General features: G+C 43.7%; 1 long non-coding RNA gene across 1 annotated transcript; it reads right to left on the bottom strand.

The window, feature by feature from the left end:
* Window positions 1-30,421: 30,421 nt before the first annotated feature.
* Window positions 30,422-62,607, bottom strand: LOC134928308 (uncharacterized). Its single transcript, XR_010177885.1, has 3 exons — window positions 61,654-62,607; window positions 52,100-52,155; window positions 30,422-32,706 (listed from the first exon to the last, which is right to left on the bottom strand). It is a non-coding gene; the product is annotated as an uncharacterized LOC134928308 (long non-coding RNA).
* Window positions 62,608-72,089: the final 9,482 nt, after the last annotated feature.

Here is a 72,089-nt window from a genome sequence, read left to right as displayed (position 1 = left end):
GCTGGAGTTGTTTGGAGGGACAGCTCTCCCTGTCAGCGTCTCTGTACAGGATCTGCAGGCAGGAAAATTGCACTGAATGCTGCTGGGTCCGCTCTGAGGAAAAGCTCCGCCCCCCTTAACATAGCGCTGCTTCCCGCTTTTCACATCTTTATACTGGCCTGCGGAATGGTGCTGGCAGCGTTACCGAGGTCCCTGACAGCCTTGGTGACCAGTGTAGGGTATAGGCGCTGGCTCAGGGTGCCCCTCACAGCGCCGCTCTATGTACCGCTGAGCCTCCGGAGCGCAGTTAATACTGAGCTCCCTCCCTGTTGCTGCCATCTTCTCACTGGCTCCCCGCTTGCTATGGGGGGCTGGTGACTCACCCACCACCGGAATCTTCTGGCTCTGTTAGGGGGTGGCGGCAGTGCTGTGGGAGTGAGCGGTCGCCTGGGGCGGCTAACGATCATCACCCTTAGGAGCTCAGTGTCCTGTCAGCGTAGATAGTGGATCGAACTTTGCAGGGTGGACACTACTCCCCTCTAAGTCCCATGAAGCAGGGAGGCTGTTGCCAGCAGCCTCCCTGTGCCTAACGCTAAGAAAAATAATAAAACTAAAGAAACTCCTAAGGAGCACCGCTAGCTGTGACCGGCTCCTCCAGGCACATTTTCTAAACTGAGTCTGGTAGGAGGGGCATAGAGGGAGGAGCCAGCCCACACTCTCAAACTCTTAAAGTGCCAATGGCTCCTAGTGGACTCGTCTATACCACATGGTACTAATGTGAACCCCAGCATCCTCTATGACGTAAGAAAAACTATATATATGTATATATATATATATATATATATATATATATATATATATATATAACATCCAATATTAGGGCTCTTGTTTTTTAATTTAAAACATCAGCAAAATAAACTTTCCAGTAAATTGTGTAACAGTAATATACATTGCATTTTCTAGAAGAAGCTATCAGCTACAGTATAGCTACAGTAGTTACCTAGGTGTGTTCTGCCAGGTTCATCTACGTTATGACATACTGGTGCAGGTTACAACCAGGTGCCCTTTTTACTAAACATCTCCTATATAATTGCCCAGATCCATCACTCTGTTACTGTGTGGCTAACGCTGGGTGGAGTCACAGCGATGGGTGGAGTCACAGTCATAGAGTCACAGATCCTCTCTTGATACCGTACTCTATAAGCCATCTTCAGTGACTCTGTGCTCTGGCCGCTGCCAATGTACCTGGTAGGAGTCACTTGGTGGAGTCGCGGGAGGCCGGCAGTGATATCTGATATGCGCCACTGCAGCAGCTTTCTAGTGGCTGCTTGCCCCACGTGTGCTGCTTAGTTTACTGGTCCCCCGCCGGAGCTTGGAGAAGCCGTCGCTGCTGGTTCAGGCCGCTTGCTGGGAGCCGCGCTGTGAGATACGCGCCAGGAATATACCTGACTGGCGCTGCTGCTCGCCCCATGTGAGGTGCCAGCTCAGAGGGGCTGCACGTTCACGCTAGTAGTTGCTTCATCAGATGCCTGATAGTGCCCTCGCATATCTGGATTTGGAGGGACCCTGACAGTGAGCTCAGACTGGTGCAAGCCGCGTGAAGAATGTGGAGATAAGTGGTACTTTAGGCTTCAGGGACGCCGCTGCAGTCTTTTCCCTGTACCTGCGAGCTACATTCTGTAAGTGCTATATAGCCTCTGAAGGCACAGCGGCTGGCTAAGTGGATTTTCACTCCCTGCTGTGACTCTGGGACCCCATGCGCCCACTCTCCCGGAAAGAAACCCCTGGAGGTGAGCAGCTGCAGCCAAACTAGAGAGATTCTATTGTGGCACCCCCGCCCCTCCTCCACCTGTGGCACCCCTGCAACTGCCCCTACCCCTCCCGTAGCACCCCCACAACTGCCCCTCCCCCACCCACAGTGCCCCCGGAACCCCTTCCCCCATCTGTGGCACCCCCGCACCCACCAGTCCCCCTCCCACGGCACCTCCGGACCCACTACCCCTCCCGCTGCTCCACTGCACCTTCCCCTCCCCCACCTGCGGCACCAACGGACCCCCTACACCACCCGCGGCACCCCGGCACCTGCCCCTTCCCCACCCGCAGCGCCTCTGGAACCATGCCCATATCCGCAACAGCTCCACACCTGCCCCTCCCCCACCTGCAACACCTCCGCCTCCCCCTCACCCGAAGCCCACCCTGACCACCTCCCTCCATCCGCGGCTCCCACTACCCTGCCCCCTTCACCATTGGACGCCCTTTCTTCGTGCAATATTTAACCACTAACAAAACTAGGATTGCAGGTAATACTCCATATAATAACAATATTGAACGCCAGAAAAGCATACAGGGGTTATGGGGGCATGTGTGAAGAGCGCCCGTAGGGCACGATGAGTCACTTAGTAACATTATATTCCATCGATTTGCTTTTCTCTTACAGAAAATCCTCCAGAGTCAATTTGTAGCTACTTGCATCAAGTCCAATACAGAATGGACTATGAATTACAGGATCATTCCGCGGAGAATCGATGACCCAACAGCAAAAAGAACAATGAATTTCAGCCAAAAATTTCCAGCCTCAGAAATCATAAATCATAAAAATGTCCTAGGTTTTTGAAATACAGGTTGGGTATCCCATATCCAAATATTCCGAAATACGGAACTTTTTTAGTGAGACTGAGATAGTGAAATCTTTGTTTTCTGATGGCTCAATGTACACAAACTTTGTTTAATACACAAAGTTATTAAATATATTGTATTAAATGACCTGTAGGCTGTGTGTATAAGGTTTATATGAAACATAAATGAATTGCGTGTATGTACACAAACTTTGTTTAATGCACAAAGTTATTAAAAATATTTGCTAAAATTACCTTCAGGCTGTGTGTATAAGGTGTATATGAAACATAAATGCATTCCAGGCTTAGACTTGGCTCCCATCACCATGATATCTCATTTGGATATGCAATTATTCCATAATCCGGAAAAATACGATATCCAAAATACTTCTGGTCCCAAACATTTTGGATAAGGGATACTCAGCCTGTATATTAAGTTAGGATAATTCAGAACTTTGCAGATTGAGTCCAGTGGCCCATGTCTGAGGATCTCCCTGTAGGAGTGATTTAATAATAACCAGTGTTTTTCCACCTAAAATGCAATATCCAACTCTCTCTGAGTATTGTAGAGACTTTTTCAGTCACGGGGCATTTTAATAAGGGTTCAGAACAGGGGCTCAAGTTAGTGACAATTCAGTTCAATTAAGAAGAATTAAGGTAGAGAAATATTAGACAATGTGAGAAGCTAAACTGGACTGGTGTACATGATATCACTGCCGTATTTTTTAATGGTCTCAATGGTCAGTTTCCCAAGGACCCCAGGGGTATAAGGGCCCTAGGCTGATAGCTGAGGTTCCCCTTTTTCCAAGGGTACCAGATTTTTTAAAATTGGCCATGGGGAACCAGAGATATCCAACTTCAAAGCAGTGGTCCCCATTCAGCCTGTTAATTGCTCTTCCCAGCCAGATATCTCGGGTTCTGTCTTGGTGGACACTGTCATCTTGTTTCTACTAAGCTCAGAACCAGAGATATCAGCCTTCCAGCAGCTGGTCCCTGCTCCAGCTCCACACGCTTGGTATACAGACAGTTTTATATTTTCGTTGGTGGTTTGCTCTGGTTCCAGAACTCTGATCCCCAAGTCCTTAAAGGACGAGAGCTGAGAAATCTATTTTCAGGAACTAGAGATATCTGCAGTCAAGCAAGCTGCCCTTCCACAGGAAAATGATGAATATTAAGCTAACTCCACTATCCACCCCTCCCCTGTGTATTAAACACCCCCTACCACCCTGGAAGTCATGTACCGAGACTACTTTATTCAACCCAGTGCCACCTTCTGCAGTTTAGTGTTATCCTCCCCGCCCCATTTCCCACCATCTGTGTAGTAAAATAGCAATTATCAGAAATTACTGCTCCAGGTCCTACATGCTGAGAGAAAGATAGAACACGCCATACCACCCGTGGGATATCAAATCTGCCACTGATAGCATACCACACCACTACCACTAGAGGATGGGTAGGGACCCTAGTGCATTGCTTTGCCCGGGGGCTGTTAAAACAGCCCTACAGGATAAGCATTTTTTATACAGAAAGTTATAGTGTAATATCCCTTAGAGCAATGGTTCCCAAATGCAGCCCTTAAGGCACCCCATCAGCCCAGGTTTTATGGCTATCACTGCTTGTACAGATAGTATAATCAAACTGACTAAGGCACTGTACTAATCAAGTCACCTAAGCCTAAGCATGGATATCCTTAAAATCTAGACTGTTGGGGTCCCTTGAGGACCATGTTTGGGAACTACTGCCCTAGTGGCTGAAGGTTAGCAACTATAATTAGGTTGGATATGGTCTTCACTTTTAGGGGGGTGTTTATTTCTCTCCACTGTATTTATCTCTCTCAATGCTTTGATCAATACCCCACTTAGCAACTTATTCACTTAGATCTAGTTGCTTTAACAGGTAGAGTTGCTCACCAGTTCAGGTCTTGTACATATAATTATATTCAGCTAATAGCTACACAAAGTAAAAGTGGTCAAACAAGATGGGTCAAATCCTGTTGATGAAAATGGAGCAAAGTCAACACATTCAATACACAACCAAAAGTGTTTAGACAGATTGGAAGGTTTTGTGAACACGAGACAACGTTATGTTTGGAAAGCAGTATTTCCACGCAGTCAATAACATTTACTGTAGGTTAGAATGCAAATACCAGGCCTGGAATTATATACATAGGTATAGACATTTCACATCATTTGAGGTTTATGTCGCATATGATGCCACAGTGCTATTCCAACTCCTCAGCGATGACTGCCCATGACTGTAAGTTGATTAAGCTTTGCCATCTCAGAAATGAATGGCCCTATAGCTCGTTTACAAAGTGCCTTTTTTTTAATATACTTTTTAATTATTTTTTGTAACAGGGAAATATTGCAAAATTTAAATAACAGATAATGCTATTAAAACATCCCTTTATTGGTATTATAACTCCAACAATATTTTATAGTAGGTAGAATCAAAAAGAAGATGTACTGGTGTAAGGAAGGTGTTTAACAATAAAAAGGGTAAAAGAGTAGGTAGAGGGTTCAAAGACTCTTGCAGATTAGAATGAGCAAAATGTTACTTATATTGTACTATGGGCCCGTTTCATACCTGATCGCTGTTGTGCGAATTCGCAAGGCAGACGATTATCGATTGACTGTGCATACGTACAGATTGTAGTGCGCACTTACGAGGCCAAACTGCAAAAAAATCCAGCGCCTTTTTTGATCGCTAGGCGTACGCAAGTTGATTGACAGAAAGCCGACATTTGGGGGTGGTAACTGGCCATTTTCTGGAAGTGTCGGGAAAAACGCAGGCGTGCCCAAGCGTTTTCAGGGAGGATGCGTGACGTCGGCTCTGGCCCTGATCAGCCTGTTTCTATCGTACCGTAGGAGTAGGTCCTGGGCTACGCACAGACTGTACAGACTGGAAAATAATTTGATGGTGAGTGAGTTGCGAACGTATTTGCAGCTGACCGGCGTTTGCATAGATTTTTGCAAGGTGTTCGCAGACTTGCACAGGGCGGGTGTTCACTCTGGGCAGCGACTATCGGAACACAAACCTTTGCAAATTCACAGAGGAGCGATCAGGTCTGAATTACCCGCTATGTTAGGTTATACCAGCAAGACGTATTGTGTGAGAAATGTAGTTTCATTGGACTGTATGAGATCTAAAGGAAGGGCTATCTTTAAATTTCAATCATGGTGACCAGACATATAAAAAAACATTTTTTATCTATAAGCAACATGGTCAAGTATGTTAGGTGGCCTGAAATCCCTTAGGACGCTGCAGTGCCTAGTATATGAAGTGGCTAGTTATAAAGTGGCAGCTAAAATCAATAGCAGTGTTATACGTGTGTTAAACCAAAGAAAAACAGAAGGCAAACAAACCAACAATAAAACAGGAGGACTGCATTACAACCACAAAACTCAGGATCATTATGTGGCCTTTATTCACCTCTACCATGAGATCTCCAGGATCAGGTTTACCACCTCTCCGGCTGAGAACATCAAGTCTGCCCCTGGGACTAACTCTTAAGATGAGCAGGGAACTGTGGGGGGAGAGTACTAGGACCAGGCTCAGCAGGGACATCTCCATTGGTCCTGAGTATGCTCCCCACATTCTCATACCCACCCGCAATATATTCTTAGCAAAATAATGTTATCCCAATTTTCCTTCTGCCACTGGTTACCTGCAATTGTTTTTTTTCCTCCCTGTTTTTTTCTCTCTTTCTCTTCCAACTCTACTGATTGCACATCCTGCCATTGTGTCCTCCATACAGGGTACATCATACTACTACACAAGTGTCAGTTTTCTAATATATGCACTGGGCCCTTGTATGGCTCACTTGCCACAGTGTAACTTTCGAAGCGTGACCAACATGGCTGTCTTATCTGGTACGCTTGTGGATAGGATGAAAAATACATAGACCTGGTGGTTTTGTGGGAACCCTGGTCTGAACTTTAGGACTCTGAAATCACCCCCATTTTGTGTCATCTTTTCTAGGGGGAGACTATTCCACCCTGGGTAATCCTATGCTGTGCGCCCAAGATGGCTGCTGCACCTGGTACCTTGTGAGGGTGGAATAAACAACCCTTGGAAGTTATTACCCTAAATGCCTACACCATTCATGCATTATGCTTCTGTGTGCTTAAGGTTTTCTTTTATATCTGTGTGACTTATCTATTGCTGTATTACTTAAATCTTCTGTATTATGTGCATTGTTTTTGATGTCAGTAAAGCGCCTTGAGTCCTGTTGGAGAAAGAGCGCTACATAAATAAAATGATTACTATTATTATTATTAAGTCAATAAAATGTGTTTAAGTAGGAGTGGGCAGCATGTGCTAGCTGTAAAAGAGAATGACTCCTGGAAATATTGGAAAGAGCAAATTCCTTCCTTGTGTACCAGTTGGCCCATATATAAGATACCTGGGGTACCTTGATTGGCACTATCTGATATAGATATATATATATATATATATAAAATCATGAATAGTATATTACTTTAAAAAATATTTATATTACCTAACCAGTAAACTTTCTGAGATATACAATGTTTAAGGTCAATTTGCAATCTGTTCAGGAGCAGTTGGGTATGGGATACCTACAGTTAGGATGCCGATGGTCAGAATACCGACAGCAGCATCCTGCAATTTGGTAATTACTTTAACCCATCCCCTAACCCTAACTCACCCTTCCCACAGCATATCTCTAACCCTCCCCTCCCGCAGCCTAACCCTAACCCTCCCCTTCCGCAGCCTATCCCTAACCCTCCTCCTAGTGCCTAACCCTAATTCCTAACCCTATACCTAATACTGCCTTTTGGGATAGTGCCCTTTGGGATTCCGCAGGCAGTATTGTGATCACTGTAGGGATTCTGATGCCAGTATTTTGACTGGTGGTCTTCTTACTGTTGGGATGTTAACTACATCATATTCAGGAGAGGCATAATGTTAAGACTAATTAACTGAGTAATATCTTTAACAAGGCTCTACGAAGAGTTCTAACTGAAGACTCAAAGCCATAGAGTTTGTAATATTTAGATTCAAAGCATCAGATTAGAGTAATTGATCTTAAAAATTTAATGGTTGGCCAAGCTTGCAAAATGTCTTCATAAACGACAAGACAAATGCTATCTGGCAAGGCATAATTTAATATACAGTATGGGTGGGACATCAATAGCAGGAGGAAACATTTTGAATGTCATTGTCTCTCACACACTCTAATGTCACTTAAAGGCAAGACTTCACTAGGGAGGAAAAGTGCTTTGAGAGCTATAATCAAAACTCACATATTCACAGTAGTCTACTAGGGGGGACATTTACTAAGCAGTGATAAGAGCGGATAAGTGAGCCAGTGGAGAAATTGCCCCATCAACCAATCAGCAGCTCTGTACCATTTTATAGTATGCAAATTATAGATGTTACTTCAGTGCTTATTGGTTGCCATGGGCTTCTTCTCCACTGGCTGACTTCTCCGCTCTTATCGCTGCTTAGTAAATGTCCTTCTAGGTCTCTAATAGATCTGTACTTTCCAGGGACGTGCAGTCAGGGGAGGCAGGGGAGGCAGTGCCTCCCCTGTCATAATGATTAAAATAATAAAAAGAAGATATTTATGACACAGCGCCTGGTATAAATATCTTCTATTATTTTAACCATTGTCCCCTGTGCTGCAGCCTTGGGTTGAGGCAGCGGGAGAGGTGCCTCCCGCTGCTACCATTACAGTCCGGGCAGCGGGGGGCGGGCAGGGGTCGAGGCGCAGCAATGGGCTGTGAAAGCCCATTGAAAATGCATGTGGAAGCGGCACCTTTACTGGTGCCGCAATGACAGGGGCGTGCATTCAGCCCCGATGAATGCACGCCCCCTGTCAGTCCCCCAGATGTGATTGGACCAGCGGATCCAGTGCTGGATCCGCTGTCCAATCACTAGCGATCCCCCTTCCTGGCTGCAGCAGGCGCCGTGGGCTATGTGGGCGCCCGCTGCAGCCAGCGCCGCTGACTGACACTAGAGGTCATAATTGACCCCTGGTGTCTGAGCAGCGCTACAGTGGGAGAGGAGCCGGCGGACGGAGACGGAGGCAGCGCTGCAGGAGCGGTAAGTATGTGTGTGTGTGTTTGTTTTTTTAATGTGTTTTGGCTTTGGGGCACAGCCACAGGGGGCACCGCCACAAGGGGCACAGTGACTTGGGGCACAACTACAGGGGGCACAGCGACTGGGGGATAACTACAAGGGGCACAGTGACTGGGGGCATAGCTATTGGGGGCAGAGCTACAAGGGGCACAGTGACTGGGGGCACAACTACAGGGGGCACAGCGACTGGGGGATAACTACAAGGGGCACAGTGACTGGGGGACATAGCTATTGGGGGCAGAGCTACAAGGGGCACAGTGACTGGGGGCACAACTACAGGGGGCACAGCGACTGGGGGCACAACTACAAACGGCACAGCGACTGGAGGCACAACTACAAGGGGCACAGTGACTGGGGGTACAACTGCAGGGGGCACTGCTACAGGGGGCACAGCGACTGGGGGCACAGCGACTGGGGGCACTGCTACTCGGGGCACTGCTACTCGGGGCACAACTACAGGGGCACTGCTACAAGGGGCACAGCTACAGGAGGCACAGCGACGGGGCACTGCTACTCGGGGCACAGCGACTGGGGGCACAATTACAGGTGTCACAACTACTGGGGGCACAGCCACAAGAGGCACAGCTACAGGGGGCAAAGCTACAGGGTTCACAACTACTTGGGGCACAGCGACTGGGGGCACTGCTACTCGGGGCACAGCGACTGGGGGCACAATTACAGGGGTCACAACTACTGGGGGCACAGCCGCAAGGGGCACAACTACAGGGGGCACAGCGACTTGCGGTACAGCGACTGGGGGCACAGCGACTGGGGGCACAACTACAGGGGCACTGCTACAAGGGGCACAGCTACAGGGGGAACAGCGACGGGGCACAGCGACTGGGAGCACTGCTACTCGGGGCACAGCGACTGGGGGCACAATTACAGGGGTCACAACTACTGGGGGCACAGCTACTGGGGGCAAAGCTACAGGGGTCACAACTACTTGGGACACAGCGACAGCGGGCACAACTACTCAGGCACTGCTACTAGAGGGGTCACAACAACAGGGGGCCCTTGCCAGCAGCAGCACTCTCCCCTGTCTGTGCTAACACCTTCCCGCGTCAGCGAGTGCATAAAGGGGGCCATTCCGAGTTGTTCGCTCGCAAGCTGCTTTTAGCAGCTTTGCACACGCTAAGCCGCCGCCTACTGGGAGTGAATCTTAGCTTATCAAAATTGCGAACGAAAGATTAGCAGAATTGCGAATAGACACTTCTTAGCAGTTTCTGAGTAGCTCCAGACTTACTCGGCATCTGCGATCAGTTCAGTCAGTTTCGTTCCTGGTTTGACGTCACAAACACACCCAGCGTTCGCCCAGACACTCCCCCGTTTCTTCAGACACTCCCGCGTTTTTCCCAGAAACGGTAGCGTTTTTTCGCACACACCCATAAAACGGCCAGTTTCCGCCCAGAAACACCCACTTCCTGTCAATCACATTACGATCACCAGAACGAAGAAAAAACCTCGTAATGCCGTGAGTAAAAAAAATACCTAACTGCATAGCAAATTTACTTGGCGCAGTCGCACTGCGGACATTAGCGACTAATCGCTCCGTTGCGAGAAAAAAATAACGAGCGAACAACTCGGAATGACCCCCAATATTCATTCATTTCTCTCTCTCTCTCTCTCTCTCTCTCTCTCTCTCTCTCTCTCTCTCTCTCTCCCCCCCCTCCTGTGGATTACTTCGTTTGTAAGTTTAATGTTCATTTTTACAGGTACCGGCCCTATTGGATTCTACTGGACAAGTGGACGTGAATGTCAGCGTTGATATGTAGGTAAGTAATCTCTCTCATTTTTACAGATACCCCTATTGGATTCTACTGGACAAGTGGACGTGTATCTCAGCGTTGGATGTAGGTAAGTATGTGTGAGTGTGTAAGTGTGTTTTAATAAATTTTAACTTTCACGGTGTGTGTGTTGTATTTTTATTTGGGTATTTTTGTTGTTGTAGAACTACAGGTACCAGCGGGCCCGTTATTTCCCCACATGCTGGTACTTGAGGTTCTCCAAGTACCAGCAAGCAGGGGAGGCTTGCTGGGCCTTGTAGTTCCACAACAAAAAACAATATTCTTTTTTTACACACTTATGGCTATCAGCCCGGCACCCACCGCCCAGGGGTGCTGGGGACAGCCTCGGGCTTCACCCCTGGCCCTTGGGTGCCTGGAGGGGGGGGACTACTTGATTTAAGGGAACCCCGGCCATGGGTGACTAGTTGGGGGGGTAATGCCACGGCCGCAGGGACCTACATAAATGTGTCCCCCGGCTGTGGCATTATGTCCCTGGCTAGTGGAGCCCGGTGCTGGTTTTAAAAATATGGGGGGACCACTACATCTTTTGTCCCCCCTATTTTTGGAACCAGGACTGGACTAAGAGCCCGGTGCTGGTTGTCTAAATACGGGGAACCCCTGTCCAATTTTTTCCCAGTATTTAAACAACCAGGACCGGCTCAAAGAGTCCGAGGCTGGTTATACTTAGGAGGGGGGACCTCATGCATTTTTTTTTTACATTTTTTAACCCATTCAGACCCTTCTCCATTAAGTTCATGGAAGCCCTGGACAACAAAATTGCACTCATGTCCTCCTCCCACTCCCTTCCCAGTCCCAAACACAAATTTTTATTTTTATTTTCAATAAAAATGTACAATATATCACAAGTATGATGAGCAGGCAGGCAGCGGGCATTGGCGGCATCGGACTGACATGCAAATTAGTAGCGGAGGGCTGGGTCAGTTGATGGTGGGCAAGTTTGTAAGCCATTGGCGGTGGCAGCTGGTATCAGCTCAGCGGCAGTAGCGGGCATTGGCTCGGCAGTGGTAGGGGTCATCGGCAGGATCCGTCGGACATTATGGCTGTAGTGCCTCACACGCCACTGGTACTTTCCCTTATACATCCTTAATCCCCTTGTCTCTCCCACTACCACACTCCTTCACCTTCCCTTTTAGAATGCAGTCTTTCAAGAACAGGATCAGCCCCTCCTCCTGTTTCATTCCTCCCATTAGATATAAGCAGTAACTCGCTACACATGTAATTATGTATACAGTACAGTACAGAAGCAGAACTCTGGGAGGCAACAGAGTCAGCTGCCGCCGGGCTCCTGCTTTGAAGGGGAGCAACTCTCCTCCTGTTCCATGTGTTCAGCTACATTAATCAATTAAGTTAAATGACAGCAGCTGGTACCTCTTCCGTAGCCAACTTCCCCACTAGTCACTACACCTTACAAATCACACCCTCTTTATTATAGATACACAGGAAGCAGGCACCTTACTGATGAAGCTATTTGCTCCTATAAAGGAAGCATGAGAATTCTAACTATATGAAGTTATTTCTCTGACAATTACAAGTAACTTTATATAGTTAGAATTCTCATACTTCCTATGCAGTAGCAGATATCTCCATCAGTAAGGTGCATGCTTCCAGTGTAGTAGGTTGTGTGTTCTAATCCTGGGTATGACACTTGCAAATTAATTGTCAGAGAAATTATCAGCATTGTGAGTGACTGAGCAGATCTATGTAGTGTGTGGCTGGACCCCTACATAGATCTGCCTAGTTGCAATGGTTTTGTAGTAGCTTCATGTAGTTAGAAGGCTTGCTATGTAGGAGCAAATAAATATATATATATATATATTTATAGGGGGGGGGGGGGCAATATTTCTCTTGCCTCCGGGCAACTGGGACAAACTTACGCCACTGGTACAGTATATGTTATGTTGTTACTTTGCTTGCCCTTTTTTGTATCTTTGCTCTGCATACATTTGTGGATCTTTATAAATAAATGCTCATAATAGTAATCAATCAATATTAATGGAGTTTTATTTCAGCATATGATAGGAAAAGTGTAAAAAAATTACCAACTATATAATTATATAAGTAGAAAATGATTAGAGGGCAGTTAACATTATACTTAAAATAACTGTGCAGTTACTGCAGTATCTGCCAGAAGGGCAGAGTGACAGCAGGGGGAATGGGGTTGTTAGTAACATAAGAGAGAGCGCTGCTTGTCTCTGGCACAGTGTTTATATGGCACAATTCAACTAAATTTTGCCTGTCTAGAAATCCTCTAAAGTGAAGATGTAACCTGCTGTAGCATAAAAAGCAGGATTGGGCATTCCTGAAGTGATGGCCTCAATAATAAGTACCTTTAAGATATTTGAAAATACGGCCGCTGGTGTCTACACTGGATTACAGTATGAACGTTTAAATATAGCCGAGCACATGCAATATTGTCTATTGACTTTGTGTGTGTGCGAAGCTCGCTGTTTGTATCCCATTATAGACATATATATCCACTCTCAGTCTCAATTGTCAGTGTATCAAGCTGTTTTTAGCAGCCATTCGAATGCATAGTCGCTGCCCACAGGGGAGTATATTTTAGCTTTGCAAGTGTGCGAACGCCTGTGCAACCGACCAGTACACAACAATTTGTGCAGTTTCTGAGTAGGTCTGAACTTACTCAGCCGCTGCAATCACTTCACAGTCTGTCCGGGGGCCGGAATTGACGTCAGACACCCGCCTTGCAAATGCTCGGACACGCCTGCATTTTTCCAACCACTCCCAGAAAACGGTCAGTTGACACCCATATAAACGCATTCTTCCTGTCAATCTTCTTGCGATCGGCTATGCGAATGGATTCTTTGTTAAATCCATCGCCCAGCAACGATCCGCTTTGTACCTGTACGATGCACCTGCGCATTGCGGTGCATACGCATGCGCAGTAGTGACCTGATCGCTGCACTGTGAAAAACTGCAGCATGCGATCAGGTCGAAATGACCCCCATTATCAGCCACATCCAATGCGCTCTGTTAATCCTTTGTAGCAGCTTATGAGGGGAAGCTGCCCACTCAGATACTGCATATGGGCCCCTCCCCCTCATAAGATGATTCTAAGGGGGACATTTACTAAGCAGTGATAAGAGCGGAGAAGTGAGCCAGTGGAGAAGTTGCCTATGGCAACCAATCAGAACTGAAGTAACATCTATAATTTGCATATTATAAAATTATACAGAACTGCTGATTGGTTCTCCACTGGCTCACTTCTCCGCTCTTATCACTGCTTAGTAAATGTCCCCCATAGTCTCATGTGTATACGCATGCTGACGCGTGCATATGGTAGACTCTGGTAATATGCTAAGGTATACACATAGCTTGTATACCTTCCTGGCACCATTTTCACAATGATCTCTCTATTGCACATGTGCATACCCTCAGGAAAATGGCACAGCATGATGTCCCTGGAGGTTTCTCCTGTGCTGGCCCAGCCACCACACAGGCAGGGCTGGATTAAGCCTTAGGGGGGCCAGGGGCACTTAAGACAAGGAGGCCCGAGGTAGAGGGGGGGTTAGATTGTGCATACCCCCCAACATGACCCATTCCTGGAGGTACAAAATGCTCTGCTACAGGTCTTCCCTCTTAATATTATGATTGGCATCACCTGTGTTGAACTACAGTATTTAACTGGTAATAAAGGTGTTTCAACACAGGTGATTGCAATCATAAATTAGAGGGAAGTCCAGGTACAGATAATTTTGTCCCTCCTGGAATGGGTATGTTGGGAGGAATGGGTTGTGTATATTCAATTTTTTTTAAACCAATGGTGTATATTAGATTTAAACTAATAGTTTAATAATGCCTGGGTACTGTTTATAGTTCCACCTAATTGAGAGACAACTATTTTATAAGGTTTTCTTGTGGTGGAACAAAGACAACTTAAACAAACTTAGAAAAATAAAATCTATAATTTATCTTGTCACATGCAAGAATAGAATCAGCCTCTGTACTACTTATACACTGGGACAGGACTCAGGAGCACTACTTGGTTCTGCTGCCACAAATGAGACAGATTTAATGATGTTGGTGTGCTCCAGCTGGGGGGGCCCCCTGACAGAGGGGGGCCCGGGGTACAGTATCCCCTGCGGCCCCCCCTTAATCTGGCTATGCACACAGGGTAAGTATATTGAATGGCTGCACAGTGTGTGATATACCCCGTCCCTGCCCCATGGACCCAGCACATTATAGATCCTCTACTGCTGAAAGCTCTATCTTATGACAACTGTTATTGTGTAGCTAAAATCTGGTAGCAGTAGAGATCAAGGGATTCAGAGATCTTACCAAGTGGTTCCTGGTGTAATGCAGAAAAAGGTGGAAATCCCAACTAAGAAATAATATTCAGCATTGACCAGCTTTGACACTTATGTGGACTGTTACAGGTTTTGTATACGGTTTCAGTAAGAAATACTGGTGGTTGGGATGCCAGCAGTCACAAAACCAACCTCGGCATCTTGACACTGAAGATCCCGCATTGAAGGCAGAATCTTTACCCTTCCCTACTCTAACCCTCGGAGTGTGGCAGCTAGAGCTAACCCTCGGCAGGCTAGATCTGACCACCCCATCAATGACTAACTATAACCCCCTAGTGCCTAACCCCACACCCTCGGGCCCTAAATCTAATCTGAACCCGATACTTATCTACGGGGTCCCCCACCCGGGCCCTTAGTCTAACCTGAATTTACCTGCGGGATGTCGGCGGTCGTGTTGTCGGCGACCACTAGAATGCCGAACGCATCCTTTGTATACGTTTTAGTCCTGCCTTGTTTTTGCGTTTTTTCCAGCATATAGAAATAGCCGGACTGGTATGGTGAGGTAATGGGATATGGGAACTACTAATAGCATGAAAACATGAAATTGAAGTATTGATCCAAGAATTCACTGAAGAAAGGAATCTAAACAGACACTGGTTTGTTTAAATATAAAAATAATGTTACAATGCTTGTTTATATAGGAGCCATGGCAAGATGATATAGCCTTTACATGCACTTTTCAAACATACATGCAGGGAAGTGTTATTTGTATTGTTAAACTTACATTAAGCTCACCTCAATTGCATCATCTGCAAAATAGACTTAGGGATAATGGCATTTAAGGAGGAAATTGCAATCATCTTCAGAAGGCTGTACCATAATGGAGAAATATAATTAATTTAGCTTGGTAGTCTCCCATAATGGACACACTTTATCATACCCACAGATGGAGCTTGAAAGAATTAGCCATGTTTTTTATCCCAGCAGACATCTCTGAGCGTAGCTATGGCCAGAGATTTCCACTATAGATGCACTGTGTGATGTCAGATACTCTGGCGGGTGTCGTGCTGACTTTACATACACATGGCTTGCATTTAGTGGTTTACAGTATGTAATTTATGTGCCTGCAAACAGTGCACTGTGTTATAATATGTATCTTTATCAAACTAAAAAATGTACATAACATTATATGATGTTTATATGGCAGTACACTGAGTTGTAATAACAACATTATAAGTACAACGCAATTTACCAAACAAAGTCAAAATAGATTTGTCTGTAGGTGGATGGTCTGTAGTGGATATCAGCCTGTGTCAGGCTCTATAATCCCACTACATGTGACATTCATTTAAAGAACTGTCATTTTAATGACTTTACTCATACGTCTGTTTTGCATATAGAGCCATGGACTTGTAGCGCAGAAATCTTACATAATACATATTTTAGTGCTGCCAAAAGTTTCTTATTCAGAAAATCAGAAGAAAAAAATATTACATTCAGTAAACTGTGCTTATATGTTATCCCTAGGTTCAGTTATGTGTTGAGGGGGGTTCAGTATGATTTACTGATGGTCAGAATGCCAGCTGTCAGTATACCGTCAATGGCATCCCGACTGTCAGTATGCCGGCAGCGGGGCAAGCGCAAAGAGTCCCCTTGCAGGCTCACTGCACTCGCCACAGGTTCTATTCCCACTCTATGGGTGTCGTGGACACCCACGAGTGGGAATAGCCCCTTGGAGCCGGGATTCCAGCTTTCAGTATTGTCAGCAGTCGGGATTCCGGCGTCGGAATCCTTACTGGCGGGATCCCGACTGTCGGCAAATTAACGCATCCTGTTGAGGGACTGGATCCACTTCTGTTTGTCTACATATTTAGCAATGGTTTTGTCTATTACATTGACTGTAAATAATTTGAAGTGGTCCTGGACCACCAACTCAGGGCACCCCTGAGGCACCCCTGGGTGCCTAGGCACTCAGTTCGAGAACCACTTAATTAAACTTGTCCTGACAAATAGCAGTGTATCTGCAGTAGAGATGTGCGGTGGGCACTTTTCGTGTTTTGTGTTTTGGTTCTAATTCCCTGCTTGTGTTTTGGTTCTAATTCCTTGCTTGTGTTTTGGTTTTGGTTTGGTTTTGCCAAAACCACCCTTTCGTGTTTTGGTTTTGGATCTGGATGATTTTTGAAAAAAACATAAAAACAGCTAAAATCACAGAATTTGGGAGTAATTTTGATCCTACCAGGCTTGGACTGGCCCACAGGGATACAGGGGAATCCACCGGTGGGCCCCACTGCCTGAGGCCCCACCTCCTACTCTAAGGATCAGGTTCCAGACTATATACTTGATGGTGTATTTTCTACAGTGCAATGCTGTTATTATTCTGTTATTAATCTGATACATATCATGTATGCAGCAGCTGAATTTACTGTACATATTTATGAAGGGGCCCAGACGTTGCACTCTCTAATGGTACTCAAACCAATGAGGTGGAAGGCCACACCCCCTCGGCAGACTGGCCACACCCCTAACGTGGGCCCCTAACACTGCATTCCCCCAGTGGGCCCTACATGCCCCAGTCCGACACTGGATCCTACTGTAACCTCAATAACATTCACTTCCACTCATTTGCAGTCTACTCTGCACACCTCACACCTAACAATATTGTTTTTAGGCCAAAAGATTTCACCGAGGTGGCTGTATGACTAAGCTAAGAGACACAAGTGTGCGGCACAAACACCTGGCCCATCTAGGAGTGGCACTGCAGTGGCAGACAGGATGGCAAATTTAAAAATAGGCCCCAAACAGCACATGATGCAAAGAAGAAAAAGAGGTGCACCGAGGTTGCTGTATGACTAAGCTAAGCGACACAACCACCTGGCCCATCTAGTAGTGGCATGCAGTGGCTGAATGTCAAAAGTGGCCCGCAATTTTTCAGTCCACTGACAGCATCTCCTGCACGCCCCTGTAATTTTTCAAAAATTCTGCAATTGGTGGACTTATACGGCAGTACCCCTGTACTAATACAGCAGTACCCCTGGACTTATACGGCAGTGTCACACAGGATGGCACTTTAAAAAAACATGTCCCAAACAGCACATGATGCCTTGATGAAAAAGATGTGCACCAAGGTTGCTGTAGGACTAAGCTAAGCGACACAAGTGTGCGGCACAAACACCTGGCCCATCTAGGAGTGGCACTGCAGTGGCAGACAGGAGGGCAGATATAAAAAAAAGGCTCCAAACAGCACATCATGCAAAGATGTAAAAGAAGTGCAATGAGGTAGCTGTATGAGTAAGCTAAGTGACACAAACAATTGGCCCATCTAGGAGTGGCACTGCAGTGTCAGATAGAAGGGCACTTAAAAAAAGGCCCCAAACAGCACATCATGCCAAGAAGTAAAAGAGGGCAATGAGGTAGCTGTATGACTAAGTTGAGCGACACAAGTGTGTGGCACAAACACCTGGCCCATCTAGGGTTGGCACTGTGGTACCACTGCACTAGTGGCGGATACCAAACGCACGTCTAGCACCAGCATAGTTGTTATGGCCTCAGTAATCTGCTTTTCAACAGGGTATATATTAGAGATGAGCGGGTTCGGTTTCTCTGAATCCGAACCCGCCAGAACTTCATGTTTTTTTTCACGGGTCCGAGCGACTCGGATCTTCCCGCCTTGCTCGGTTAACCCGAGCGCGCCCGAACGTCATCATGACGCTGTCGGAATCTCGCGAGGCTCGGATTCTATCGCGAGACTCGGATTCTATATAAGGAGCCGCGCGTCGCCGCCATTTTCACACGTGCATTGAGATTGATAGGGAGAGGACGTGGCTGGCGTCCTCTCCATTTAGATTATAAGAGACTGAGAGAGATTTACTGGAGCTGACTAGGAGGAGTACTGTTACTGTAGAAGTGTAGAGACTGAGTGGAGAGAGTTTACTAGTGAGGACAGTGCAGTTTACTTTATAATCCGTTCTCTGCCTGAAAAAAGCGATACACAGCACACAGTGACTCAGTCACATACCATATCTGTGTGCACTGCTCAGGCTCAGGCCAGTGTGCTGCATCATCTATTATCTATATATAATATTATATATATCTGTCTGACTGCTCAGCTCACACAGCTTATAATTGTGGGGGAGACTGGGGAGCACTACTGCAGTGCCAGTTATAGGTTATAGCAGGAGCCAGGAGTACATAATATATTATATAGTGAGTGACCACCAGACACACAGTGCAGTTTATTTAATATATCCGTTCTCTGCCTGAAAAAAGCGATACACACAGTGACTCAGTCAGTCACATACCATATCTGTGTGCACTGCTCAGGCTCAGGCCAGTGTGCTGCATCATCTATTATCTATATATAATATTATATATATCTGTCTGACTGCTCAGCTCACACAGCTTATAATTGTGGGGGAGACTGGGGAGCACTACTGCAGTGCCAGTTATAGGTTATAGCAGGAGCCAGGAGTACATAATATATTATATAGTGAGTGACCACCAGACACACAGTGCAGTTTATTTAATATATCCGTTCTCTGCCTGAAAAAAGCGATACACACAGTGACTCAGTCAGTCACATACCATATCTGTGTGCACTGCTCAGGCTCAGGCCAGTGTGCTGCATCATCTATTATCTATATATAATATTATATATATCTGTCTGACTGCTCAGCTCACACAGCTTATAATTGTTGGGGAGACTGGGGAGCACTACTGCAGTGCCAGTTATAGGTTATAGCAGGAGCCAGGAGTACATAATATATTATATAGTGAGTGACCACCAGACACACAGTGCAGTTTATTTAATATATCCGTTCTCTGCCTGAAAAAAGCGATACACACAGTGACTCAGTCAGTCACATACCATATCTGTGTGCACTGCTCAGGCTCAGGCCAGTGTGCTGCATCATCTATATATATTATATATCTGTCTGACTGCTCAGCTCACACAGCTTATAATTGTGGGGGAGACTGGGGAGCACTACTGCAGTGCCAGTTATAGGTTATAGCAGGAGCCAGGAGTACATATTATATTAAAATTAAACAGTGCACACTTTTGCTGCAGGAGTGCCACTGCCAGTGTGACTGACCAGTGACCTGACCACACTGACCACCAGTATAGTTAGTAGTATACTTATATTGTGATTGCCTGAAAAAGTTAAACACTCGTCGTGTGACTTCACTTGTGTGTTTTTTTTTTTTTTATTCTATAAAAATAAAACTCATTCTGCTGACAGACAGTGTCCAGCAGGTCCGTCATTATATAATATATAATATATACCTGTCCGGCTGCAGTAGTGATATATATATATTTTTTATATCATTTATCATCCAGTCGCAGCAGACACAGTACGGTAGTTCACGGCTGTGGCTACCTCTGTGTCTCTGCACTCGGCAGGCAGTCCGTCCATAATTGTAATACCACCTAACCGTGGATTTTTTTCATTCTTCCTTATACATACATAGTTACATAGACATCTTCTCTTTATCAACCAGTCTATATTAGCTGCAGACACAGTACAGTACGGTAGTTCACGGCTGTGGCTACCTCTGTGTCTGCACTCGGCAGGCAGTCCGTCCATAATTGTATACCACCTAACCGTGGTTTTTTTTCATTCTTCTTTATACATACATAGTTACATAGACATCTTCTCTTTATCAACCAGTCTATATTAGCTGCAGACACAGTACAGTACGGTAGTTCACGGCTGTGGCTACCTCTGTGTCTGCACTCGGCAGGCAGTCCGTCCATAATTGTATACCACCTAACCGTGGATTTTTTTTCATTCTTCTTTATACATACATAGTTACATAGACATCTTCTCTTTATCAACCAGTCTATATTAGCTGCAGACACAGTACAGTACGGTAGTTCACGGCTGTGGCTACCTCTGTGTCTGCACTCGGCAGGCAGTCCGTCCATAATTGTATACCACCTAACCGTGGATTTTTTTCAGTCTTCTTTATACATACATAGTTACATAGACATCTTCTCTTTATCAACCAGTCTATATTAGCTGCAGACACAGTACAGTACGGTAGTTCACGGCTGTGGCTACCTCTGTGTCTGCAGTCGGCAGGCAGTCCATAATTGTATACTAGTATCCATCTCCATTGTTTACCTGAGGTGCCTTTTAGTTGTGCCTATTAAAATATGGAGAACAAAAATGTTGAGGTTCCAAAATTAGGGAAAGATCAAGATCCACTTCCACCTCGTGCTGAAGCTGCTGCCACTAGTCATGGCCGAGACGATGAAATGCCAGCAACGTCGTCTGCCAAGGCCGATGCCCAATGTCATAGTACAGAGCATGTCAAATCCAAAACACCAAATATCAGAAAAAAAAGGACTCCAAAACCTAAAATAAAATTGTCGGAGGAGAAGCGTAAACTTGCCAATATGCCATTTACCACACGGAGTGGCAAGGAACGGCTGAGGCCCTGGCCTATGTTCATGGCTAGTGGTTCAGCTTCACATGAGGATGGAAGCACTCAGCCTCTCGCTAGAAAAATGAAAAGACTCAAGCTGGCAAAAGCAGCACAGCAAAGAACTGTGCATTCTTCGAAATCCCAAATCCACAAGGAGAGTCCAATTGTGTCGGTTGCGATGCCTGACCTTCCCAACACTGGACGTGAAGAGCATGAGCCTTCCACCATTTGCACGCCCCCTGCAAGTGCTGGAAGGAGCACCCGCAGTCCAGTTCCTGATAGTCAGATTGAAGATGTCAGTGTTGAAGTACACCAGGATGAGGAGGATATGGGTGTTGCTGGCGCTGGGGAGGAAATTGACCAGGAGTATTCTGATGGTGAGGTGGTTTGTTTAAGTCAGGCACCCGGGGAGACACCTGTTGTCCGTGGGAGGAATATGGCCGTTGACATGCCAGGTGAAAAAACCAAAAAAATCAGCTCTTCGGTGTGGAGGTATTTCACCAGAAATGCGGACAACAGGTGTCAAGCCGTGTGTTCCCTTTGTCAAGCTGTAATAAGTAGGGGTAAGGACGTTAACCACCTCGGAACATCCTCCCTTATACGTCACCTGCAGCGCATTCATAATAAGTCAGTGACAAGTTCAAAAACTTTGGGTGACAGCGGAAGCAGTCCACTGACCAGTAAATCCCTTCCTCTTGTAACCAAGCTCACGCAAACCACCCCACCAACTCCCTCAGTGTCAATTTCCTCCTTCCCCAGGAATGCCAATAGTCCTGCAGGCCATGTCACTGGCAATTCTGACGAGTCCTCTCCTGCCTGGGATTCCTCCGATGCATCCTTGCGTGTAACGCCTACTGCTGCTGGCGCTGCTGTTGTTGCCGCTGGGAGTCGATGGTCATCCCAGAGGGGAAGTCGTAAGCCCACTTGTACTACTTCCAGTAAGCAATTGACTGTTCAACAGTCCTTTGCGAGGAAGATGAAATATCACAGCAGTCATCCTACTGCAAAGCGGATAACTGAGGCCTTGACAACTATGTTGGTGTTAGACGTGCGTCCGGTATCCGCCATTAGTTCACAGGGAACTAGACAATTTATTGAGGCAGTGTGCCCCCGTTACCAAATACCATCTAGGTTCCACTTCTCTAGGCAGGCGATACCGAGAATGTACACGGACGTCAGAAAAAGACTCACCAGTGTCCTAAAAAATGCAGTTGTACCCAATGTCCACTTAACCACGGACATGTGGACAAGTGGAGCAGGGCAGGGTCAGGACTATATGACTGTGACAGCCCACTGGGTAGATGTATGGACTCCCGCCGCAAGAACAGCAGCGGCGGCACCAGTAGCAGCATCTCGCAAACGCCAACTCTTTCCTAGGCAGGCTACGCTTTGTATCACCGCTTTCCAGAATACGCACACAGCTGAAAACCTCTTACGGCAACTGAGGAAGATCATCGCGGAATGGCTTACCCCAATTGGACTCTCCTGTGGATTTGTGGCATCGGACAACGCCAGCAATATTGTGTGTGCATTAAATATGGGCAAATTCCAGCACGTCCCATGTTTTGCACATACCTTGAATTTGGTGGTGCAGAATTTTTTAAAAAACGACAGGGGCGTGCAAGAGATGCTGTCGGTGGCCAGAAAAATTGCGGGACACTTTCGGCGTACAGGCACCACGTACAGAAGACTGGAGCACCACCAAAAACTACTGAACCTGCCCTGCCATCATCTGAAGCAAGAAGTGGTAACGAGGTGGAATTCAACCCTCTATATGCTTCAGAGGTTGGAGGAGCAGCAAAAGGCCATTCAAGCCTATACAATTGAGCACGATATAGGAGGTGGAATGCACCTGTCTCAAGTGCAGTGGAGAATGATTTCAACGTTGTGCAAGGTTCTGATGCCCTTTGAACTTGCCACACGTGAAGTCAGTTCAGACACTGCCAGCCTGAGTCAGGTCATTCCCCTCATCAGGCTTTTGCAGAAGAAGCTGGAGGCATTGAAGAAGGAGCTAAAAGGGAGCGATTCCGCTAGGCATGTGGGACTTGTGGAAGCAGCCCTTAATTCGCTTAACAAGGATTCACGGGTGGTCAATCTGTTGAAATCAGAGCACTACATTTTGGCCACCGTGCTCGATCCTAGATTTAAAGCCTACCTTGGATCTCTCTTTCCGGCAGACACAAGTCTGCTGGGGTTGAAAGACCTGCTGGTGACAAAATTGTCAAGTCAAGCGGAACGCGACCTGTCAACATCTCCTCCTTCACATTCTCCCGCAACTGGGGGTGCGAGGAAAAGGCTCAGAATTCCGAGCCCACCCGCTGGCGGTGATGCAGGGCAGTCTGGAGTGACTGCTGATGCTGACATCTGGTCCGGACTGAAGGACCTGACAACGATTACGGACATATCGTCTACTGTCACTGCATATGATTCTCTCAACATTGATAGAATGGTGGAGGATTATATGAGTGACCGCATCCAAGTAGGCACGTCACACAGTCCGTACTTATACTGGCAGGAAAAAGAGGCAATTTGGAGGCCCTTGCACAAACTGGCTTTATTCTACCTAAGTTGCCCTCCCACAAGTGTGTACTCCGAAAGAGTGTTTAGTGCCGCCGCTCACCTTGTCAGCAATCGGCGTACGAGGTTACATCCAGAAAATGTGGAGAAGATGATGTTCATTAAAATGAATTATAATCAATTCCTCCGCGGAGACATTGACCAGCAGCAATTGCCTCCACAAAGTACACAGGGAGCTGAGATGGTGGATTCCAGTGGGGACGAATTGATAATCTGTGAGGAGGGGGATGTACACGGTGATATATCGGAGGGTGAAGATGAGGTGGACATCTTGCCTCTGTAGAGCCAGTTTGTGCAAGGAGAGATTAATTGCTTCTTTTTTGGGGGGGGTCCAAACCAACCCGTCATATCAGTCACAGTCGTGTGGCAGACCCTGTCACTGAAATGATGGGTTGGTTAAAGTGTGCATGTCCTGTTTTGTTTATACAACATAAGGGTGGGTGGGAGGGCCCAAGGACAATTCCATCTTGCACCTCTTTTTTCTTTTCTTTTTCTTTGCATCATGTGCTGATTGGGGAGGGTTTTTTGGAAGGGACATCCTGCGTGACACTGCAGTGCCACTCCTAGATGGGCCCGGTGTTTGTGTCGGCCACTAGGGTCGCTAATCTTACTCACACAGTCAGCTACCTCATTGCGCCTCTTTTTTTCTTTGCGTCATGTGCTGTTTGGGGAGGGTTTTTTGGAAGGGACATCCTGCGTGACACTGCAGTGCCACTCCTAGATGGGCCCGGTGTTTGTGTCGGCCACTAGGGTCGCTAATCTTACTCACACAGCTACCTCATTGCGCCTCTTTTTTTCTTTGCGTCATGTGCTGTTTGGGGAGGGTTTTTTGGAAGGGACATCCTGCGTGACACTGCAGTGCCACTCCTAGATGGGCCCGGTGTTTGTGTCGGCCACTAGGGTCGCTAATCTTACTCACACAGCTACCTCATTGCGCCTCTTTTTTTCTTTGCGTCATGTGCTGTTTGGGGAGGGTTTTTTGGAAGGGCCATCCTGCGTGACACTGCAGTGCCACTCCTAGATGGGCCCGGTGTTTGTGTCGGCCACTAGGGTCGCTAATCTTACTCACACAGCTACCTCATTGCGCCTCTTTTTTTCTTTGCGTCATGTGCTGTTTGGGGAGGGTTTTTTGGAAGGGACATCCTGCGTGACACTGCAGTGCCACTCCTAGATGGGCCCGGTGTTTGTGTCGGCCACTAGGGTCGCTTATCTTACTCACACAGCGACCTCGGTGCAAATTTTAGGACTAAAAATAATATTGTGAGGTGTGAGGTATTCAGAATAGACTGAAAATGAGTGTAAATTATGGTTTTTGAGGTTAATAATACTTTGGGATCAAAATGACCCCCAAATTCTATGATTTAAGCTGTTTTTTAGTGTTTTTTGAAAAAAACACCCGAATCCAAAACACACCCGAATCCGACAAAAAAAATTCGGTGAGGTTTTGCCAAAACGCGTTCGAACCCAAAACACGGCCGCGGAACCGAACCCAAAACCAAAACACAAAACCCGAAAAATTTCAGGCGCTCATCTCTAGTATATATATATATATATATATATAGCAGTATCACTGGGGTGGACTTATACGCCAGTACCATTGTAATTATACGGCAGGATCACTGAACTTATACGGCAGTACCGCTGGACATATACGGCAGTATCAATGGACATATACGACAGTATCACTGGACATATACGGCAGTATCACTGGACTGGATTTATATGCCAGTACCACTGTAATTATACGGCAGGATCACTGGATTTATAAGGCAGGATCACTGTAATTATACGGCAGGATCACTGGATTTATACGGCAGTACAGCTGGACATATACGGCAGTATCAATGGACATATACGGCAGTATCACTGGACATATATGGCAGGATCACTGGACTGGACTTATATGCCAGTACCACTGCAGGATCACTGGATTTATACGGCAGGATCACTGGATTTATACGGCAGGATCACTGGAATTATACGGTAGGATCACTGGATTTATACGGCAATACTGCTGGACATATACAGCAGTATCAATGGACATATACTGCAGGATCACTGGACATATACGGCAGTATCACTGGACTGGACTTATACGCCAGTACCACTGTAATTATATGGCAGGATCACAGGAATTATACGCCAGTATCAAAGGAATTATACGGCAATATCATTGGAATTATACAGCAACATCACTGGAATTATACGCCAGTATCACAGGAATTATTTGGCAATATCACTGTAATTATACGGCAATATCACAGGAATTATATGCCAGTATCCAGAGAATTATATGGTAATATCACTGTGATTATACGCCAGTATCACAAGAATTATATGGCAATATCACTGTAATTATACGGCAATATCATAGGAATTATATGCCAGTATCTCGAGAATTATACGGCAATGTCACTGTAATTATACGCCAGTATCACGGGAATTATACGGCAATATCACAGGAATTATATGGCAATATCACTGGTATTATACGCCAGTAACATTGGATATATGACAGCAGCAGGGACGTGCAGTCAGGGGAGGCAGGGGAGGCAGTGCCTCCCCTGTGATTAATTATTAAAATCATACAAAGAAGATACTTATGACACATAGTCTGTGTCATAAGTATCTTCTTTATTTAATTGTAATAATTTGATGCGTGTAAATGACTTTGGGAGGCACTGATAGCAGTGCCTCCCGTGGATAATGGGAACGGGGGCAGAGCGGGGGGCGGGGCCAAACACTGGGCTGTAAAAGCCCATTGAAACAGAGCAGGAAAGCGGCACTGAAACAAGTGCCTCGCTGACAGGGACCCCACCCCCATGTCAGCGAGGCACCTGTGATTGGGCAGCGGATCCAGTGCTGGATCCGCTGTCCAATCACCAACACGACGCTGGAGGGGGAAGAGGCGGCTGTGACTGGCGTTGGAGCGACGGGCCTGAAGCAGGAGTGAGGGGTGAGTTCTATGTTTGTATGTGTGTGTTGTCTTGCAGCAGTCCCCGTAGTGCTCACCTCTCCTCCTTGCCCTCCGCCTCCAGCCGCTGCCGCCTCCTTCCTGCCTGCGGCACTGTGACTTGTGTTGCCAGGCGCGTCCCGTTACTAAGCAACGGGCCGGGAGCTGTCTGTGAGTGAGAGTGAGGCCGGGTCTCTCTCTCTCTCTCTCTCTCTCTTGTAAGTATTTATTTGCATTCTTGTTCCAGGTGCCTGGTTCCTATTGGATTCTACTGGACAAGTGGACGTGACCGGCGTGGGATGTAGGTAAGTAATCTCTCTCTTATTTTTACAGGAACCACCTATTGTATTCTACTGGACAAGTGTACGTGACCGGCGTGGGATGTAGGTAAGTATGTGTGAGTGTGTAAGTGTGTTTTTAATAAACTTTTACTGTCACGGTGTGTGAGTTGTGTTTTTATTTGGGTGTTTTTTGTTGTTGTAGAACTACAGGTACCAGCGGGCCCGTTATTTCCCCGCATGCTGGTACTTGAGGTTCTCCAAGTACCAGCAAGCGGGCGAGGCTTGCTGGGCCTTGTAGTTCCACAACAAAAAACAATACTCTTTTTTTTACACACTTATGGCTATCAGCCTGGCACCCACCGCCTAGGGGTGCTGGGGACAGCCTCGGGCTTCACCCCTGGCCCTTTGGTGCCTGGAGGGGGGGACCCCTTCATTTAAGGGGTCCCCACACCTCCAGGGAACCCCGGCCAGGGGTGACTAGTTGTGTCATTATGTCCCTGGCTAGTGGAGCCCGGTGCTGGTTTCAAAAATACGGGGGACCCCTACGTCTTTTGTCCCCCGTATTTTTTGGAACCAGGACCGGACTAAGAGCCCGGTGCTGGTTGTCTAAATACGGGGGATCCCCTGTCCAATTTTTCCCCAGTATTTAAACAACCAGGACCGGCTCAAAGAGCCCGAGGCTGGTTACACTTAGGAGGGGGGACCTCACGCATTTTTTTTTAACCCATTCAGACACTTTTCCATTAAGTTAATGGAAGCCCTGGACAACAAAATTGCATTCATGTCCTCCCACTCCCTTCCCAGTCCCAAACACTATTTTTTTTTCTATAAAAATGTACAATATTTCACAAGTATGATGAGCAGGCAGGCAGCGGGCATTGGCGGCATCGGACTGAGATGCAAATTAGTGGCGGAGGGCTGGGTCAGTTGATGGTGTGTGAGTTTGTAAGCCATTGACGGTGGCACAGGGCATCGACTCAGGGTCAGTAGCGGGCATTTACTCGGCGGCGGTAGGGGTCATCGGCAGGTTCGGTGGACATTATGGCTGTAGTGCCTCACCAGCCACTGACCTCACCGCACGCCACTGGGCAGCAGAGGACACCACCACTGTGACTGGTCACTGGACTGATGGTCTGATGCATGACAACACAGCAACACTGCAAGGGACTTATATAGCAGCACTGGGGACATATAGCAGCAGAGGACACCACCACTGTGACTGGTCACTGGACTGATGCTGCCTAAGAGAGACACTACCCCTGGTCTGATGCATGACAACACAGCAACACTGCAAGGGACTTATACAGCAGCATTGGGGACATATAGCAGCAGAGGACACCACCACTGTGACTGGTCACTGGACTGATGCAGCACAAGAGAGACACTACCAGTGGTCTGATGCAAGACAACACAGCAAAACTGCAAGGGACTTATACAGCAGCCAGCAGCACTGGGGACATATAGCAGCAGAGGACACCAACACTAGAGATGTGCAGCGGGCATTTTTCGTGTTTTGTGTTTTGGTTTTGGATTCGAGTCCGCGGTCGTGTTTTGGATTCGGATGCGTTTTGGCAAAACCACCCTTTCATATTTTTGTCGGATTCAGATGCATTTTGGATTCAGGTGTTTTTTTAAAAAAACAACAACTCAAAAACAGCTAAAATCATAGAATTTGGGGGTAATTTGGATCCTATAGTATTATTAACCTCAATAACAATAATTTTCACTCATTTCCAGTCTATTCTGAACTCCACACACCTCACAATATTAGTCCTAAAATTTGCACCGAGGTCGCTGGATGACTAAGCTAAGGGACCCAAGTGGGCGGCACAAACACCTGGCCCATCTAGGCGTGGCACTGCAGTGTCAGACAGGATGACACTTAAAAAAATAGTCCCCAAACAGCACATGGGGGGTCATTCCGAGTTGTTCGCTAGCAAATTTCGTTCGCAGCGCAGCGATCAGGCAAAAAAATGGCACTTCTGCGCATGCGTACTATTACAACGAACTATGTAGTTTTACCCAAGGTCTAGCCAAGCTTTTCAGTCGCACTTCTGGCAGCAGAGTGATTGACAGGAAGTGGGCGTTTCTGGGTGTTAACTGACCGTTTTCAGGGAGTGAGCGGAAAAAAGCAGGCGTGCCAGAAAAAACGCAGGCGTGGCTGGGGAAACATAGGCGTGGCTGGCCGAACGCAAGGCGTGTTTGTGACATCAAAACAGGAACTGAATAGTCTAGGTCGACAAGACAAAAGGTCGACATGAGTTGTTTTTTTTAAATAATCTTTATTTGCACTTTTTCATACTTCACGATCCACATGGAATACGATTGGGAACGGCAACCTTGGTAACCTTGCCCGAAGCATGGCGAGTGAAGCGAGCCATGCGAGGAGACACGGAGCACTAATTGGGATTCCCAGTCACTGTATGGCGAAAACGACACCAAAAAAGATTTAAAAACTCATGTCGACCTTTTGACCTGTCAACCTAAACCATGTCGACATAGAGACCCTGTCTACCTAGAATACCTGTCGACCTGGGTTCCATCAGGCTTCACTGGTATACTTTTGGACTGTATAACATCTGTATTTGGTACGGAGATATTCTCCTCATATTTTAATGTTCATGTATGTTGAAATTAAATGTTTTTTATACTTCACCATGAGAATTTTTTCAGGTTTTTTTGCATATTGAAAGTTTCAAAGAAACCATGATATGAATGCAATACATTGGTTTTATGTAAGCATAAGTTAAGCAAATCCTGCTACATCTATTCACTGTGGTGTTTGATGAAAAGGTGCGATCATTTATAAAGATACCTTTATGTGAGTTCACCTCACTTTCTGCACGTAAGCGTGAGTGTTTTGATTTTTCACTATACATATATGTGTGTGAAAAATGAAGTCTGTCCAATCTGGGATACAGATACTTAAAATTATAGTGTACATTTAAACTGTATTTTAATTATTGTGTCTTCAATTTCATTATTTTATGCATAAACCTCATCATCTTCATAAAGAGAGCTTCTTGAAAGCCTTATACGATCAAGATTTGAAACAAGAGCGGTGCAGGATATATCAAGTATAATTGTTTGCTTATTGTGCATTATCATGACTTGTGTTGCCATCTGGTGCGCCTGAAATAGTTATTTGTTTGTTTTGTATGCTGGGCAATTTGTTAGCTTTTTCTTGTCTAATATATTGGCCACACCTGATGGATGATGCACATCGATATGATGAGTTATCATATTTATGTAATTAGGAAAGTGCATTTTCAGAGTACTGAGGTATATCCTAATAATATACAGTACAAATCTGAGAACAAATGACAAGACAAGAAATAATACAAAACTGCAAGTCTGTTTAATTAAAATAAAAATTTCTATGGACACTGACCCATAGCTAAAATACTCTATTGACAGTATATTTCTCTAACAATTAATTCACAATTTAATAGTCAGATAAAATACACAAATTCATTGACATACACTTCTCACCCTGATACAGCCTTTATAAAAACAATTCTGACTCTAAATAAGAATTGCATAGGGAAAACCCTTTACCACTGATTTAACTAAATGGATGATGTTATTTATAAACTACCCAATGTGATTGGTCAATGAGTGTGCAATGAGTGGAAAAAGGTTTTGTGTCAACAATACGGGTTTCAAATATCCAATGGAGTTATTCAGCTTGCGAGAATAGCCTTTGCGTAATGATACAGTGTTTCCAATGAACATACTTAAAGGGGTTTCGTACTACAGCAGCATCAAATTCCATCCACAGTATTTCACAGCGTCAGCCTGGAGTGTTTTAATTAAAAGATAAAAATAGAGGAGGGGCAGCACAACTCATGCAGAGACAATGGCGTTATCTGTAAATTTTTCTACCTCAAGCCAAAAAAATTCCCCCCCCGCCCAACTGCCATTAGGTAAAGTGAAAAGGGCGTGGCCTCGCTGCAAGGGGAGTGGCCTCGCTGCAAGGGGCATGGCATTGCAGGAAAAGACTACGTTATACCCCAGTTTTGCAACATACACGCACAGACATTGGCCACCACAGAAAAAAAAATCCTGATTGATGCCCCATTCATTGTAATTTTTCCTCCTTTTAGTAATGCCCATTACACATTATGCCACACACCTCAATGGCCCTTGAACATTATGCCACACACCATAATGCCCCTGATACATTATGCCACACCCCGTAATGCCTGTGACACATTATGCCACACACTGCAATGCCGGTTATAAATTATGCCACACTCCATAATGTCTGTGACACATTATGCCACACACCGCAATGTCCGTGATACAATATACCACACACTGTAATGCCTGTGACACATTATGCCACACACCACAATGTTGGTTATACAATATACCACACACTGCAATGCCTGTGATACATGATGCCACACACCACAATGCCCGTTATACATTATGCCACACACCGTAATGTCCGTGATACATTATGCCACACACCGCAAATGTTCTTGTAAGTGCGTCTTGTGTAAAATAAATGCTCTGTTTTTAAGATATACTGCACTATGATTCACGTTGTTTAAAGTGTCCCTCAAAACAGTCCCTCATACAGAAGGGGAGAGGTGTCACTTGTCTTGCAGACTCAGGATCTTATGCAGCTGCCACTTGACGAGCTTACAGGAGGAGGAGAACTGTGTATATATAAGAGGAGTTTGAAAGGACATCTCCCTCAGTCCATGGTGAATTAGCATTCTTATGCTCACCTTTTTTCACAGTGGTGTTTACATAACAAATACATGACTTCCAATTAGCGCTATTATCGATGTGCATTTTTTCTACCATTTGTTCTATTGTGTGTGTAATTGGATGCACATTCTTGTACATTTTTTAGCAGCTTTTTTGGTTTTGTTGCGCACTATTTTCTGAAGTCTGTCTACACACCGCAAAGCTATTTAGACATTATGCCCCACAGTAAGGCTTCTAATTACTTTTAAATTACCTGCTCATTGCCAGGGGTTTCATGCTTTTGGTTCCATGCTCGTTACCAGGCGTTTTCATGCTCTAGGTGTCATGCTCATTGCCAGGGCATAATGCTTGTTGTCATGGGTTTCATGCACTGGGTGTCATGCTCGTTGCCAGGGGGTAATGCTTGTTGCCATGGATTTCATGTGCTTGGTGTTAAGCTCGTTGCCAGGGATTTCATGCGCTGGGTGTCATGCTTGTTGCAAGGGGTAATGTTTCTTGCCAAAGGGCAATGCTGGATGCCAGGGGTTTCATGCACTGGGTGTGTAATGCTCGTTGCCGAGGGGTTTTCATGCTTGTTGCCAAGGGGTAATGCTTATTTCCAGGGGTTTCATTTGCTGGGTGTGTAATACTCATTGTCAAGAGTTAATGCTTGTTGCCAGGGGTTTCTTGCACTGGGTGTGTAAGGCTCGTTGCCAAGGGTGTAAGGTTGCTGCAGCTATATGCTCCCAGATTCTGGCTCTGTCAGATGCTAGAGGTCAAGTTTGACCTCTAGCATCTTTCTCCTCCATGGTGGTGGCCCCTTTTGGGAGGGACATTTAGCAGATTGACGTGCGGACGACTAGTCCTCATGTCAATCTACCTAAATCAACGGAGGCACCCCAACAGTCCTGTGCCTCCAAGCCTCCACAGTGGAGACAGGGGTGGTAGTTACGCCACTGTGCAGAGATTTCTTCTTTAGGATGCTGCCAGTTCTACCTAAAGGTATCCAGATACATGAAAGAATATTTTATTTTTATTTATTTTTGAACAGTTTCTTATATAGCACAGCATATACAATTGGAAACAACAGTGATAGAACAAACTGGATAATAACGGACAGACATAGAGGTAGGAAGGCCCTGCTCGCAAGCATATAATTGGTACACAAGGACAGGCGCTATCTATTGCAAAATGGTCCAGCCAAATTGCAAAGGGCTGTATTATATGGTCACACAGCAATTTTTTCTAAGGTGATGTGGCCACATCTCCTGTGAATACCAACCCCCCCCCCCCCCCCCCCCCCCAGCTGCCCTATATGTTTTTAGAAGAGCAAAGTACTGTAGAAAGATCCCCACTAGTCCTGTCACTAGAAACCATTTCTAAGGGAACCAGTGGCGGTGATGTCCCAACAAGGATTTACTGGTCACTTGGACAGATGACCATTTCTGACCACCAGGGTTATTGAAAAAATTAAATGAGAGATTATTCTACTTAACCAAGTTTATTTTGACCATGACATGGAAGAAAGTAGAGATGTGGCGCGCACTTTTTTGTGTTTTGGTTTTGGTTCTGGTTCCATGCTCGTGTTTTGGATCTGGATTGGTTTTGGCAAAACCACCCTTTCGTGTTTTGGCTTTGGATCTGGTGATTCTTGAAAAAAACATAAAAACAGCAAAAATCACAGAATTTGGGGGTAATATTGATCCTACGGTATTATTAACCTCAATAACATTAATTTCCACTCATTTCTAGTCTTTTCTGAACATCTCATAATATTGTTTTTAGGCCTAAAAGTTTCACCGAGGTCGCTGTATGACTAAGCTAAGCGACACAAGTGTGCGGCACAAACACCTGGCCCATCTAGGAGTGGCACTGCAGTTGCAGACAGGATGGCAGATTTAAAAAATAGGCCCCAAACAGCACATCATGCAAAAAAGAAAAAGATCCCTGACGAAGCCCTTTATGGGAGAAACGCGTTGAATTACTGCATGCTAACTCTAGGAGCCGGAGCTCAACCTGACCCGCTGACGAGACGAGACGTATCCCCGGAAGCCGCGAAACCGGAAGCCACTGGCCTGCGTTCCACACATGCGGGCCAGGTGATACAGGCTGTATCAGGGCTCTGGGAATTGCTGGCCGGCACCCCCGGAGGTCCACGAGGCACTACAAGGCACGGACCCGAGAGAGGAGGGGACGGAGGACTCTAAACAAAAAAGCCTACAGGTACTATTGCCTAACAAGCGCCAGCTCACACATTTTGTAGTGGGCAACATAGGACAGTACTCGTGCATCAAACACGGCTGCAGTAATGGGTGGAGAAACCCGAAACTGCTTTTAAAAGGTTTTCGAGTAATCAAATTGAGCTGCGGGGGATAAGGTAACATACGGCTAGCAAAGTCCACATTAATAGAGACTGTTCACCTAAAGGAACATTAAGTTTCATCTACGTGGGACGAGCAGGTCTCGGGACTTTTTACCTGCGCTTTTGAGGCGTTAATCATATTGGTATAAGGTGTCGGTGCATTAACACCAATACATTATTGTCTGTGAAAGGCAGTGAATTAACAATATCAGTGTACCACCTTGTCTTATCATATGATGCAAAGATAGAATCATGTTGATTTTTTGAAGGGAATTTCATGATGTTTTTATATTGTGTTTTAAATAAAGAATAAATACTCTTAGTTCCAATCAGTCTGACCTATTCTCTTTGTTATTTCTTCTTTAACCTCTGGTGCGCCAAGATCATTTTTGTTTCAAAAGAAGAAAAAGAGGTGCAATGAGGTAGCTGTATGACTAAGCTAAGTGACACAAGTGTGCGGCACAAACAACATGGGACGTGCTGGAATTTGTTAAACACGCACAATATTGGTTGCACAGGAGAGTGTACCCATAAATCACACACACACACACACACACACACACACACACACACACGGCAAAGCCTGTAAAATTAATTTGGATAATAATAACCCTTTTATTTGGAGATATAATTATATGTAGCACAGGTGAGCGTACCCCTACACCACTCAGGGCAAACCCTATAAAAATGATTTGGGTAATAATATAAGTAATGTATGAAACCCTTTTATTTGAAGTAAATAATATACAGCACAAGACACCACCACTGTACTAATGCAGCACAAGACAGCACCACTGGACTGGACTTATACGGCAGTACCCCTGGAGTTGTACGGCAGTGTCAGACAGGATGGCACTTTAAAAAAACTAGTCCCCAAACAGTACATGATGCAAAGAAGAAAAAGAGGTGCAAGATGGAAATGTCCTTGGGCCCTCCCACCCACCCTTATGTTGTATAAACAGGACATGCACACTTTAACAAACTAATCACTTCAGCGACAAGGTCTATCACACAACTGTGGCTGAAATGACTGGTTCAATTGAGCCCCCACCAAAAAAGAACCAATCAATCTCTACTAACACAAACTGGCTCTACAGAGGCAAGATGTCGAACTCATCCTTATCCTCCAATTCCTCACCCCTTTCAGTGTGTCATCCTCCTCCTCACAGAGAATTAATTTGCACCCACTGGAATCCACCATGGATACTTTCTGGAGGCAATTGCTGGTAAAGGTCTTCCTGGAGGAATTTGTAATTAATTTTGATGAACATCGTCTTCTCCACATTTCGTGGAAGTAACCTCCTACGCCGATCGCTGACAAGGTTACCGGCTGCAATAAACACTCTTTCAGAATACACACTGGAGGGGGGGCAACTTAGGTAAAATAAAGCCAGTTTGTGCAAGGGCATCCAAATTGCATTTTTCCTGCCAGTATACATACAGACTGTCTGACTTGCCTTCTTGGATGCTGTCACTCATATAATCCTCCACCATTCTTTCAATGGTGACAGAATCATATGCAGTGACAGTAGATATGTCAGTAATCGTTGGCAGGTCCTTCAGTCCGGACCAGATGTCAGCACTCGCTCCTAACTGCCTTGCATCACCGCCAGCAGGTGAGCTAGGAAATCTTATCCTTTTCCTCACAGCCACAGTTGCGGAAGAAAATGAAGGAGGAGCTGTTGATAGGTCACGTTCCACTTGAGTTGACAATTTTCTCACCAGCAGGTCTTTGAACCTCTGCAGATTTGTGTCTGCCGGAAAGAGAGAGATATAATGTAGGCTTTAAACCTTGGATCGAGCACGGTGGCCAAAATGTAGTGCTCTGATTTCAACAGATTGATCACCTTTGAATCCTGGCAAAGTGAATGAAGGGCTCCATCCACAATTCCCACATACTTTGCGGAATCGCTCCGTATTAGCTCCTCCTTCAATTTCTCCAGCTGCTTCTGCAAAAGCCTGATGAGGGGAATGACCTGACTCAAGCTGGCAGTGTCTGAACTGACTTCACGTATGGCAAGTTCGAAGGGTTGGAGAACCTTGCACAAGACAGAAATCATTCTCCACTGCACTTGAGTCAGTTGCATTCTTCCTCCTTTGCCTATACCGTAGGTGGATGTATAGGCTTCAATGGCATTTCAATGCTCCTCCATCCTCTGAAGCATATAGAGTATTGAATTCCACCTCGTTACCACCTCTTGCTTCAGGTGATGGCAGGGCAGGTTCAGGAGTGTTTGCTGGCGCTCCAGTTTTCGGCACGCAGTGGCTGAATGTCGAAAGTGGCCCGCATTTTTTTGGGTCCCTGTCATTTTTTACAAAATTCTGCACCCCTAAATTAATTGTATGTGTAAAACATGGGATGTGCTGGAATTTGCCCAGATGTAATGCACGCACAATATTGGTGGCGTTGTCCGATATCACAAATCCCCAGGAGTCTAATTGGGGTAAGCCATTGTGCGATGATCTCTCTCAGTTTTCGTGAGAGGTTGTCAGTGGTGTGCCTCTTACGGAAAGCGTAGCCTGCCTAGGAACAAGTTGGCATTTGTGAGATGCTGCTACTGGTGCCGCTGCTGTTGTTGCTGCGGGAGGCAATACAGTGGGTTGTCACAGTCATATAGTACTTAGTCTGCCCTGTTCCACTTGTCCACATGTTAGTGGTTAAGTGGACAGTGGGTACAACTGCATTTTTTAGGATACTGAGGACACTTTTTTTGACATTATCTGTAAATTCTCGGTATCGCCTGCCAAGTGAAGTGGATCCTAGATGGGATTTGGTACCAGGGGTCACACTAACTCTATCGAATTCTCTAAATCCCACTGAACGAATGGCGGATACTGGACGTATATCTAACACCAACATAGCTGTCAAGGCCTCAGTTATCCACTTTGCAACAGGATGACTGCTGTCATATTTCATCTTCCTCACAAAGGACTGTTGGACAGTCAATTGCTTATTTGAAGTAGTACAAGTGGTCTTCCGACTACCCCTCTGGGATGATGATTGACTCCCAGCAGCAACAACAGCAGTGGGCAGCAACAGCAGCAGTAGGCGTACCACTCAAGGATCCTCCAGAGGAATCCCAGTTAAGAGAGGACTCCTCAGTCTTGCCAGTGACATGCAAAAAGAGAGGAAAACCACCTAAGTGGTTAATTCCTGGCGCTTGATAGGGAGGTTCACCACAGCCGCTAAACACAAGGGGGTTGCTCAGACCCCACAAAAAATGATATACAAGCACAAAGAAATGTAGCGCTAATTGGTCATCAATGAGAAAGGTCGGTCACAGTATCCACATGAATTTATATTAATAAGAGCAGAATTCATAAAACATAATAGTGCACATTCAATATAAATAAAATCAATTCTAATAAAAAAGAGAGTGCTACTCCCATTCATTGATATGAGGATCAAGAAACTGTATAGTTCAATAGACCTGTTCCTTTTAAAGCAGTCCCTGAGGGTCCCAAAATGACCAAGGCAGATCAACCGTGTTTATATAGTTACCACCAATGTCTTTTTGAAGGCGTTTAAGCGGATCAGCGTCCGCAGAAAGCAGTCCCTTTACGGTGGTGATGGTTCAGTTTTCCACGGTGTGTGAGAGGGTCCCTCAAAGAATGGATCCAATTAGGAAGTGTATCCACGGACTTGGTTCAGGTCGTTATCCTCCAAAGCTTGCAAATGGTGGGAGTAGACACACAGCAGTAGTCTCACCAACACGTTTTGTTGTGTTCACGCAACTTTTTCAAGGTGCTACTGGTCCTGCTGGAGGGGGTTTATATACCCCTTTCAATATGGCTGCTCGTTTTCATGTGTAACAAATTAAGACCTTCCCATCTCATTAGATGACCAAACAATGACAGACATAATATAGATTATTAATCCTGCTTCCTATATGTAATAAATTATACAATCATTATCCTAAAACTTATCATTTATATTAAAAACATATTTTAAATCCGGTCACATGACCATTCTTCCTCATACACATAGAGGAGTTAGGGGAAAAAAACGGGGTGGACTTCAGTCCGAATTCATCATAGTTATGAGAAGATAGAACACCAGACTCATCCGCATTTTGTTAGTTACTTATTTATTTAAATATATGATAAACATGCAGCTGAGTACTTGTATATCGTGGGTAGCCTCATGGATAGTCTCATAATGCGTCCGGATGCGCACAATCGGTGACGCAACAATGTAAACAAAGCGTCACCCTATTGCGCCCGGACACGTATTCAGGGAGCTTCTGAACGGTACGTCCAATCGCGCATTGCGGGTGACGTGGCCTCATGAGTAACAACACCGTGTCATCACCTCGCGCCCGGACGTCACGCAAACACGTAACTCAGGGCATCGTAATCAGTGTCATGACAACGCGCTGGACTGCGCGTTGCCTGGGTAACCACAATAACACTGGCTCGTAGTTATTGGTAAGAATGGGAATTATCAGAAGGAGATGGTATTAGTCATATTTAAAATACCCTTACTGGGGAAGGCAGGTCCCGGAGATTAGTTTAATACATATCTATCAATCGGATGTATGCATAATACTCATAAAGATATTAATATTAATATTGAACTCTCACTTATTGTAATATATCCAAAGAAAAGGGGGGGGGGGAGGAGGAAGAGGAAGATAGAAAGATCGATACTCCACATGATCAGGGTCTTATATCTAAATAACTAATATGGGTTAAATAGCTGAGCCCAAAAATATGGGTCAAATTATAAGAAAAAAGGGGGGGAAAGGTACAGATGGAGGATGAAAGGAAAGGAAAGGGGAGGGAGGGGGGTGGTGAGGGGGGGGATGGGAAGGGAGTGGGGATTGGAAAAGGGTTGGCGGGGAAAGGGAAGTAAAGGAGGGGGGGGAGAAACAGGGAATGTGTTTTCAGCAATAGAGATTGGAGATCGAAGGCTCCTAAAAGTCTCTTAACAAATTAAAACAAGGGAGAAGGGATAGTTATCCCCACCCTCCCAACCAAACAAATAGGGAAAAGAATGACCAAATTGAACATACTGACCACAATGTAGAATTGGGAGCCAGACCAAGAGAGCGGAGGTTCAATCATCAGCAGGAAGAAAAAGGTTCTGGTTTTTTTTTAGAACAAAGATACAACAAAAGAGGGGGGTCACCCTTAAAGACAGATTGGGGAACAAGAACACCAAAAAGAGGCAGACCAAGAAGTACAGAGGGTGCAGAGGGGGGAAAAAGAAGGCAACCAAGAGGTTGGGACTAATAAATACAGCTAGGAATCCCACTAACATCTTTAACCTCTCTAGTAAAAAACTTACCAATGCTGAGAAATCTCTCCTTACGAAAGGACTTGGGTTTGCGCCTACCAGTACACCTAATATATTTAATTTGTTTATTGAGTTGAACAGGTTTGTTCGCACTTTATGTAGAAAACGTTACTTTATACAACAAAATATGCGAAGACATCATGAAGAGGGATTCGCTATCACTCTCGATTCTGGTGATGATCCGGCCCTTAATATCTTACAACAACTTTGGGAGGAAAATTCTGATTCACCTCCAAAAACTCCCCGTAAGTTGTTTGATATAAAAGGAGGTACTTTTAGGTGTAAGTCGGAGTTCTACCCCCTCACATATAAGAGTACTATGGTCGAATGCTTCTACAAGACCACACTAGAGGACTTTAAAAATCTGTGCCAATCAGGGAAAACGAGGAACCTAAAAACTGCCACAAATTTGAATAAGTGGGAACGTAAAGCCCTTCGGGATCTGACAAAGGATACTTCCCTTATCTTCAGGGAGGCTGATAAGGGGGGTGGATTGGTGGTGCAGGACAGGAAAGACTATATCTCTGAGGCACACAGACAACTGAGCAATACAGAGTTTTATAGGCAATTATCAAATGATCCTACAGCTGCATACTTGAGAGAGTTACAACACCTCTTGGATGACGCCCTTGCTGATGGAATTATCTCCAGGGAGGAATTTAATTTTTTGTTTATTAAGCACCCCACTGTTCCTATCTATTACCACCTCCCTAAAGTTCACAAATCACTTAGTTCACCTCCGGGGCGTCCTATAATCTCGGGTATTGGTTCTTTGTCCTCTAATCTGTCTTTCTATGTGGATTCCTTTCTTCAACCCCGTGTCTCTACTTTGAGGTCACACATCAAGGACACCACTCACTTTTTTCAATTAATACAAGACTTCGTCTGGAAGGATACTTATGCCTTTCTGACTCTCGATGTACAGTCTTTATACCAACATCCTGCATGATCTGGGTCGTGATGCAATCGTGAGCAGACTGCAGGCTGATGGTGACCTCACAGAGAGACACGGGTTATTCTTGTTGGATGCTATTTCTTTTATACTTCAGCACAATTATTTTTTGTTTATGGACACTTTTTATTTACAGACTATGGGCACGGCCATGGGGACCAGGTTTGCGCCGAGTTACGCCAATCTCTACATGGGTGTGTTTGAGGACACCCATGTGTGGGGCAGGGACTTCGGCGTGAACCTGGTCCTCTATGGCCAATTCATTGATGACCTGTTTATTATTTGGGATGGGGACCTATTATCAGCACAACACTTTGTTTCTAGCTTAAATTCCAATCACTTTAATTTACAATTTACTCACTCCTATCACCCTTACACAATGAACTTCCTGGACATAACTCTTGAAACAAGGAACGGAAAAATATACACCTCTAATTATAATAAGGAGGTTGCCACAAATTCTTATTTGCATTATCAGAGCGCTCATTACCCCCCTTGGAAGAGAAATATCACGAAGGGACAATTTTTACGCTTGAGACGTAATTGCACAGATAATGAACATTTTTTGGTACAAGCAGAATCCATGATGGAAGCTTTCCAAATTAGGGGATACCCACAGTCACCATTAAGAAGAACGATCAAAGAGGTCCATGACCTAGATAGGAAAGAACTGCTGGGTTCAAAGAAGAAAGATAGATGCGATGCCAACATTCCTTTTAATCAACAGGAAGATTTAGCATTCATATCCACCTTTAATAGTGAAAGTACTCAGATCAAGAAAATAGTCTGTAGGAACTTTGGGATTCTAAATCAAGATACTCTTCTTAGAGGCCAGATACCCACTAAACCGAAATTAATTTTTAAAAAGAATCGCTCTCTTAAAAGCATTCTTGCACCCAGCTTTATGAAAAATATACCCATACAAGAGGAGGGAGAGAATCCAAGGGAAATGTGGCTACCCATTCGACTGAAAGGCTTTCATCATTGTGGGCCACTAGGTGTATTACATGCAAATATATACCAAGGAAAACAACACACCTTCGTGTTGGGGAAGGGGAGGAGTATGCCCTTACCAGTTTTATGAATTGTGGTACAAATTACATCATATATCTCCTATCATGTGGTTGCAACCAAAGATATGTGGGACGCACCACTAGGAGTATCAAAACCCGTTTTCTAGAACATCGTCGTAATATTATAAATAAAATCCAGACACACAGTGTCTCGAGACACTTTAGAGATAATCACAATGGGGATCCCAGCTCACTTTGTCTAGTGGCAATCAAACATATTGAAGTGACCAAGAGAGGGGGTGACCGGTACAAAAATCTATGTAAACAAGAACTATACTGGATGTTCAAATTGAACACTATATATCCTTTAGGACTAAATGAAGCTGTGGAACTCAATTTAGTATTATAATCGATTTCTCTGACAGTTGATGTGCTTCTATCTGCAACAAAATCCTCTCTCTATATGTAACTATATATAATTTCACAATTACATTTTTCATTTTAAATTTTCACCCTTCCACTCTTCCTCTCCCCTCCCTTCTTTCCCATTCACTTCTTTCCCAGTTTCTCCGCCTCCTCCCCCACCCCTTCCAACCCCCACTCCCTTCCCATCCCCCCTCCCCCCCCCCCTCCCTCCCCTTTCCTTTCCTTTCCTTTCATCCTCCATCTGTACCTTTCCCCCCCTTTTTTCTTATAATTTGACCCCTATTTTTGGGCTCAGCTATTTAACCCATATTAGTTATTTAGATATAAGACCTTGATCATGTGGAGTATCGATCTTTCTATCTTCCTCTTCCTCCACCCCCCCCTTTTCTTTGGATATATTACAATAAGTGAGAGTTCAATATTAATATTAATATCTTTCTGAGTATTATGCATACATCCGATTGATAGATATGTATTAAACTAATCTCCGGGACCTGCCTTCCCCAGTAAGGTTATTTTAAATATGACTAATACCATCTCCTTCTGATAATTCCCATTCTTACCAATAACTACGAGCCAGTCTTATTGTGGTTACCCAGGCAATGCGCAGTCCAGCGCGTTGTCATGACACTGATTACGATGCCCTGAGTTACGTGTGTGCGTGACGTCCGGGCGCGAGGTGATGACACGGTGATGTTACTCATGAGGCCACGTCACCCGCAATGCGCGATTGGACGTACCGTTCAGAAGCTCCAAGAATACGTGTCCGGGCGCAATAGGGTGACGCTTTGTTTACATTGTTGCGTCACCGATTGTGCGCATCCGGACGCATTATGAGACTATCCATGAGGCTACCCACGATATACAAGTACTCAGCTGCATATTTATCATATATTTAAATAAATAAGTAACTAACAAAATGCGGATGAGTCTGGTGTTCTATCTTCTCATAACTATGATGAATTCGGACTGAAGTCCACCCCGTTTTTTCCCCCTAACTCATCTATGTGTATGAGGAAGAATGGTCATGTGACCGGATTTAAAATATGTTTTTAATATAAATGATAAGTTTTAGGATAATGATTGTATAATTTATTACATATAGGAAGCAGGATTAATAATCTATATTATGTCTGTCATTGTTTGGTCATCTAATGAGATGGGAAGGTCTTAATTTGTTACACATGCAAATGAGCAGCCATATTGAAAGGGTTATATAAACCCCCTCCAGCAGGACCAGTAGCACCTTGAAAAAGTTGCGTGAACGCAACAAAACACAAAACGCGTCGGTGAGACCTACTGCTGTGTGTCTACTCCCACCATTTGGAAGCTTTGAGGATAACGACCTGAACCAAGTCCGTGGATACACTTCCTAATTGGATCCATTCTTTGAGGGACCTCTCACACAGTGGAAAACTGAACCATCACCATTGTAAAGGGACTGCTTTCTGCGGACGCTGATCCGCTTAAACGCCTTCAAAAAGACATTGGTGGTAACTATATAAACACGGTTGATCTGCCTTGGTCATTTTGGGACCCTCAGGGACTGCTTTAAAAGGAACAGGTCTATTGAACTATACAGTTTCTTGATCCTCATATCAATGAATGGGAGTAGCACTCTCTTTTTATTAGAATTGATTTTATTTATATTGAATGTGCACTATTATGTTTTATGAATTCTTCTCTTATTAATATTAAATCATGTGGATACTGTGACCGACCTTTCTCATTGATGACCAATTAGCGCTACATTTCTTTGTGCTTGCCAGTGACATGGCCTGCCGCACTACTGACGTTCCTGACTGAGGAGGAAGTTGACGTTGAGGGAGTTGGTGGTGTGGCTTGCAGGAGCTTGGGTACAAGAGGAAGAAGGGAATTAGGTGTCAGTGGACTGCTTATGCTCTTACCCAAAGTTTCACAACTTGACACTAACTTCTGATGAATGCGCAGCAGGTGATGTATAAGGGAGGATGTTCATAGGTGGTTAATGTCCTTACCCCTACTTATTACAGATTGACAGGTGCAACACATGGCTTGACACCTGTTGTCCGAATTTGTGGAGAAATAATTCCACACCGAAGAGGTGGCTTTTTTTGTTATTTTGCCTAGGCATCACAATGGGCTTATTCATCCCACGGACAACAGGTGTCTCCCCTGGTGCCTGATATCCTCATCCTGGTGTACTTCAACAGTGATATCTTCAATTTGAATATCAGAAACTGGACTGTGGGTGCTCCTTCCAGCACTTGCAGAGGGCGTGCAAATGGTGGAAGAAGCCACCTCTTCCCGTCCAGTGTTGGTAAGGTCAGGCATCGCAACCGCCGACACATTTGGACTCTCCTTGGGGATTTGTGATACCATCTTAGAACGCACAGTTCTTTGCTGTGCTTTTGCCAGCTTAACGCAACATTTTTCTAGCGGGAGGATAAGCGCTTCCATCGTCATGTGAAGCTGAACCACTATGCATGAACATAGGCCATTCCTTGCCACTCCGTGTCGTAAATAGCATATTGGCAAGTTTATGTTTCTCCTCAGACCATTTAATTTAAATTTTTGGGGTCTGTTTACTGAACTTTGGCTTTTTGGATTTTACATGCCCTCTACTATCACATTGGGTATCGGCCTTGGCAGACGACGTTGATGGCATTTCATCATCTATGTCATGACTAGTGGCAGCAGCTTCAGCACTAGGAGGAAGTGGTTCTTGATCTTTCCCTATTTTATCCTCCAAATTTTTGTTCTCCATTATTTTTCTGGAGTTATATAACTTATGCAGTACAGGAGAGCATACCTCTACACCACACAGGGCAAACCCTGTGAAAATTATTTGGATTAAATATTAATAACCCCTTTATTTGGAGTAAATAATATACTGCACAGGACAGCACCACTGAACTTATATGGCAGCACCACTGGACTGGACTTATACAGCAGTACCACTGGAATTATATGGCAGTATCACTGGACTTATACGGTACGGTAGTACCACTGGAATTGATTTATACGGCAGTATCACTGTACTTATATGCCAGTACCACTGGAATTATATGGCAGTATCACTGGAATTATACGGCAATATCACTGGAATTATACGGCAGTATCCCTGGAATTACACGGCAGTACCACTGGATTTATATGGCAGTACCACTGGATTTATACGGCAGTACCACTTGACTAGATTTATACGGCAGTGATCACTAGACTTATACACCAATACCACTGTAATTATACAGCAGTATCACTGGAATTATATGGTAGTATCACTGTAATTATAGGGCAGTATCAATGGAATTATATGGCAGTATCACTGGAATTATACGGCAGTACCACTGGACTTATACGGCAGTACCACTGGACTGAATTTATACGGCAGCATCACTGGATATATACGCCAGTACTACTGGAATTATACGGCAGTCTCACTGGACCTATATAGCAGCATCACTGGATTTATACGGCAGTACCACTGAACATATACAGCTGTTTCACTGGAATTATATGGCAGTACCACTGGACATATACGGCAGTATCACTGGAATTATATGGCAGTACCACTGGACATATGCAGCAGTATCACTTGATTTATACGGCAGTACCACTGCACATATACGGCAGTATCACTGGACATATATCGGAGTATCAGTGGACATAGATAGCAGTACCACTGGACATATACAGCAGCACAGGGACACCACCACTGGACTGATGCAGGACAACACAGCACCACTGCAATGGACTAGAGTTATACAGCAGCACTGGACATATGGCAGCAGAGGACACCACCACTGTGACTGGACTGATGCAGCACAAGACACTACCACTGTACTGATGCAGGAAAACACAGCACCACTGCAATGGACTGGACTTATACAGCAGCACTGGACAAATGGCAGCAGAGGACACCACCACTGTGACTAGACTGATGCAGCACAAGACACTACCACTGTACTGTTGCAGGACAACACAGCACCACTGCAATGGACTGGATTTATACAGCAGCACTGGACATATGTCAGCAGAGGACACCACCACTGTGACTGGGCTGATGCAGCACAATACACCACCACTGTACTGATGCAGCACAACACAGCACCATTGGACTGGACTTATACTGCAGCACTGGACATATGGCAGCAGAGGACACCACCACTGTAACTGGACTGATTCTGCACAAGACACTACCACTGTACTTATGCAGGACACTGAGGATGGAGACACGTCCTCTTGCTACACTCTCCAATGCCGGATTGAAAATGGCGGTGACGCACGGCTCCTTATATGGAATCCAAACCCCGTGAGAATCCGACGACGGGATGATGCTGTTTTGCCTTGTTCTGGTTTCCAAGTCAGGTGGGAAAACCCGAGCCTGACTCGGATCCGGGCTCGGGTAGTGAAGTTTGGGGGGATTCATTTCTCTGGGAACCGAACCCGCTCACCTCTAGAAGAAAGACTGTCTAACCTGCATGTAATGGTTTCTACTCATATATTTATTGTACATCTGGTAAGTACATTTTTATTAGAGGCTTATCCTGTGGAATGGCTTAAGAAGAATCATAGAATAACTGATATTTGATTTATCCCCCTTTACTATTTGATTATAAAAGACATTTTCTGTTCCTTCATAATATAAATTGACAACCACAGAAAGAGGGAAAACAGAGTTATTGTTGGACTACTTTCCAACTACTGGAAAAAATTCTATAAGCTTCATATTACTAAGGTACTAAAGGTGCAACTTTAGGGACAAGCACACCAGTTATTTTATACACACAAACACACACATATATATATATCTCCTCCTGACTGTGATGACCAGATGATCCAGGGATAAGCTGTAGCTGAGTGCTGCTATTGGATCTTTATCCATTTTTTCTGTATACGTCCCTGTACACAAATCTGTCATTTACGCTGTGAGAAGAGAGATGTTTTTCTAACCCATTTTTGGGGTCCATTTTATTTTGAATACCGGTATAGTCTTTGGATTGTATATCGTAAAGAGGTTTTCAATTCCCCACTCTGTCAGAGTTCTGACTCATGTTTGAAGATAACCAAATAGGGATCCTATATAGAGGCGACAGTTGTTCCAAAAAGCACAGTCCCATTTTGCAAAGTGGTTTATGACAGCCTAAACGGTTCTAAAAACCATTATAGACAGTTTTTTTATCCCCTGAAGAAGTCCGCTTAGGACGAAACGCGTAGGGTTCATCAATCATGTACACTATCCTCTCTGCTTCAAGTGTCCTCCTAGAGCTCACACCGTTAAGTGAGGGGGCCATTCTTGGTTTAACATCACAGCAATTTGATATGTGTCCAATTGGTCGGAATGTTTTATGTAATTAAGTAATTACATTGTATGTAATTTTGTATTAAAAGAATATTTTAACAAAAAGTTCTGTTATTAATCTGTTATTCTCTGTTGGGTGATTATTTCTGGTGAGTGGGTTTCTCTGTAGGCCCCAACTGGGAAGACTCTGAGAGGAATAGACCCCAAGAGAACCTACTATATGTGGATGAATTGATTATCACTCAAACATCATAGTTTGTTAGCGCACTCTGTTCTTTCTGTGTTTCTATTGCTAAAAGTCCCTATTAGCAGGGGGGATTTCAGTTGTGCTGCTCATTTGTAAGCGCAGGAAAGGTATTTAATTTTTTGGTATATATATATATATATATATATATATATATATATAGGATGTATGTCAGTAATAACAGCCTTTTACTATGTATTTACAGTATTTGATGAAGTGACTTTATAGACATACTATCATATTATTCGTCCGTATGTGTTGTTTATATGGATTTTTTTTTCTTCATTATTTTATTTTAAAACAATTGGGTTAGTAATGCAAAGTAATATGAACCAGTAAAATATCAGTTTCTTGCAGGAGGGCATTTGTTGCTACTAGGCTGTCCCACCTGGCTGCCGTGATTATAGACAGGGCCGGATTAAGGCTGGTGGGGGCCCAGGGGCAATTAAATTGTGGGGACTCCCATTAATATACCCGTGAGCGCGACACACACCTGGATGTCCTGCAGCAGCAGTCTGGGCAGTGCCGGAGCAGCAGATGAAGGCGGTTCTGGGTCAGTGTCTTGCGGGATTTCACTATCTAAGCAAGACTGACTCTAGACTGGGGAGCTCTTCGGCAGCCGCTGTTAATGAATGCCGGAGGGGTACTGCTCAAGTTCAAATATCAGTGTGTGGGGGCCCCTAATTATTATTATTATTATTATTATTATTATCCTTAATTTATTTTATATGATTATAGAGCATCTATGGTTATTTGGCATCTTTTGGTGGGATGTGCCTATGAGGCTCCATATGGGTTGCTCCAAATTACATTTCTTGTAGTAGCCTTCATTATGGACAGGCCAATGTAACAGAAGCATCTGCTTAGTGACTGCTAAATCTATCCTCCCTTAGAAGATCAGACCAGTGGTTGTGTCCTGGGTCTCAGTCAGTCCAGTAACCATTCACAGTGGTGATGGTGGTGGCATCTGCTGCCATATGCCCAGTGCTGCTGTATAATTAGCTGTGTTGTCCTGCATCAGACCAGTGCTAGTGTCCTGTGCATCAGTCAGTCCAGTGACCATTCACTGTGGTGGTGGCATCTGCTGCCATATGCCCAGTGCTGCTGTATAATTAATTATCTGTGTTGTCCTGCATCAGACCAGTGCTAGTGTCCTGTGCATCAGTCAGTCCAGTGACCATTCACAGTGGTGGTGGCATCTGCTGCCATATGCCCAGTGCTGCTGTATAATTAGCTGTGTTGTACTGCACCAGTGCTAGTGTCCTGTGCATCAGCCATCAGTCATTCCTGTACTGCATATTGTGTTATATAACTCCAGAAAAATAATGGAGAACAAAAATTTGGAGGATAAAATAGGGAAAGATCAAAAACCACTTCCTCCTAGTGCTGAAGCTACTGTCACTAGCCATGACATAGACGATGAAATGCCATAGTCGTCTGCCAAGGCCGATGCCCAATGTGATAGTAGAGGGCATGTAAAATCCAAAAAGCCAAAGTTCAGTAAAAGACCCAAAAAAAGAAATTTAAATGGTCTGAGGAGAAACGTAAACTTGCCAATATGCCATTTACGACACGTAGTAGCAAGGAACGGCTGAGGCCCTGGCCTATGTTCATGACTAGTGGTTCAGCTTCAGTTATGGAAGCCCTCATAACTGAGGCCTTGACACTTATGTTGGTGTTAGACGTGCGTTCGGTATCTGCCATTAGTGCAGTGGGATTTAGACAATTGATGGAGGTATTGTGTCCCCGGTGTCAAATTCCATCTAGATTCCACGTCACTAGGCAGGCGATACTGAGATTTTGCCATTTAATTCCAGTGATTTGGATGTATAATTCCAGTGATTTGGACGTATAATTCCAGTGGGAATTGTTTGTGACGCTTGGCTTAGTCATACAGCTACCTCATTGCACCTCTTCTACTTCTTTGCATGAGGTGCTGTTTGGGGCCTAGTTTTTGAAATGTTACCATCCTGTCTGACACTGCAGTGCCACTCCTAGATGGGCCAGGTATTTGTGCCGCACACTTGTGTCACTTAGCTTGGTCATACAGCCACCTCAGTGCAACTTTTAGGCCTAAAAACAATATTGTGAGGTGTGAGGTGTTCAGAATAGACTGGAAATTAGTGGAAATGAATGTTATTGAGGTTAATAATACCGTAGGAGCAAAATTACCCCCAAGTTCTGCGATTTTAGCTGTTTTTATGTGGGGGGGGTTTAAAAAATCATCCAGATCCAAAAACAAAACACGAAAAGGGCGGTTTTGGCAAAACCAAGCCAAAACCACCACACGAAAGTAGAATTAGAACCAAAACCAAAACACGAAAAATGCTAGCCGCACAACTCTAGTATCTGATAGTCACGTCAATGTGACCATACCAGGTAAGTGATTAAAATCCCCCTGGCCCTACCTTCTCTTTATCCACCCCTGATTTAGTGAGACATTGGGGCTGATAGTGTAAGGTATAATCAAACCCACATGACTCTGGCAACACCCACACAGCACTGGTCACAGCTCCTCCTCTCACAATATGCCCTGGGCCTTGATTATTTTCAGCCCCAGGCTCATGTGGCCCTTAATCTGGCCCTTTGTATATGTAGGCTGCTACTGTACGCTGGCTTGATCTTTATGAGCTGTGCTCTTGTCCAACATACTGCACGCACTGACTTAGGATCTGATATAAGAAAAATAAAGCAATTAACAAAATGGAAAAGCAACTCATTTTAGATTATAAAATTGCATAAAGTTTATAAAAACAAATTATAAATTGAAACCCTATGACAGAATGATTTTAAACTAAATTAAATCAATGCATTATGCATGAAAATAAATATTGTGTTCAAATTGAAAAAAAGTACATAAATTGCATTATAGGGATTTACTGGAAATGAAACTTAAATTTTGATTAATGTGTGTTCCACTATGATACATACTACAAACCTTTCCCTCTTGCACATATAGGAGGAGGGTAATCTCGGCTCTAATATTAATACTGTGAATGCCCTAGTGGGAAATGTGAGGATTCTCAATGGTATCCTGTTACTTACAACAGACAGGCCAGGAATGGGCAGTATTGGGTTATACTTGAGCATCCTAATCACTTTCAATTAGCAGTAAGCAGAGACAGAAACAAGACATGTAGTGATTATTTTAAAAAGTCAAACAATAACACAGTACAGCAATAGAATCCCAACTTTTTGATCATTACTTTATATTGTACTGCTGTAGAATCTGGAATAATAGGATAATCATTTACAAAATCGAAGTGGCTTAAAGCAATTAATGGACTAAAGCATGAGCTTGAAAGTAACGGTTTATCTGGTCAATATAAAACACAAAAAATCCTCCAGCACACTGCCATAAATTAGAAAAAAAAAACCTAACATTTGTAATTGTAAATAAAATGGAGAGTGGTCCGAACTCTAAAAAATTACAGTTCATATATTGGGTCATTTATTCATGTGTAATTACAGTAAATTGAGAGCTAACTTTCCTGGAAGTACAGTACCACAAGTACCTGTAATGCTGGTCCTTTTAGTGTCATATTGGTATTCACTTGTGACAAGTTAGCTCTCAGTTTAAAAACAGATTAATATGTGATCCAATCTATGGACTCTCGTTGTATAGAGGGCCCAATTCAGACCTGATTGCTAAGGTGAGTTTTTGCATCCCTGCGATCAGGTAGTCGCCGCCTACAGCGGGAGGGGGGATTCACTATGCAGGGATGCGATCGCATGTGCAGAGAGCTGCACAAACAAAAGTTTGTGAAGTCTCTGCACAGCCCAGGACTTACCCTTCCAGTGCGATGATCAGGGCTAGAGCTAACGTCAGAAACCCTCCCTTCAAATGCCTGGTCCCTCCTGCGTTTCTCTGGACACTCCCAGAAAACGGTCAGATGCCACCCACAATCGGCCTCTTCCTGTCAGTCACCTTGCGATCGACCGTGCAATCGCTTTTCTCGCACATCCTGCTGTTGCCCGGCGCTCCCCGTTGCTGCGGACAGACGCGTGCGCATTGCGGTGCATACACATGTGCAGTTCAGACCTGATCGCAGGCTGTACGAAAATGCAGCCTAGCGATCAGGTCTGAATTACCCCCAGAGTTAGGACCACTCCTAGCAGCAGCACTATGAAGTGGTGAGTGGCTTGCCATATATTGTAGAGATGTGCAGCGGGCACTTTTCGTGTTTTGTGTTTTGGTTTTGGTTCTAATTCCCCGCTCGTGTTTTGGTTTTGGATTGGTTTTGCCAAAACCACCCTTTCGTGTTTTGGTTTTGGTTTTGGATCTGGATGATTTTTAAAAAAAACCATCAAAACGGCTAAAATCACAGAATTTGGGGGTTATTTTGATCCTACGGTATTATTAACTTCAATAACATTCATTTCCACTCATTTCCAGTCTATTCTGAACACAAAACACCTCCCAATATTGTTTTTAGGCCAAAAGGTTTCACCGAGGTGGCTGTATAACTAAGCTAAGCGACACAAGTGTGCGGCACAAACACCTGGCCCATCTAGGAGTGGCATTGCAGTGTCAGAAAGGATGGCACTTAAAAAAAATAGTACCAAAATAGCACATCATGCCAAGAACTAAAAGAGGGCAATGAGGTAGAGAATCCAACAACGGGATGATGATGTTTATCCTCGTTCTGGTTTCCGAGTCAGGCGGGAAAACCTGAGTCGGGATCGGATCCGGGCTCGGGACGTGAAGTTCGGTAGGGTTCGGTTCTCTGAGAACCGAACCCACTCATTTCTAATTTGTAGACGCATTTTACTATTTCTTCTGCATTATATTTACAAATAGAATGTTACCTTTTATAGGTGTATCGCAGTTTGCTGGAGGGAGTGTGTTGTGTTTTTCTGTAGCCCTGCAAGAATATTAAAGAGGTTGTCAGCATTTGGCATTTCCATTTTAAATACAATATACCCTCTGTTTAGCAAATATGATGATCCCCTTCCCAATAATTCCCCATCTACTGTTATCTGAAGCCTTGTGCTCAATGATGCTGAATGCTTATTTTCCCTGAAGTGATACAACATCCATCCATGGGGTATAGCACAAAGTGTCGGGTTGTAAAGGCTGGCGCTTCTGATCGTGTTTATGACCAACAGGAGTAGACTGGAATCCTGGGATGCCCGGCCAGATTCCGTTTGGCTGGTCCAGCCATCCCCCATGCCGGCCGGCTGCCACAATCAGGGCTGAACTCCGATCAGGCAGCTTTAACTGAAAGAGGAAGCACTATGAAAAATGGCCACTGGCAGAGCTGCTGCACATGTGCAGTTGCTGCATCCCCCCTCCTCCCCATAAGCCTTTTGCAGATCTTGGCTATCAGTCAACACTGATGGCTCTGCCTCCGAGCCTGCCTACAGCCCTGTCCAGCCTGTCTGTACAATCAGCCGCAGCAGACAAGACAGGAACCAGCAGCCAGCCAATTCTATATTTATTTAATTATAGTTTCTTATATAGCGCAGCATATTTCGTTGCGTTTTACAATTCAAAATAACAATGATAATGTAACCCTGCCTTAAATCTAATGGATGGGTAACTAATAAATGTACCTCCACCCAAGCTATTTTATTCAATCCAGGCCTGCTTGGGTAAGCCTGATTCAATGTCAGTAGGCTATTGATTGTGCTTAAATAATAGTATACGTTTGCATTTCTAATATACCTGTTCTTCGTTTCAGTTCTCCGGCATCAGTGTCCAATCAGTTGGACAAATGGTAAGTATAACAATTTAAATGTAACCATATGACACCATTTTCACACAGTTACAGGTATGAATAAACTCATATTGACAAACATATTACATTCACCAAAGTCACTAAACTTCCCCCTAAAATACCTATACAATAAATATACTCATGCAGGTACAAAAAAAAAATAGGGGAAAAAATATAGTGTACACTATAACTCTATAGAGTGACCTGGGTACTCTTATCACTATGATGTATATCATATATACAGTAGATGAAGTGTTTATAAAGTCCCACTTTTCTTTTGTGCTGAGAAATAACAGTATTATTAACGCTGTTGCTTTTCCCGGTTGGGGAAAAGGGGGTAACTGGTATGCACTGTATGGGTGGTGATAAAGATGGAAGCCATAAGACTCCATTTATAATTGACATCTGACAAGCTGTTTCAAATTGTTTTCAGCTTAGAGCTGACACAGGAAAAAGTACAGACACTGCACTTTGTTTGAACCCATATTGTGAAGTTATGACCTTTATCTAAGATATATTTTACGGTAATTTCCTAGCAGAAATATAATGTCAGCAGCTAGACATGTGAGCTTCAAAGGGTATTTGTCAGTTTGCGGTATAGCAGGTGTAAAAATATAACCAGACATATGTAGGTTTCTAGGTTAGCAAAAAAAATAACAGTTATTCCACTTAAGAGCACATATAAAAAACATAGACGTTGGCAAACATATTACGTATAAGATAGAAGTTTTATTAGCCAATAGGATTAAGCTTCGTGTCAGGAATCGACGACACGATATGTTAATTTGTATCACTTTATAATGTACTGCTGGTAGGAAATAAAGCTCTCTCTGCTCTATTACTTTCCACTTTACACACGTGTGGCTAGTTATTACAAAGGTTATTTTGTTGACTGGTCACTGGCTGCAGCCGTGTATGAACCTGATGCTGACTGACTGAATGCGTGCTTGAACTTGGTTAAGCAAGAGGTGCCCTTTCCTGGGGTTACCTTTATCAATATGGAGGTTCCGAATCCGAGATCCCACATCACCTGTTGAACAGCGGACGACTGGGCGGACGGTTCCTGGACTGAGACTCAAAACCCATGCATGGTACGTAGAGATATTTCTCTGTAGACTCTCATTCCGTTAACTGTTCAATCTGTTCCGCTGGGAGACAGGCATCGGGATCGTGCGCACAAAGTTCACTCAGTAAGCAGGTTGATTTTTTCATTTTCCTTCTGTTATATGTGCTTATATGTGTTATAAAGGTGTAAGAATGAATGAATGTGGGAGTAAATGGATTCTGAGTATTTAGAGTGTGTCTGCATATAACCAACTGATGGGTTGTTAAACTGGATGTTGCTGCGACCACTGTCTTGTTTTGTCTTATATTGAGAATTAGAACGTAGGTTAAGTTTGTGTTACTGCAGTCTATATGTGTAGGATATTGTAGAAAGACTCTAGAAATAAGTCAGAGTTATGAAACAGACATGTCCCCTTTGTAAGTGTGTAGTACTCTTAGTAAAGGCACACCATGATCAGAAATTTTATTTACATTATATTTGTAATCCAGGAGAATCACCCTTATTCTCTGAACCGTGGGAAGAGGGGTTTAACATTTTTGTACCAATAGGTTGTCATTTTATTCTTAAAGTAAGAAATATTGGAAAGGATTGGTCAGATATACTGTCTGAATTGGAAGGTTCAGAACAATATATTGTACATAATAGACGAGTCTAAGTTGTACTCACAGTAGAATATCATTGCATCTGACTTGCATACCTTGTTAGTACCATAAAACACGTCCTGTCGCTTTAAATATTATAGCGTACAGAGTTAAGAAAAAAAATCAGGAACGGAAGTCATTTAAAACTTTTTTTTCTCTCTCTTCCGTGAGCTGCAACCACAGACTGGTGCGAGCAATAAATGCAAGTTAAATGTCCTGTCAGGATTGTGTCTGCATAGCAATCATACATAAGTTAGGGGAGGGACATCCATTTGTTTTAAAAGCAGTAATGTACTCTGCAGAAGAAGGGGTTTGGAAAAATAGAGAAAACCCAGATGATGTGTTCATACTGATGGGATGTCATTTCATTCCAAAGGATAGTGACATAGGTAAAAATTGGTTACAAGTCACCTCTGTTTCAGGCAATTTTCCTCACAGTTATATCTCTGAGGATCCGTTAGATCCAGGTTACTGATATTTCCCGGATTTTATTGAATACTTACTGGCCATAAGTATGGGAAATACAAATACTTATCCTTCGGATGAAGCACCTCGCAGTGCCATGGACATTATGAAGAATGTACATGGTGAGCAATGCTTGAAGGGTATGAGACGATTGTTTCAATGGGCAAAAGTGACTACTAATGGCACTCTAGACCCGGATAGGTTGAAACAAATTAGAATAACCTATGGGAGATATGTGAAGGATAATAATCTGGAACAGAGTCTTGATTTGTGGATTAAAACATCTAAATTACTTCAGTATAAGAAAAGGTTAGAAGAGTTAGGACAAACTCAAGAACAAATGGCTCTAATTAATATGGATGATTTTAAAGATGCAGACATATCTGGACAGGGAACAATTAGACGTAATGGTCCCCAAAAAACCAAAGGGTATCCGTACTGGGCATGTCCAAATTGTACACATTGTAACCCACCAGATGATACACTATGTCCAATTAGTCAAACACCTTGGTCCTATAAATGTAAGCCCTGTAAAGAACCAAATGTTAGGAAATCTGTTAAATCTAAAAAGTTAATCAGGAAATGGTTGCCAGTGTTAAAAAAAATAAAAAACCTACTAATTATACCTGAAGATGTGCATGCCACAGACTAATATATTGGTAGACTAAAAATTGTACAGCATGTAATGTCAAGAGACCAAAAATGTCTCCTAAGAAAAACTTATGTATGGTCTCAAGCTTGGCATCTGCACCTCCAGTGTATAATTTACTTAAGGATTTGGTCCCTGCAAACTATATCCGGTGTGCACATAAGATGCTGTCACACCTGGTGTAGCTGCTGACGGACCTAATCCAGCGCGCTCAGAGCGGCGCAGAACCACGAAATGGTACAAGCCATAAACAAATTCAGAACTGTTAACATAACAACAGTTACAGAACTCCCTGATGTTAAACAACAATTTATGGAGTTCATTAGACATGTAAAAAAAATAAAAATAATTTAAACCTAGAAATAGAATCCAAAAAGGGTTATGAGTTTTCTGGATCCTGCTTAGTGATGGACAATTGGACTCAGGTGGCATGGAAATGCAAACCTAAAACCAGCTGGTGGGTAATCTATTCTTTACTCCATTTTGCCTTCCCATGTGGGCTGGTCTGATCCGTCAGCAGGTAAAACTGGGGTCCAAAGGTCTCAGTTTCAGGTTGCTTTTGTCAAAGTCTCAGTTTCAGGCTGCTTTTGTCTCTGGAACTGCATGCTTATCAAATTGTGTAAAGAGATTATTCATAAATTGTAATCAGTGTGTTTGCACTTTTCTGTCATTTTGTGCCACAGAATAGCAAAATATATAGTCTGTAAATTACATTGGTAAATATGTATTAAATCAGTAGCTACAAAGGACTTGTAGACTTCAATGGAAGTGTGTGATATAATGTATTATGTAATTTCTAATGGTTTATCATCAAACTACAGCCAACCCCTGTTCGGAGTTGGGAGAGTGCTGGCTCACTCTCAGTGTTTTATTTGTGTGTGTAAAATAGTATTCTCTTAATATAAAGTTTTGGATAAGTATATTAAAATGTGTTGTGGCCAAATGAATATTGCCCCAGCCAATAGCAAAGGGCTGTCATAAAACTAAAAATATAACATGTATTTGCATTAAACAAATCTCCACAGTAAAATTAATATCTCTGTGTCTAAAAGAGTAACAGTTCATAGGTAGATAATTAAAAACATGTTACAAATGTAAGAAAATATTTTCTTTCATGTACAGCTCGTTACTGTTCCAGTTACAGTGTGTAATGAAATGTCAGAAAATCAGGAAGTGTTTGGGTAACTATTACAAGGGGTGGGGCCAAGTAATGAGGTAAACTAGGTATGAGAAGTGGGCAGAACTGTAGTTATAGTCCAAACCCCTAATATAAAAGTCTGCCCTCATGATACAATTACATTTACATGGTATAAAATCAAGATTGTAACTGTAAACTGTAACAATGCATAAATAATACCTCTGAAAGATGTTAGGTGAACATACATTAACATTGCATCACTGTTGATGCTTGGCATATAACAGTAAAGGAGGGAGGTTTATTTTAGAAATATCTCTATGATGCACCTTACAACAGCTTAAGTCATTTAAGTCAAGTTTTATATGATGCCATCAAAAGAACAACAAGTGTAAGGTATTTTTAAATAGAACCCAAATGTCAAGCCTTATTGCTATTCATATATAAAAAAAAATGTAGGGTACATAGAAATAAGTTATAATATGCACAAAACAAAGTACACTGCATTGCTGCTTATAGTAAGCATATCACTACAAAAAGGAGGAAAATTATTTCAGAAGTTAAACCTCCTCAAACATGTAAACAACTCATATCCTTTTAGGACTAATCACTTATTGCAGAAAGTGGATTGTAGGCGCATCACAGAAACTACAAGTGTGCATTACTCATGACACAAAAACAGCTAAATGCTTTTTGTCAGTTAAAAACAGACATAATATCAGCACCAGCATTAGGACTTCCTGATTATGCAAGGCCTTTCAATTTGTTTTGTTGTGAAATTTCAGGCCATGCACAAGGAATATTAATGCAGGTATATGGTGACAAACAGCAACCCCTAGCGTATTACTCAGTACAGTTAGACCCAGTCATACGGGCAGCACCAACATGTGTCAAGTCAGTAACAGCAGCAGCGTTACTGTTAGACAAGGCTGCTGATATTGTTCTGGGTCATCCCTTAACTGTACAGGTGCCTCACTCAGTGACTGAAATTCTGAACCAAGCGCAGACTAAACATTTATCTGCTGCTAGACTAACCAAATATGAAGTAGCATTGCTTACACCATCTAATGTCACTATCAAACGTTGTACTTCTTTGAACCCAGCTACATTATTGCCGCTGGTTTCAAAAGAGGGGAATGGTGCGAGTGATGATGAAATGACAGGCACAGAAAACCAATCAAATTTTTCAATTTCTATACATGATCAAGAACATGATTGTATAGAGTTAATGAATCTAGAAGCCGCAAGTACACAGAACATACAGGAACATCCTCTACTAAATGCAGATTTACATTTATTTGTGGAAGGCTCCAGGTACTATGTGGATGGGGAGCCGCATACAGGTTTTGCAGTTACCACAGAAACAGACATCTTAATACAGGAACCCTTGCCATCAGGTAGTTCAGCCCAGGAGGCAGAACTTAGGGCACTGATAGCAGCCTGTATTTATGCTGAAGGTCAAACAGTTAACGTTTATACAGACTCAAGGTACTGCTTTGGTATTGCTCATGACTATGCGGTTATCTGGAAGAGCAGAGATTTTATAGGCTCTTCAGGAAAACCAATAAAACATGCAGACTGTATTAGGGCATTATTTGCTGCCTTTCAATTGCCAAAGAAATTAGCAGTCATAAAGGTCAAGGCACACACTAACGAAAATACTGCAGAGGTCTGAGGGACTGCGTTAGCTGATCAGGCAGCAAAGGCTGCAGCAGTCCAGCCTCTACCAGACACTCAGGTGATGTTAACTGTCACACCAGAGTCATTAGACTTACAGTTATTGTGCAAATTACAAGCACAAGCCTTAGGCAAGGAGAAAAAGATTGTGAAAAATTAGGTGGGCGAATACACGGTGACAGTTGGATGGTGGGAAACCGTCTCTGTTTACCACGCTCACTTTACCCAGTCTTAGCACAAATATTGCATAAAAAACTCACCAATCAAGAGATGCAATGGTGAGGATTCTGAACCAGCATTGGGTGGCACCAGGTTTCACACAGGCAGCACAGGCTTATGTTGCAGGGTGTGTAGCTTGTGCTTTACATAACCCAGGAAAGGTTGTGAAGGTACCAGCAAAAAGTACCCCACAAACTTGCTACCCCTTTCAGAGATTACAAATAGACTTTATCCAGTTACCCAAATGTTCTGGGTATGAAAATGTACTTGTGTGCAAAGACCTATTCTCAAATTGGGTTGAAGCTTGGCCTTGTAGAGCAGCAAACGCCAAAACAGTTGCAAAGAAGTTAATGCAAGAAGTAATATGTAGATATGGAGTACCTTAAGTTATTGAAAGCAAGAGGTACCCATTTCACAGGAGAAGTATTAGGCAAAATGTTGTCATATCTGGGTGTTACTCAGGCCTTTTACACTCAATATAGGCAGAGTAGTAGACATAAAAAAAAAACGTATCTATTACCTTAAAACTAAAGCTATAAAAATAAGTTACAGAAACAGGCAAAACATGGCTAGAAGGTTTACCCATTGCTTTGTTCTCACAAATACTTCAAGTGAAAAGCATGTGTTAATACCATATGAAATCTTATTTTGGTATTGTTGCTAGAACAGTATGTTATTTTCCACAGCAACTGCAACATGAACATGGTGACTTAACTTATTATGTAATGCATATACAACAGCAACTAACCAAATTGCATGGCAAAGTTTTTGAATCTATTCCCAGATTCCAACTCACATGAACTAAAGCAAGGTGATTGGGTGGTCACTAAGAAAGAGAAAGTCTCTTGAACCCAAATTCAAAGGACCGTTTTAAGTTCTGTTGACTACCGCCACTTCAGTCACGTTGAGTGAAAGAAACTCATAAATAAACGCATCTCATTGCAAGAAAGTGACCAAGGAAGTATTATCCAATCACAATACATAATCAAATATATAGATACAATTTAATAGGCCCCAGGCCATATAAGGGTCTGGGGGATGTATAACTTAGTTCTTCTTGTTAGCATGGTTATTCTTATATAAACAGTAATGATTGAACCTTACTTATATAAGGAGTCAAGTGATGGCGCAATAATCAGTAACTATGCCAAAAATAACAGAACAAAAGGGAATACACATAGGATGTCAACAATTACCCAGGTAAAGACAAATAGGCATAAAAGATGCTGGTCATTAAATGTAAAACAGGACCAATATAAACAGTTGTCTCCAAATGTTTACTGTATCTGCAGGCTAGTATGTCACTTTGCAGACCATGTATGGAGTAAAATGTTGTACTTACTTAATAAATTATACTAGCCCAGAAGATATTATTGATGAAAAAATAAATAAAGTAATACAGTTGAAAATCAGTTCGCTACTAATCATAATTATACCAGTGTATTTCCAGATTCTTTCTTTTCTTGGTTTTATAAACACTATACAACCAATTGCTTTTCAGGAATATTATCTATTGTTGCTAAGGGACTTGTTTTGCTATTAATTGCATATTTTAAGGCTTATTATGTGGATACTGACACTAAAATGTTTTTCTACCTAAGGCATTGCTGAAACTGCTAAACTGCAACCAATTTATATGAAACTTATTGGAGGAGCTATAATATACAATTCCACATTCTTCTACTGTGAAACCTGCCATACCAGATACACAGAAGCTTCCAGCTGTCCCTACTGTTATGATGACGTAATCTAATGAACTATGCTGTCACAATATTGAGTCAAAAAGACTTTCGAGGACTATTGAGCAAGGACCATGAACATTATAATGATTCCATGCTCAAAAGACGCTTCTCCTTTGTGAACTTTCTCTTGTGGTTAGGAATAAGAGGATAGGGAACATTGGTTCTGCCCAAATATAGGGATGTTGAATGGATTAGCCCATGTCTTGAGTGCCCTTATGGTACACTAGACGTGAAAGTAGGTGTCCCTATAAAATCAATGACCAGGTAAAGGAAGGGTAGATTAGATGTAAAAATTAGAAACAAGGAGGGGAAGTTGATAAAGATGGAAGCCATATTTCTTCATAAGACTCCATTTATAATTGACATCTGACAAGCTGTTTCAAATTGTTTTCAGCTTAGAGCTGACACAGGAAAAAGTACAGACACTGCACTTTGTTTGAACCCATATTGTGAAGTTATGACCTTTATCTAAGATATATTACGGTAATTTCCTACCAGAAATATAATGTCAGCAGCTAGACATGTGAGCTTCAAAGGGTATTTGTCAGTTTGCGATATAGCAGGTGTAAAAATATAACCAGACATATGTAGGTTTCGTGGTTAGCAAAAAAAAACCCAGTTATTCCACTTAAGAGCACATATAAAAAATATAGACGTTGGCAAACATATTACGTATAAGATAGAAGTTTTATTAGCCAATAGGATTAAGCCTCGTGTCAGGAATCGACGACACGATATGTTAATTTGTATCACTTTATAATGTACTGCTGGTAGGAAAAAAAGCTCTCTCTGCTCTATTACTTTCCACTTTACACACGTGTGGCTAGTTATTACAAAGGTTATTTTGTTGACTGGTCACTGGCTGCAGCCGTGTATGAACCTGAGGCTGACTGACTGAATGCGTGCTTGAACTTGGTTAAGCAAGGGGTGCCCTTTCCTGGGGATACCTTTATCAGTGGTCTCGGTGCATACCTTATATAATTGTCACTTTATACCGACATCCAAATTTATACTTATAAATAATGCAAACAGCTAATGTACACTCCTACCTCTTGGCAGGTTCCTTGTCTTTGCGAAATCCTCTTTGGTCTGAGCTACACTACTGGGTTCTTCACCCGTATACAGCAAGGGTTAACAAGGGTCCTCCAATCCGCTACCTCCTTATCATTAACCCTTATGTATAAGTCTTATGGAGTGTCCCTGATTTTCTGTCTGCCTCTGATGCTGTGGCTGCAGTGGTTATAGCTGTTTTATGATTCGGGTGCTATCCCTCTCTCTCTGCCCACCGCTGACTGAAATGTCTGTAACACACTGACAGGAATATGGTGAGGTTTGTTGTGAGCTCCCCAGGCCCAGTGCTATTGATTGTCACTTACACACCTCCTGACCAGTTGGCTGCAGCGCTCACTCCCCGGACTCTTTCTTGACTTATGCAAACTGTGACTGTGCAACTCAGTCTCTAACTCTGCTGGGTTTACCCCACCTCTGTTAGGTATGGCTGTATTCACCTTAAATGGTATGGATCCCAATGAAATCCTATAATCAGGGTGGCTGTCTGCCTTATGTTCACTTTATATACAGCCTCAGTTTTGTTTGATTTGCTTAAGCTGCCGACTGCCTCTTACTATTATATCCAGTTCAGTGTCAATACTGTAGCCTCCGTACCACTGATAGAATCATAGACACACTCACTCTGCCCCAGAATCCGCAGCGGCTCCACCTTCAGCTACACAGGAAGCACTGGGACGGCTTCTTCCCCCGTTGCTAGGGGGCCTTCTACTTCCTTTGTGTCCTCCCCTCTTAGGCTGCCTTACTGCTGCCATGTCAAGCTGGATGACAGCAGGTATTAGCAGTATGAGTGCTGCGGGGACCCTCGCCTCCAGCTCCACTTACTGTCCCCCTGGTTTGCCTGGCTTTGATTGCACTGCCTGGTCTCCAAGCGCCGCTATATGTATACAGCACAGCTCTTCCAATGACGCTTGAGGACCCAGTCTACACACTAACTGAGATAACTGCCACCCAACTGTCACCGCCGCATGCCTCTTTATAGCTTCCGCTCCCCCAACCATGTGACCTCGGTCTTGAGCCACTACCTCGAGCTGACTATAATCCCTGAAAGCAGCGCATGCCCTTCCATAATGTTCGCCCTGTCATGTGTCTACTATGGTGGCATAGTACATAGTTATGCTTTTTCATATATATATATATATATTACCATATTAGTTATATACCCAATACCTACTACATAACAAGTTATTACATCAATGCACCTCTACAAATATCCTTCTTTCATATTACCGCGACATGGGGTTGGCTATTTAGAGGTAACCTCTAGCATACCCTCATCTACCCCTAATGGTGGGCTACAATAAGACAGTCATTGAGGTAGGAAGGGCCTGCTTGTAAGCTTACAATCTATAGTCATCTCATTTATATATATATACAGTACTGCGCAAAAGTTTTAGGCAGGTGTGGAAAAATGCTGCAATGTAAGAATGCTTTCAAAAATAGAAGAGTTAATAGTTTATTTTTATCAATTAACAAAATGCAAAGTGAATGAAGAGAAGAGAAATCTAAATCAAACCAATATTTGGTGTGACCACCCTTTGCCTTCAAAACAGCATCAATTCTTCTAGGTACACTTGCCCAAAGTCAGGGATTTTGTAGGATTATAGTCAGTTGTATGATTAACCAATCATACCAAACAGATGATAATGAACATCATTTTCATATGTCAGTTGAAACACAGTCATTTAACTGAAACAGAAACAGTTATGTAGGAGGCTTAAAACTGGGTGAGGAACAGCCAAACTCTGCTACAAAGGTGAGGTTGTGGTTCATGTCACAGGTCATACATCATTGTAAGACTGAGCACAGATACAAGCAGGGACAGAATGGGATGAAAAACCAGCCCGGGAAAATTCTGTAAGCAGCCTTTATGGAGGTGGGGTCTTTCAAGGGGGTGGGGGTCTGTCAAGGGGGTGGGGTCTGTTGAGGTGGAACTAATACAGTCTTCTTTGCATCTTTTGCTGCAGTTGGGTCTGCCACTACAAAGCTGTCACCTTTGGTTGCACCTTCTGCTAGGTGCAGATCATCCATCTGAGTATGATCTCCAATGTTAGCGATTCAGCATCTCTGCACGAAGCCACTTTTAGCAACAAGCACGCAAAATTTCCATACTGCACTACACCTGCATCTGATTAGCCAACACCCTGTAACAACACAGGAATGCCCAACACATTTTCTATGCACTTCTTTGTGTATGTTAATCTGAACTACACATCTGTATGAATACCATCAGAATTTATCTGCCGTGCAACTCCGACAGAAAGCTTCTCTACTGCATGCAACATCGCCACTGGTCAGACAGAGAATCAGGCCCATAATGCTGTATACTATGCCATAGTGGTGCTTGCTATATAAATACTACAACAGGGACATGCATATTTATATACAGTATATGTACAAATATATACAGCAGGAATGACAGCTAAAAGGGGCTATTCCCACTCGTGGGTGTCCACAACACCCATAGAGTGGGAATAGGACCTGTGGTAAGCGCAGCGAGCCATCATGCTCACAAGGGACTCTGCCGGCATACTGGTCGACGGGTAGAGAATGAGCCGCGCACAGTTTCTTAGAAATAATTGGGTGCAGGGTCATGAGTGAACAAACAGGTACTTCCTTAGCTCCAAGAATGACCCATGAGTAAGCAGAGACCAGCACTTGAGATTCTGCATCCAACAGTATTCACATAATTTACTTGTGGGCAAGCAAAGCCATCAAATTAAGTCATTTTCAGTGTATGCTTATCAGCAATACAAATTGAGAATCAACATCAAGGCATAGGCTACGGAAGACGCGCACAGCCAAATCCCCTCCAAACAGCTGTTTCGGTGTGCTACCACCTTCATCAAGGGTCTTCCATACTATGCCCTTTCAAAACATAGCTTAAATAGCCCCAAAATTAAAAGATGTGTGCTCACCTGCACAACCTCATAAACATGCTGGATCGTTGCGATTCCACTTCCAGATGGCAGAACCAACAAACCTTTCCCCCGTGGGGAGACAGAATGCCTATTCCACCATCCCGGAAGTGACACCACGGGACCCACTTAATACATAACAAGTGCAAAAACATATATACACAAGTGCAAACAAGCTTCTTTTAAAGTATAAAAAAGCCTGAACTGGCATTGTAGCCGGCACATTATTTGGTTAACAATCTCTTAATAGTATTTACCACATTCATAATCATTTAATATCACGTATGGAGACACAAAATCCAAAGTGTATAGTATAATAATAATAATAATAATAATAATAGTAATCATATGATTCACAGAGACATTACCTCACTGACAGCAGTGCATCCCCTTTTCATTGACAGCAGCACATCCCGCCTCACTGACAGCAGCGCATCCCTGCCTCATTGACAGCAGCACCCCCCCCACCACTGACAGCAGCGCATCTCCACCTCACTGACAGCAGCGCACCACCCCCCTCCCCACTGACAGCAGCGCATCCCCGCTTCACTGGCAGCTGCACATCTCTGCCTCACTGACGGAAGCGCAACCCTGCATGACTGACAGCAGCACATCTCTGCCTCACTGACAGCATCACATCACCGTCTCACTGACAGCAGCACATCCCCACCTCACTGACAGCAACACATCCCCGCCTCACTGACTGCAGCACATCCCTGCCTCACTGACAGCAGCACACATCCCCACTGACAGCAACACATCCCCGCCTCACTGACTGCAGCGCATCCCCGCCTCACTGGCAGCAGCACATCCCCCCGCCTCACTGACAGCAGCACATCCCTGCCTCACTGACCGTAGCACATCCCTGCCTCACTGACAGTAGCACATCCCACTTCTTAACTCTTCATCCTTTACTGTCTCTACTTCTCTCTTTATTTTTTGATTCAAGTCCTATATTTTTTCTTTGCACTCGCTCATACTGTATATTCATAGTATATTAAATGCAGGTCCCTATTCCTCTATATTACTCCACCGCAGGTCCCCATACCCCTATATTACACCACACTTAGGTCTCCATCTCGCTATATTACACGCAAGCAGGTCCATATCCCTCTATATTGCACCATTTGCAAGACACCATCACTCTATATTACACGCATGCAGTCCATATCTCTCTATATTACACCACTTGCAGGTTCCCGTTCCTCTATTTTACACCGTGCGCAGGTCCTTATCCCTCTATATTAATCACTTAGGTCCCCACGCCTCTGTATCACACTGTACACGGGTCCCCATCCCTCTATATCATATGGCACGCAGGTAGCCGTCCCTCTATATCACAGCGTGTGTGGGTCCCTCTATTTCACACCGCACGCAAGTTCCCATCCCTCAATATCACACTGTGCGCGGGTCCCTGTCCCTCAATATCAGACCGCACGTGGGTCCCCGTCCCTCTATATCATATTGCACGCAGGTCATTGTCCCTCAATATCACAGCGTGTGCAGGTCCCCATCCCTCTATATCATATCTCAAGCAGGTAGCCATCCCTCTATATCACACCACACGTGGGTCCCCAGCCCTCTATAGCACACCATCACTGGTCCCCGTCCCTCTGTATCATATTGCAAGGAGGTCACTATCCCTATATACCACACTGTGTGCAGGTCCCCGTCCTCTATATCACACTACACGTGGGTCCCCATCCATCAATATCACACTGTGTGCAAGTCCTAGTCCTCTATATCACACTGTGCGCGTGTCCCCGTCTCTCAATATCACACTGCACGTAGGTCCCCGTCCCTCTATATCGTACCACATGTAGGTCCCCATCCCTCTATATTGCACCACATGCAGGTCCCCATCCCTCTTTATCACACCACATGCAGGTCCCCATCCCTCTTTATCACACCACATGCAGGTCCCCATCCCTCTTTATCACACCACATGCAGGTCCCCATCCCTCTTTATCACACCACATGCAGGTGCCTGTACCCTTTTCTTTACTATCTTTGCTCTTTGAAGCCTCACCTTTCCCATTAGTTTTTATACTTTATTCTCATTTCTTTCATATTCCTTTTCACTATTGTAGCTCACCTTCATTTCTATTCTCTCACACAGAATGAGTATTTTACTTACCCTCTTTTCTCTCTAACACACAGTACCTTAATCACCCACATTTTTGTTTACTGTCTGTCTAATGTGGCTTACTCTTTTCATCCACTCATTCCTTGCCCAGATTCCTTATTTACTCTCTCTCTCTCTCTCCCTCTCTCTCTCTCTCTCTCTCTCTCTCTCTCTCTCTCTCCCTCTCTCTCTCTCTCTCTCTCTCTCTCATGCCTTGCTTTGCATCTCCTCTCTTCTCTTGGGCTCTTCCTGCCTCTCTCACATCATGGCAGCACCGCAGCAGCAGTGCTGCGTGCTGGCACCACCCCCTGTGTGATGTCATGCAGAGGAGGGGGCTAGCAGTATGAGAAAGTGTTGTGCTGCAGTGCACACAGTCCAGCCAGCCACTGAGCAGCTGCATCAGTGATCAGGGTGCCGTTTCTAAAGTCTGGCAGATTAGCGATCAGCTCTGATCGCAGCAGCCAGTCAGTGGAGGGGTGAGTGCAGGCCAGTGTGGAAACAGTGGGGCCGGCCAACCAAGAAGTGGCCCAGAGTCCCGGCGTACCAATCCGCCCCTGGATACAAGACACAAGGTAGTTACAATGCATCAGGATGGTCTCTCCTGAGGCAAAGATTTCAAAGCAGACTAGGGTTTTAAGATGTGCTGTTCACTCTCTTTTGAAGTAGCACCACAAAACGAGCAACATTGAGGAACGTAGATGCAGTGGTCGGCCAAGGAAACTTAGTGCATCAGATGAATTACAGCCAAAAAGCCATACCTTTAACGTGTAAATGGCCAAGCACCCCAACTATGCACAAAAACATGGGAACGGGGGGTGCATAAAAATGGCAAAAAAGGTGCTCTGGACTGATGAGTCAAAATTGTAAATATTTGTCTGGAGAGCAGTACAATAATGAGTATCTGCAGGCAACAGTGAAGCATGGTGGAGGTGCAGGTAAATGGAGTTGGGGATTTGGTCAGGATTAATGGTGTCCTCAATGCTGAGAAATATAGACAAGTACTTATACATCATGCAGTACTATCAGGGAGGCGTCTGATTGGCTCCAAATTTATTCTGCAGTAGGACAACGACCCCAAACATACAGCCAATGTCATTAAGAATTATTTTTAGCATAAAGAAGAACTAGGAGTCCTGGAAGTGATGATATGGCCCCCACCGAGTCCTGATCTCAACATTATCTGTCTAGGATTACATGAACAGACAGAAGGATTTGAGCAAGTCTACATCCACAGAGGATATCCAAGATATTTGGAACAACCTCCCTACCAAGTTCCTTTAAAAATTGTGTGCAATTGTACCTAGACGAATTGATGCTGTTTTGAAGGCAAAGGGTGGTCACAATAAATATTAATTTGTTTTAGATTTCTCTTCTGTTCATTCACTTAGCAGTTTATTTTTATCTGTTAACAAAATGCAAACACTTCTATTTTTTAGAGCATTCTTACATTGCAGCATTTTTTCCACACCTGCCTAAAACTTTTGCATAGTACTGTATGTGTGTGTGTGTGTGTGTGTGTGTGTGTGTGTGTGTGTGTGTGTGTGTGTGTGTGTTTGCGTGTGTGTGTGTGTGTGTGTGTGTGTGTGTGTGTGTATTTACAGTAGGTGTGCTGTCAATGCTATATTGTAAAAGCTGAACGTATTCAGACATTGTGCACATTCTTTACTGATTACACATGGAAAATATAGAATAAAGTTAGATATGACAGGTGTCAAAGTTTTTCTTTGTAGGAAGCTTTCAACACCACAAGCAATTTTATGCATTAGGAACGCTAGGAGTATGCTGTATTTCTGGACAAAATGTAGCATTGAGTAAAGGTATTTTAAATAAATAACTTCTAATTATGGAACTTATGTTACAATGTAATTCATAGCAAAAAAAACAACATAGGAATAAGAATTAAAAACACAGCATATGTGAAAATTAACTGCAGTGGTGCGCTTGGCTGGCAGATCAGGAGAGCGATGCACAAGCAATAAACAAGGAATGGAATTGAATGTAGTGGAGACAGTTTATATATGTAATGTTTCCCTTTAACAAAATATGCTGCTGCCAACATTGTTGAAATGTATCAACAACTGCAGAATGTCGATATGTTCACAATATCAACATGGAAAATGTACATTCCTAAGGATTAGGGTTAGTCTGAGGCTCCGTAGGGCTGGGGTTAGGCTACAGGAGGCAATATTTATAGTTAGGCACTAGGGGGAGGGCTAGGGTTAGACTACAGGAGGGGAGGGTTAGGGTTAGGCAATGAGGGGAGGGTTAGGTACTGGGGGGGAGTTAGGGTTAGGCAATAGAGGGTGAGTGAGAGTTAGGCTACAGGAGGGGAGGATTAGAGTTAGGCACTAATGGAGGGTTAGGCTATTCATAGGGAGGTTAGGGTTAGGCTATTTAGGCACTAGGGGAGGGTTAGGATTAGTCTACAGGAAGGGAGGGTTAGGGTTAGGTTATGGGAGGGGAGGCTCAGGTTAGGCTATAGGAAGAGGATTAGGGTTACGCTTTGGGAGGGGAGGATTAGGGTTAGGTACCAGAGGGAGAATTAGGATTAAGCTATGTGAGGGAAGGTAAGGGTTAGGCAATGGGGGGGTTAGGAGTAGGCTACGGGAGGGGAGGATTTGCGTTATGCACTAAGGGACGGTTAGGGATAGGGTATGGGAGGGGAGGTCATGATTAGGCTATTGTATGGTAGGTTAGGGTTAGGCGACAGGAGGGGAGGTTAGGGTTGGGCATAGGAGGAGGATTAGAGTTGGGCTGTGAGATGGGATGTTTGGTTTGGGCAATTGGAGGAAGATTAGATTTAGGATTTGGGAGGTGAGGATTAGGGGTAGGCACTAGGGGGAGAATTAGGGTTAAACTGCAAGAGGGAAGGTCAGGGTTAGGCAACAGGGGTAGGATTATGGTTAGGCTACGGGAGGGAAGGTTATGGTTAGACAATAGGGGGAGGGTTAGGGGTAGGCTACGGTAGGGGGGGATTAGAGTTATGCACTAAAGGAGGGTTTAGCCTTATGGTATGGGAGGGGAGGTTAGGATTAGCCTATGGGATGGTAGGTTAGGGTTAGGCAATAGGAGGAGGATTGGGATTAGGCTGTCGGAAGGGAGGTTTGGGTTAGGTAATTGGAGGAGCATTAGGGTTAGGTTTTGGGAGGGGAGGATTAGGGTTAGGCACTAGGGGGAGAATTAGGGTTAGACTGCAGAAGGGAAGGTCAGGGTTAGGCAATAGGGGGAAGATTAGGGTTAGTCTATGCGAGGGGGGGATTAGAGGTAGGCAATGGTTATGGTTAGGCTATGGGATGGGAGGTTAAAATTAGGGAGAGGGTTAGGGTTAGTGGTTAGTGGTACTCATCACATGAACCATCACAGGAAAACCCAGCAGTCACTGTCAGATGACCATGAGACCTAGAAGACACTACTAGAGCCACTAGACCCACCAAACCAGGTAAGTTATTGGTAGACTACCAAGAATGTTTTGTCGACATTCTAATCCTGTCAAAATTTTATTAGTGTCAACATGATTAGATTGTTTACATGGTTAATGTCAACATTAGAAGGTTTTATACATCTGCTTCTGCACAATTTATATGCAGAAGAGCATTAATATGTGCATATAAAGCAACACCAATAAAACAGTAAAATATACCATTGTGGCATTTACAGTAAAGGCTGCCCGATGACCCTTAGACTCATGATTTAAAAATTATACATCAGAGTCACACAACAAAAAGTGATGATAAAATCCTTTATTAATTAACTAAATAGATTAAAATGACAGCGTTACTGGTATATCATAACTTTATCATTCTATTTTAACATTTTTTAAATTCCTCTATGAAGTAATTAACACTGATAGCAAATTAACAAAAGGGGTGTCCCAGGGAAAGGGGCTTGGGACAAAGAAGTTGACCTCTTTGTGAGTGCCCCCACAAAGAGGTCAACTTCTTTGTCCCAAGCCCCTTTCCCTGGGACACCCCTTTTGTGATAAAATAGTCATTTTTCCTCTGGGGAGCACCGCCAACAGTGTTATTGTTTCAGAATAGAATTTTCTTTCATTCAATTATTTTCTTATAGTTGGTTCCTATACACACCTTGAAATTTTACCATATTGTAAACGGCAGTGCAGGATGACCACTTTCTTTGTTAGCAAATTAACAATAAAGCCAATGATAACCAAATTAATTGACAGTCCATTTGGGTTAGGTGGAAGTTATCCTTACATATTTGTGCAATTAAAATATTTAATTTAACAATAGCATTTCATTGAATTTTTTTTTAATTGTCAGATCAAAACTGTCATGTATTTGATGCCATTTTTGAAATATACAATTTATTATATTTAAAACCAGATTGTAATGTGTATATATTCAACTGCTTCAGGTCTCACTATATATACATGGGGTATAATATAATATCTGTAGTGTCGCATATTTATATACAGAAGTATAAAGTATTGACATTTATCAGGTTGACAAAGAACTGTTACCTGAGCTGGAGAAAAAGATGAAAGTAAAAGAAAAGAGGAATAATTGTTATTAATAATAGGCGTGGCCAAACTTAATAATAGGCAGAACTTTCAGGTGGTGATTTACTGTTTTTCCAACCTGTACATTCCTATAATGGGGTGACAAGCCTGCATATAATGCAAGCCATCTGCACAATCACCAAACAGTATCATGTGGTGAGATCTAGTGCATACATTCAGGGAACATAGGAGCAGGGATGTAATTATGTGACCGTACCCATCGCTAGGAGTATTCTTGCAATGCAATTCACACACACTGAAAATGTTAATTAGCACTTGCTACAAAAAGCAATTTACAAATAAAAAAAACTGTTAAATGCTTTTCAAGACATACAGAGCAATTCATTTTCTGATCATCATTTTGACAGCTCTCAGAAAAAAAAGCAAATACAGTAGTTTATGGACATTATAAAATCATCCATTTGTTTTGGGGGGTGGAGGGGGAGGGGGGGGGGGCTGTACTGTACCCAACAAGTTTAATTCTTTATCACCCTAACAAGCAAAATACACCAACTGAAAATAGCTACAGCTGACCATTAGCCAGGCAGTGGTGGGTTATTTTGTCTTACTGTAGTTATTTCAAATGCACAAGTTGTATAGTATAAGGTACAATAATAAAAAATTACACCAACTGGCAAGAGAGATCTCTTAACAAAGTTGTTGTTTTGGGTTTTTTTTTTATCAAATTGTCTCTGGAATTTGATATTTACATAAAATATATTAACAATCTAATTTTAGTACAGCTTTATGTTCTTTCCTATGCTTAAGGGAGGAGACACTATTCAATTTATAACCAATTACTTTTATTTTATTGGTAGATACTAATAAGCAAACTAAGCTTCACGTTATTTTATA

This window comes from Pseudophryne corroboree, chromosome 5 (genome assembly GCF_028390025.1).
Source record: "Pseudophryne corroboree isolate aPseCor3 chromosome 5, aPseCor3.hap2, whole genome shotgun sequence".
Taxonomy (NCBI): Eukaryota; Metazoa; Chordata; class Amphibia; order Anura; family Myobatrachidae; genus Pseudophryne; species Pseudophryne corroboree.
The sequence above is the reverse complement of the archived record's forward strand: the minus strand, read 5'-3'. Positions and strand labels throughout refer to the sequence as shown.